The sequence below is a fragment of the Schistocerca serialis genome, chromosome 11, assembly GCF_023864345.2.
Source record: "Schistocerca serialis cubense isolate TAMUIC-IGC-003099 chromosome 11, iqSchSeri2.2, whole genome shotgun sequence".
NCBI classification, from domain to species: domain Eukaryota; kingdom Metazoa; phylum Arthropoda; class Insecta; order Orthoptera; family Acrididae; genus Schistocerca; species Schistocerca serialis.
In genome coordinates, this window is record NC_064648.1 from 34,059,813 (window position 1) to 34,131,901 (window position 72,089).

General features: G+C 40.8%; 1 protein-coding gene across 2 annotated transcripts; it reads left to right on the forward strand.

The window, feature by feature from the left end:
- Positions 1–12,067: 12,067 nt before the first annotated feature.
- LOC126427359 (uncharacterized) lies at positions 12,068–58,739 on the forward strand. 2 transcript variants are annotated; one of them, XM_050089700.1, is made up of 3 exons: positions 38,814–38,923; positions 47,301–47,494; positions 56,690–58,739. In XM_050089700.1, the coding sequence occupies exons 1-3, from the start codon at positions 38,877–38,879 to the stop codon at positions 58,036–58,038; spliced, it is 1,590 nt and encodes a 529-aa protein (XP_049945657.1). In that variant the 5' UTR covers positions 38,814–38,876; the 3' UTR covers positions 58,039–58,739. The 2 variants fall into 2 exon arrangements, with proteins under 2 accessions (XP_049945658.1, XP_049945657.1); XM_050089701.1 differs by lacking the exons at positions 38,814–38,923; positions 47,301–47,494 and adding an exon at positions 12,068–12,199.
- The last annotated feature ends 13,350 nt before the right edge of the window (positions 58,740–72,089 follow it).

The window sequence follows — 72,089 nt, forward strand, 5'->3', positions numbered from 1 at the left end:
TATTCGTCGACACGTCAATCTTGCGATGACACTTCAATATTTCATCATAATAAATACATAGCATAATCAAATTCCTCATATAGCATCAGCTTATTGATCATAAACATACCTCAACAGCATAATACACATCGTCATCGTAAAAATAACATCATAACACTTCAGTCAAATCTCAAAATCGTCGTAGCTTTCTGCAATAATTTCAAAACCTAAAAAAAATTCTCTCCTCATTTCAATAGTGTCATCTACCTCAAACGTACTTTAAAAATCATGATCCCATAAGAAATACGACATTCAAAGCTCTCATAGTATCACAATGGTTCCGAAAAAATATGAACATTTCACAAAGTACAGACAAAATACAATTTCATAAGTGTGAAGGTATCCAACTGTGTAATTGTGTAAACATGTGTCACTGATGTAGTACAAAAAATGTTTATCTCTCAGTTAAATGATCAGATAGCTGTGTAATTTGTGTGTTAGAGAAATATGGTACCAATGTGTAAAGTTGTATAAGCAAATACCATATTAGCTAGGGCTCCTTTTGCTTGCCAAACACATGGTACACAAAGTAAGCGTGTACCCCCCTGAGGATTAATGTAATTATACCCTCAGGTGTTGCAGATTACAGCAATGGAATGAAATGTATCACGGAAAACTTTCTTTGTAATTCAAAAATCTTTAAAAATAAATGTTTTAAGTATAAAATTACTCACTCAAATACGTGTACTGTAGTGCTAAACTGTGCGTCTTGTTGAAACATAATCTCTGTGGAAGTGTCGTAGTTATTGTCCTCCGAAAGCTAAGTTCTGCAGAAGTCAATGTACTTACCTCATGATAAACAAAAGTAAAATGCTTTGCGTATAGATATCGTAGTTATTATGCTTATTGGCGTGATGAGGAAAGTACTGTGCTGTAATGTATTGTTGTGCTACGGAAAAGGCTGTCTCCTTGTAGCTATAGCACAAAAATTTCTACTAAAACATGTTTTACTTTACAGAAGAATTCAGAAAAACTGTGCAGATATAAAACAGATACACCGCAAAAGCAACATTGTAAATTATCACTCATTAGTAGGGTCGTGATAAAATCATGTAGCTGTTACATAAACTAATCACTGTGTCATCTGGTATCTCACATAAAGTACTTTAAATCCAGAATGTATTTTCAAGTAAACCAAAATGTTGCATTAAAATCTCATTAGCAGTACCAATATATGTTCTAAGCATGTAAGTCTTATAGTCGTTACGTAATCGTGCAACTAACAAGCAAGAATGTACACAAACAATAACACTGTGTTGTCTGTTCTCAATAACAATGCATTCGTAATTTCTGTTTAAATAAGTTCTCTTGGTTCTTGACTGGATATTTAACTTCAAACATTGTTGTATAGTAACAGATTCTAAGTCTGACAAAGCATACTAGTAATGTAAAGTGAAAAATTTTATGGCAAAGACTAAGTTAAAAAGCAGATTATCTTTCAATAAACGGTTTTACATGTGAAATGTGGTGCAATCCTTTACTCTTCCTAGTACGCAGAGTTTGAACTTGAATGCAATCATCATGTGGTATACGTCAGTAAAGAATACTGGAATTTTTCTCAAGGTTAGCGTCTGTGTTATTTTTCGCTGAGTCAGCCGGCGCAGGTGGCTGCCTGCGGTGCGAGTCATTGTCTGCCTCTTTGTTGGCGCGCGTCGTTATTGGGATTAGGAGACCTAACTTCTACAAATTCGCCTTGCCGAGAGGGCCCTGCCCTGTTTGAAGCTCGCCAGTTCTGATGGCATTCAGGTCTGTCGTTTTGTCGGTAGTTTACATAGTTTCTTGTTTGTCGGTCATGTGGTGGAGAATTTCTCCCTGAATCGTAACTGCGCGCTGAACTGCTGCGTCTGAAAGTATTCTGTCTCCCTTGATAATAATAGTTCTGGTTACCATATTGTCTGTTTCTATGATTGTCTCTGTCATATTCATTACTACGGAAATGCGATCTTTCTCTGTAACTATTATTACTCTGCCAGTGGTTGTCATATGGGTGGTGTCTGTTTTGGTCACGATTTGCGTTGTGAGAATAGCCTTGTCGTGTCCAGTTATTATTTCTTTCATCGCGGAATTGCGACGGATGTGACCTGTAATTGTTGTGCTTCTGTTTTCACGTTCCGCGATTGTCAGTGTAAATTTCCAGTTCTTGTAACAGTCCCTGAAAAGCTTCAATGTCATCTTTGCAACGTCCTGCTAAAATAATATGTCGTATATGTTCAGGCAATTTGATTAAGCAAATGTGGATGAGTTCTAAGGGGCTGCATGGGTTTGAAAGATACTGATTCTTATGCAACATGTCTTCAAAATGTTTCATAAGACTGGATAATTCAGATTGTTCGAAACGTTTCATCATTATGATGCTATGTTTTACTCGGTCTTGTGTGGCTTGAGACCAATATGCTGAGAGGTAGGCATGGTAAAATTCTCCTTCACTGTGGCAATCGTGAATGACCGATCGCATTCTTACAGCTGGTTCATTCTCTAAGTAGCCACACATAAATTCAAATCTGTGCTCTAATGACCAGTTGGGAGGAAAACAAAGAGAGAATTGATTGAGCCACGCTTGTGGATGAATGTCATTGCCAGAATTCTTAAATGTTTTGAATTTATGTGTAGTAATGAACAGCTTATAGTCAAAATCATCATGTCGGCGAGTCCCATGTCGGTCATTGTTACGTCGTTTCGGCGGTTCCATCTCAAAATTCGGTGTGCCTTGCCAATTTCTTTCATAATTTCCGAAGTGTCCTGTGTTATTATTTTGTGGTTGTTCCGTATTTCTAAGTCCCTCTTCCCGTGTTGGAGCGCGAGTGTCCTCTGAAATATGTAATTTTTGTATTACTTGTGCCAACTGGTCTTGTACTTCCCGGATTTCTCTTTTGTGTTGCGTATTAATTTGATTCTAATTTTGTTTGAATTTCTTAATTTGTTCATACTCTTCTGTGTCAGTGATGGCTACAGGTCTTGTGTCATTCAGATCATCATCTACCTTTGTAGATAAGTTAGTGAACTGATCCGAAAGTTCGGCTACTTTCTCCGATAGCGTACTTATTTCCTCAGTGTGTTTTTCTGAACCAAGTTTCAGAGTATTTACTGTGTCCTTTAAATTTTCCTGAGTTTTTGCAAGTTGCGTAACCGAATCGGTAGATGCAACTGAGTCAATTTTAGCTTGCAAGGTGTCGTGATTTTCATGAACAATGGTTTGCAGTTCTTTGATGGCTGCTTCGTGATTCTGTAATGCATTTTCATGCCGCGAAAAAATAGGTTGGAAATGCTCACAAATTTGTGTTTTTACATCATTACAGACTTTTTGACATTTCGATTCGATGTTATGTAACTCAGTAGTTAAGTCTTCACGTGTTTGTTCAAGCGTATGTTCCACTGAGTCTAACTTTTGAAGCTTTTGTTCCATTGCGTCTAACTGTTGTTGCGTTTGTCTGTGGTGTTGTTCCATTGTGTCTAACTTTTGAAGCTTTTGCTGTGTTTGTCTTTGATTTTGTTCCGTTGTGTCTAACTTTTGAAGCTTTTGCTGTGTTTGTCTCTGATTTTGTTCCATTTTTTGCATTAACTGTAATAACAATGCATTAGTGTCTGGAATCTGTTCCTCTACGCTTTTCGGCAGTGAATTTGCACCGGCAACATTCACATTTTGACAAGCAGAAAATGTGTCTTGACTTATTTGAGAAAACGGTGAGGACGCTAAACCTGAATCTGCAGTATTTGCAGAATTGTGTCCTGTCATTTCGGATTCCTGAGGCGATCTGTTGCCGACCGATCGATCGATAATGCTTCCCTGTTCACTAATTGTTTCACTGCCTACGCCATTGTTTGCCGCCCGCTCCATTTCCCTATGCACAATTACCAAATTACTATGTTGAACATTAGTTAATTCATTACACGGTGGCGCTAACATACTGCTTTCGTCTTCCCTGTCATTTCTCAGTTTACTTTGGAGCCTAGTATTTCTTTTTCACACTCCATAATTGTCACAATATTTCACACGATAACACAGAAAAGCACAATTTGAAGAGCAAAATAAGATAACACATTAACATAGAAATGGAAATAATGTCTACTTAATTGTAAGCGCAGCTGCGAAATACTTGGTGCAAATCTAATGCATGTCACAACTGTTTTACTGTACAACAATGAAAGACTGCAACTACAAAGGAGATTCTCTCTACAATTACGCGCTAGCAATAAACAAAATCTACACTAATTACACAAACTACAAGGAAAAAATCAGAAGATTCCAGTGAGGTATCCTCGGCTAAGGGTCGACATACGAAACGTCCCCTTTTGAAAAATTTATACACGACTATGCTTAAACTGACACACAATATTTTTTAGCGCAACGCAATCTGACTTTCAAAAATCCCTACAAAATAATGGCCCTGACTAACATTAACCTATAACTTTCACAAATCACTTACCTCACAAAAATCTTCGTTACTCAAGCTACAGCAATACAGCGAGCGCCACTACTGCCAGCTAAATAAAAGATTCAAACTACCGAAGGCACTAACTACTAATAGGCATAGTTAACAAATGAAAGATTTTAATAGAGAACAAACAATGTATTTACCTTAATAATGTTGAAAACTCATAATATACATAGCAGTTCATGACACCCAGTTTTAAAAATTTCACAACTCCGCCATCTCTCTCCCCACATCCACCACTGCTGGCGGCTCACCTCCAACTGCGCAACGCTACGCGCTGTTCACATCCAGCTGCCGCTGCCCAACACTACAATGGCAGACAACAATGCAAACTAGCCACAGACTGCACACAGCACAGCCAGTGATTTTCATATAGAGCGCTACGTAACGTTGCCAACAAGAAAACATAAACAGCCTACTTACACTATGTTGTGCATAAATAATTACCATGGTTTATTTCAATTGCAACAAAAAAATACAGTTAAAGAAAGTGTGAGAGCTAAAGTTGTGGTTCATACATAAACATGTTCCCAAAAGAAGTCTTAAAAGATGGTGAGAATTGTATGGGGCTCCAAATCGAATTCTTGGAGTTACACTGTTCAGTAAACTGACAGTCGTTTCAAGGTTTCCCCTGGTATTCACGGACCAGTCCCCTTAAGTCTGGTTGGCAGTTGGTTCGTTACTTATTGCACGAATTATTCGTTTAAATTCTTTCACCAGTTGTTTTCTGTAAGTTGTAATGGTTAATATGGGGTCTGCTGGAGCTTGACTGACTGTATCATTTTATTAAATTCTGCCACCAGCTATTTGCAATAAATCATAGTGTAGTCTTGTCAGCAGCTGCTATTGTAATGTTTAAATTCTGTCTACAGCTGCTTTCCGTAAACTGAAGTAGATCTGGCTGGCAGTGTTACTTAGTATGGAATTTTTAAAATTGTTATATTGAGTTTTTAGTGAATTTTTCCTTCTGTGTTCCTTGGTAAAATAATACTATAAATTTTGGGCAATGTGTTATGTTTGTGAGGCACTTTTGTTTAAATAAAATAGTTTGTTTAAATTTGAAGAAAATTGTCCAGCTTCAGCACTTTGCCACTCAACACCACCTCCCTACTGCTTTCGGATGTAATGTTTTTATCTTCATACAGAAATAGTCAAAGTTACAACCTTACCTAAAATGCCTACATTGTTTGCCAAAATCCTATCTCAGATCATATAAAACCAATATCATACATTACAACGTCCCACATATTAGCGTTAAAATTTATCTTGAAGTACAATATATTTTGCATATTCTATAGGAAGTCTATATTGTCTGTATTATTTGTCAAAAACACGCTTTAGCTAAGTGATAATCACTATTATCTTATGATCCCTACAGGAGATATACGATGGTTGTAGCATTATGGTCACACATCCTATTACAGTACAGATTCTTGAAAATTTAGATCACACAGTTTCCTGAGAACAACGTTGTATTTCTTCCAAGGACACCCATCTAAGTTCCTACGAAACAAACTCTGGTCGCTTGTCATAATACACATTCTTGTGCGGTAACTTAGTTGTTGTATAACAGCAAAAGGGATACATATGATTCACAGTAGTGTTGACACTAGTCAGACTCAAAACACATAAAGATTTCTTCTATGACACTTCAAAACATACATGGCACTAATGCTGTTCTAACTTAAAGTGTGCTTGTGAACAAGAATGGTTTGATCTCCATACAAATGTAAAGAATGGCATTGCTGTGTCTAAATTTTCTTTATTATTTGTCAGATACTGCTCTTAATTCAGCTAAAACCATTACCAAAGTAAGTCATATCGACCATTCCACTCTCAAACACCGTGGGGAAATAATAAATAATGCTTGAATTAAACCCCAAAATCTTTCTGTACTTTTAATGTAGCCCAGCACTGTGCTGCAACCATATGGGATGTTGTTACATGAAATAATTATGGACTAGATGTGGTACTAAGCAGTACATAGAAGGCGTTACTAATGTAAATGATGGAAGAATTCACAACTGATGCCAGGACACACCTGTACTGTTGATGTCCGTTATATGCAATATAGATTATGATATTATTAGACTTGAAAAATCTGTCTACATCTGTGCATAAAAAGAGATGTTAGATTGATGCCATACAACAGACACCTCGAAAATCTAAACTTTTGTAGAAATAATGTTCTTAAATAAAGTGTAAATATAACGTCTGTTCTCCTTATGTGCAAGCACACTGCAAGTGAACAAGGTGACTCGCAGACTGGTGCAGCTGCGTGGACAACAGCTGGTGGTCAATCTGCCACCTCGTAGCTCCTGGGGTGATACAATATGTCACTGCAGTAGCTGTGTTATTCTGAATTACGGTGCAAAGCTCATTTGGACATGCATGCATGATGAGAATGAAAATTTATGCTGGAGTGGGATGGATGTGTGAGTACAGGACGTAGAAGCATGGTTGCTCGTATTCACAATTGCCAGTACATTTCATGTATTTCATAAGGCTGTAGTTGCCACAGTGCCTGCACCTTTCGACATGCATGCATCTCCAAAAGAGCTTTGCGTAATAATTCAGAACAACACAGGTACTTTGATATCATATTTATCTGCCGACACTGGGCAAGCGACTTTTAGGTAAGATGTCTACCTCGTACAGGAATATACATAATGGAAGTATGAATGCAGCATATAGATGCATGGTTGATAGCATGTGCAAGTTTGGGTCTGTGTGTGAGTTGTGCATGGCTAGCCAAATCGTGAGGCAGCGGCTCATGATAAGTGGGAAATTCGGGTTCCAGTCCCGGTCTAGCATATATTTTCATTGTCGTCATTGCATTCTACATCTGACGGTTGTCCATACTAGCAACTGCGAATACATTTACCGTATCCCAGGGAGATGCTGCATTAGTTTACAAACGCTACCTATTCCTGGATGTTTCCCACATTCCACATACATCAATACATGACGTAAAAGCTCCTCAAATGTGAATGTAGCCTCAGCCTCAGTGGCGAATCGAAAAACTTAATTTTCAGAAGCAAAAACATATGTAATATTCGACATTTGTGTGCCATATGGGGAAAGCCTGTGGTCCAAGCGGAGACTGAAGGGTGGCAGCATATGATTGGGGTGTGAGGTCAGAGAGATAGTCGCACATTGAGGGTGGGTAGTGGGAGATGCCAGAGCTGGCAGCTGCCCAAGGTTGAGGCTCGTATTCATAAGGCATGATAGGTAAATTGGTCGTAATGCCTAGCAGCAGGGAAATGTTTACAATAGGAACACCATTCCTTCCTACTTCTTGGGGTACAGCGTGACTGCATATAAATGATGTAACATTGCACATTCCTAAATGTTTAAGTAAATAGACAGTGCAACATGCAATGTGTTTGTTAAGTCCTGATAATTAAATACTGCTGCACGCTTATCTGATTGAGGTGAGCTCAAAACAAATCTAAATATTTAAATAAATAGACTATACAGTATGCAACTGTTTGACACATGATATCTTACTTTGATTATTTTGATTTCCCACTGTAAATTCTTGTTCTCTGATGATTTACTACAGGGTTTCGCGAAATGAACGTCGTCTTTCAAAAATGGCTCTGAGCACTATGGGACTCAACTGCTGTGGTCATTAGTCCCCTAGAACTTAGAACTAGTTAAAACTAACTAACCTAAGGACATCACAAACATCCATGCCCGAGGCAGGATTCGAACCTGCGACCGTAGCGGTCTTGCGGTTCCAGACTGCAGCGCCTTTAACCGCACGGCCACTTCGGCCGGCAACGTCGTCTTTGCTCCAGGGATTCCCATTTGAGTCCATGGAGCATTTCTGAAGCATTCGTGTGTTAATGGAACCTACCTGTAATAACTCTAAATGCCTGTAAATAGCTTCGTTGTCTCCCTTTAATCCCACCTGGTGGGAAAGCAAATAGTCGAGTAGTTCGGAAGAATAGGTCACACAAGTTTTCTGTTCATAGTCACCTTGGCAGATGAGCCAAACTTCCCTAGAATTCTTCCAGCTATTCAAAGTCGACCACTCCCCTCTCCCTAAAACCCATCTGATGTACTCGTCCCTTTTCGTATCGCTTTGCAAACATTAGATGTAGACATGAAATCACTGTATCCCGGAGCACTCAACTAATCCTGTATCTGAACTTAACAGAATTGTTCTTCCAAAAGATCCGCACTGGCGTACATTTGTCAGCACTTGAAGCAATCTCCCATTCATCATCCCAAACAGAAATTCTAAATCGTCCTGCGCCCGTCTACAGACACTCAACAATGAGACTTTTCTGTGAGCTTCAGCCCTACCAGCGTACAGCCACAGATTGCTGCCCACTCAGTCCACTGGATCGTTTATACAGGGTCTTTCAAAAGCAACTGTACACATGGGTATAAGGTATGCATGAAAATAAGAGTAAAATGTTAAACAGTTTTGTCTGGAACTGCTTTATTTCCGAGGTACGGTGCATTATGCAGTCTGTGTTCGGCATCACATCATGGGCCAATACAGACTTTGAGCCTCTCGTGTTCACCTGCATGTCGACTGACATTGCTGCATACATGCTTCTACAACACTCGGATGATTCAAGCACGGAATGCGTTGTTTACTTGACTCTGGTGTGGTTCGTTGTAGTCCATGGCGCTGTTGCAGTGAAGCAGCACCAGATATACTATGTGGGTTCATACTGTCGGTAGTTCATAGACGGCAGTCCTCGTGTGCACTACAAAGGCGTACTCAAATTGTGAATGTGCAGAAGTGCAGTTTCTTTATGGGGCAGCAGAAGACAATGCACGAGCAGGAGGGCGATGGTATGTGGAAATGTTTCCAAACGGAAGAGTACCAAACCATCAGACTCTCACAGCTGTGGACAGGTGTTTAAAGGAATATGGCATTCGTGGTGCACTGCACACAGGCTGGCCTCAACACAGTGGAGTGGGTGTTGTGGAGATCCTGGAAATGGTACATGAAGATTCCACTGTAAGTACTCGCCATATAAGTACTATTGTAGGGCTTCCTCGATCAACTGTATGGCACCTGCTTCAGAGATAGCATTTCCACCCATATCACCTACAGTAGGTACAGGAGATGACACCAGTAGACAAACCCAGATGTCAGGATTTCTATCACTGGTTGCTCTAGGGGCATACTGCTGATCCACTCTTTGGTCATAGGGTACTTTTTATGAATGAGAGTCTCTTTGCCTGAGTGGGTATCGTGGAGCCTCATAAAAAGCACATGCAGTTGTATGACAATCCTTGTGTGACTACAGTGTGAGAATATCAACATTTCCAGTGAAATTTGGTGTGCTATAGTCGTTACTCGTACTGCACGTTACTCTACAGTGCGTGACTGGCAGTGTGTGTCAATAGATTTTGGACCATGAATTGGGTGGTCTGCTTCATCGCTGCCTAATCGCTACCCAAAGCAACTTACAGTTTATGCACAATGCTGCTGCTGCACATTTCAGAGAGAACCTAAGTGTTGGTTGTGCCAACAGATGGATAGGTCGCGCAGGATTGGTTACTTGGTCCGCCAAATCTCCGCATCTTAACCCTCTGCACTTCTACCTTTTGGGCCATCTTGAGGAGCTCCTCTATGGTGTTAAGACTGAGAGTGTAGCACAACTACAGCAGCTAACTGAAAAAGGCTGTGGAGCCACGCAGGATGAGATGAAAGCAGCCTGCAGAATTCCGAGAACGGTGAGACGGCGAGCACGTCACTGTCACATGGACATCATTTTGAACACGTTCTGGTGTCAATATGCTGTACTTAGATGTGCTGAATTTTGGGCACCTTCTTGTCGTTGTTTTCTGAGAAGAATTTATTTTGTGTTGCTTGTTGTGCACTTGTGATACCTACTCTGCTGCCTAACTCGGAAATAAAACAATTTCAAACAAAACCTTATTTAATATTTTACTCTTATTTTTTATGCCTACATTCCACCTACGAAGTGTGTACAGTCACGTTTGAACCACACCGTGTGTACAGAGAGAGAAAGAGAGCTCCTACCAAACCTCCCTGGGACACTCATGACCATACCTTGGCCTGTGAACAACGTTCTCTTCTCCATGTGTGTATAAAACATCATTGCACAGTATTCTCTTTATGAACAACGGAGATATTTCGAGATATCTTCCCCGATTTTCTGTGTTAACATCAGCTAGAACATCTCTGACGGACTCATTTCCCCTGTCTGAGGCTCGCAAAATTCGTAAACTTCGCTACATGCCTCCAAATTTGCTAGATTCGAGACATGTTCAGAAAAAGACGATCACGTCAAACGACGAACAACAAACGAATATTTTCAGCGAAGCGAGCAGCGAGACAACAGGCAAATGATGACGTTTGATACGCGCATAACCAACTGAGGTAATATTTCTGACATAGAGTGCTTGTTACCTATCATTACGTATGCAAACGATCACTGCATGTATCCCACCTTTCCCACAGCATTGGTAAGAAGTAAGAATTTGATGCAATAGTCTACGATCTCAGGACTGTCACTTCGAAAACCGTTGAAAAGTTTGCATATAATTTCCTTTGTCTCCTAGCCACGTTAGGCGCTTACACCTGTTGGAGCTTGACTCTGCTCGCAGCCGTAAAGGATTTAATTGAGACACACTGCTGTGAGAGCACGCATTCACACATTCAAACATTTGTGCTGTACGTTTGTACAGTAACTACCTGGAAATATCTACAGCTGTCTTATTTGATGTTATGTGGTGAGATATGTTTGTGAATTACATAAGGAGCGATAGACTGTTCCCATTTGACAGCGTCGGTACAGCGTTTGCGCAAAGTAGTGCGACTCCAGTGCTGGTATATAAACGCTGACATGTAGTTAAGCGATTAGTGTGGCATTCGTGTCTTTGTGATGTGAGTATGGCAAATGAACCGTGGCAACATTATTACCAAGTGTGTCATAACATGACCAATGTGCTGTTATTCTTTTCTTGGCTAACAGACACCAGTAGACATTCATCGGAGAATGATGGTGCAGCACGTCTGTCGAAGACCACTGCTGTGGAATGGTGTGCCAAGTTCCGCGCTGAGTGCAACTTGGCATGAGCCGTTGGTCGGTCTGGGATGCCAGCCTCATCTGTTGTGTATGAGTCGCCCACCCTACAGTCCTCATGTGACTATCTCTGGCCGGTCCATTAAAAAAGGCCTCGAATGGACGGCGGTTCCTGTAGGGTGAGGATGTGCTGCAGGCAGTTGCAGACTTCTTCATGCAGCAGAATGCAGTGATTTTCTAAACGGATGTAGTCAACATTGATTACCTCAATGCTCAGATCGATTTTGCCTGATTGGCATACCGATCCTGGACCGTATGGACTTTGAACAGAAACATTTTGATTGCCCCTTATACTGCTAGATACTAAAATTCCTTTAATGCTGTGCTGGCTGCACACAACAGATTATGTAGTCATCCACGTGCAATACTTTAAATGTTATGTAATAATGATGCCTATAAGTGTAAGTTAACATTGCCTGCTGCGAACAGTATTACACAAGTAATTTCAACTACTTTCCGTGTGTTTCAGGGTAAAAACATGAATGACCAGCTGCTCAATGGATGGATTAAGAACATGAAACATGTGAGAGACATGCTGCACACGAAATTAAGGGGTTGGGAACGCGATGTTCAGTATATCAGGGAGCAGGTAGCGAACTATGCGCTGGAAGAAGACAAGAAGGTTCCTGGAAGCTACATACTTAGGTACTGTAGACGCTGTTTACATTCTAACTTTTTTCCAACTCTTTATAATTGAGGAATGTTTATTTTACTTTTCTCCACGGGTTACATACTTTACTGTTATAAGAACTAGTGAGATCATTTAACTCACAGTAGAGTAAACATGTGGCTTGTGGATCATGGTGAAGGAGACGGTTACAGCATCAACTCGTTTAAAAAAGTCCTGGGATTCCGTGTACCCTTCAGTACTTTCATTTTTCTTTTGTCTTAAATGGGCCGCATATTGCGCTGCAGATGAGAGGAGCAGACCGTTATAATGACCAGCGTTACCACCGGCACGGCAGCGAAGCATCTCAGCAAATGAATGAGTAATGTGTGAGCGTTTACTTACACTGAAGCGGCTGGTATAGGCATGCGTATTCAAACACAGATACATGTAAACAGGCAGAATGCGGCGCTGAAATGCACAACGCCTCTATAAGACAAGAAGTGCTGGGCCCAGCTGTCAGATCGCTTATTGTTGCTACAATGGCAGGTTATCAAGACTTAAATGAGTTTGAACGTGATGTTACAGTCGGCGCACGACCAATGGGACACAGAAACATGGAAGTAGCGATTAAGTTTGGATTTTCCCGTATGGCCATTTCACAAGTGTACCATGAATAAAGGGATCTGGTAAAAATTCAAATCTCTGACATCGCTGCGACCAGAAAATGATCCTGCAAGAGCGGAACCAACGACGGTTGAAGAGATTCGTTCAGCGTGACAGAAGTGCAAATGTTGCGCAAACTGCTGTAGATTTGAATGGTGGGTCATCAACAAGTGTCAGCGTGCGAACCATTCAACGAAACATCGTCGATGAGGACTTGCGGATCCGAAGGCCCACTCGTGTGCCCTAGATGACTGCGTGATGCGAAGCTTTATGCCTCAACTGGGCCCGTCAACACTGACATTGAACTGTTGATGACTGGAATCATGTTTCCTGGTCGGATGCGTCAAATTGTATGGAGCAGGTGAATGTGTACAGGTACGAAGACAACCTCGTGAATCCATGGACCCTGCATGTCAGCAGGGTACAGTTCAAGCTGGTGGAGGCTGTGTAAAGGTGTGGGGTGTGTGCAGTTGGAGTGATGTGGGACCCCTGATACGTCTAGATACGACTCTGACGTGCGTAAGCATTGTGTATGATCACCTGCATCCACTCATGTCCATTGAGCATTGCGACGGAGTTGGGCAATTCCAGCAGGACAATGCGACACCCTACACATCCAGAATTCCTGTAGTGTGGCTCCAGGAACACTCTTATAAGTTTGAAGACTTCCGCTGGCCTCCTACCTCTCCTTACATGATCATTACTGAGCGTAGCTGGGATCCATTACAACGTGCTGTTCAGAAGAGATCCTCACCTCTTCATATGGATTTATGGGCAGCTCTGGACGATTCATGGCGTCAGTTCCCCGCTGCACTACTTCAGACTTTAGTCGAGTTCATGTCACGTTGTGTTGCGGCACTTCGTGCTCGCGGCGGCCGCACACGATATTAAGCAGGTGTACCAGTCCCTGTGGCTGTTCAGTGTTCACATGGTGGCCAGAAACAGTATGAAAAGCTTATAAGTACGTTGCAAGGTAGTTTGTGCTGAGAAATTATCTATAAGAAAAATTTCGATGCCTTGCGCTGTTTCCGATTTAATTACCATTGACGTTAGCGAACCAAGTCGCCCTGCTATAGATTGCGTCACCATATGTGTTCCACTTTTGGTTTCCTTAAACACAAAAAGAGAGCAGTACAAAAATTGTATGTGGGAACCAGAGTCAAAGGCTGAGCAGTATCGTGCTCTGTCATCAACGCTATGAGAATAACTGACACTAATTGTATCACGCGGGCCGCTTCAATTTGTGCACACAACGTGTAGCTTCAGTGCTAGTTAACTCTGAAGCGGCGCCACTTATCGAATTCCCTTCTCAAAAATTATTTCTCAGCGCAACCTACCGTGCAACGCCATTACATGCTTTTCAGGCTGTTTGTGACCACCCAGTGTAGCAACGCGGAAAGTGGATGACGTGAGGAAACGGATTTGGAGCAGCTTCGGCCGCGGGGAGACGCGTGATGCCGGGCACATGGGGGAGGAGACCTGTGGCTTGTCAGAAGCCAAGGTCAACAGGTGCCACCGGCGCCGTGGCAAATAATTGTGTGATCACTGAGATCACAGCGCACGGAAGCCGGTAGGACAGAATGCTGGGTTGAGGAGCCAGACTGGGGTGTGAGGAGGGGAGGGAGGGTTGGCTACAAAAGAAAGGCAGAAATCGCTCGTCGGCTTCCGACCAGATCTACGCGTGGACGCAGCGTCCACACGTCCTCTTGTGCCTCGCTGCTCGGGCACGTGACCTCGGCTGCTGATAGGACTCTGCTATCCACACTCCCCACTGCAAAGGTCAATCACATTCTACACGGTCCATCCGTGTTTCAAGGTCGTGTCGGTTCCGCATTAAGTGATGTTGATGTTCGGCCTGGTCACTCGCGACTTATTGTCACTACTGTTTGAACTCACTCAGGTTACGTTCATTGGCTACAAATTGGGAAAATTTTCCACGTCGTAGTTTGGTTGGTTACCTAACATTTATGGTTACACAATCTGAAGTGACGACTACAACTGGTAAGCCAGAGAATTTTGTTGTTGTTAAACCTGTGTGTGTGTACATACTCACCACATGTGTAAATTATCGAATGATGACACTGTATCTGTTTTTATGGAGGGTCGTCGAATTTCTATAAAGTTTATATTTATTGCCGATACGACTATATAAATGTGTTAGTTAGTTAGTTACATGTTACATAGATTATTTGAACAATTTTTTAAACGACATGATGTGGAATGAGTCACTCTTCAGGATAAGTATACGTGATTACTGTTAACACTGATTCCTAGTCATGCAACTAGACATAAAACTAGTGTCATCTTTTGTTTTTCATTTTTCACTGGCTATCAGTTTTTACAGAGAAATTCGTCGGAGGATTTAGAGTTGTCCAAGAGAAATGATTTCAATTTAGATTTAAAACTTGCTTTGCTACCTGTCACTCGGTTTATGTTATTGGACAAATGATCAAAAATTGTTATTGCAGCATATGGAACTCCTCTCTGAACGTCTGACATTCTAAACGCCATTAGCTGCGCGCTAAAATTCTACTTCAAAAGTATATGTGATAATAATTTCTAAGTACTATACTTTGTCTATAGATCAGAGATTAATTATTCACAACTTGAACTTTCAACAGGAAAATTTGTTCATGCTCTTAGCATCTCTGTTGTTCAGTTTACAATTACAAATTTTGTACTATTTCGATCTGATCGATCAGATTTTGTCTTCTCTTCTCATTGCAGCATTCAGAATTTATGTATCTTTGATGGACTTGAAACTATGGGCAAAATTATGTAAATTTAACGCTGAAGAGTATAAATAGCTAGTAACATACAATGATATTACAATCTGGATCGGTTATGTAGTTACTAGTATTCCTTGCCAACACGTTGCCAACACGTAGTGTATCTGTCCTTGTGTATAAGTTATGCTGAACTCGATTAATTTCTAATTAAACTGTCTCTCTTATCTTATTCATGAGAGTTGAGCATCATATGATTATCTCAGTCGATGAAGTTCATGAAAACCTGCCAGGGTAGCCGAAAGCACTAAAGTGCTGCTCCCTGGAATCGTGTAGGCGCGCCAGCCCCAGATCGAATCCGCCAAGAGGATTAACGATGGGGGCCAGTGTGTCGGCCAGCATGGATGTGGTCTTTAGGCGCTTCTCCACATCCCGCTAGGTGAATACTGGGCTGGTCCCCACGTTCCCACGTTCTGCCTCAGTTACCCCGCTCTCGGACATGTGAACACATTCGCACTATTCCATGGATTACACTAGTCGCAGACAGCTGGGGTACACTAATTCCTTTCCGGGGGGCATGGGTGGCGACAGGAAGGGCATCCGGCCACCCTCCCCCCCCCCCCCCAACATTAACATGCCACACCCAATTAACCAGTAGGACCCGCAAGTCGGGATACATGCTTAGGAAAGAGAGAGAGATGGAGTTCATGAAAATAAACGATATGGTTGTCGAAGCTGTTTGGTGCCGTGATTACATGACACCCAGATCAGAATAACAAACTTACTCACCTCCAGCTGGCTGTTTAAAGACCTGCTACCATAACGAGAGCCAATCAGAGAACACTCTTGGCGGCGCCTCCCTGTTCCGTTCACCGTTCTCAAACCTCCCTTCTACTGCAGGTAGCGGCTACTGTGACCAGCAGCTGACGATGGTCACGGCCGGTAACGTAAACAGTTGTCGTCCGTTTCGTTGTGTGCTTTGTTTCTCTGTGAGGTCAGTTTATTTCTCCCACAGAATGTGTGAATCTTGTAGCGAGAGTGTGGCTGGTAAACCGAAAGTTCAGCGACCTTGCCATATTTTGCATGGTCAGATACTTGAGTTTGTTGCTCGATGCGGGAATATTTCGAGAAGGAGAGGGACAATGGTGCAACCCTATTGCCTCTAACGAAGGTAGTCGAAAGAACACAAAAATATTTTCCACAAAATCTGTAAGGGGAAATACTGTGCAGTTTTGGAAGAGCCAGGTTCACCCAAACTGCAGACACTCGGCAGAAAGAGAAGGACAGCATCAAAAATCCTATGCGTCACTCTTCGGGAGGCAGAGTTATTCAGTTTCAGCAAGAAGTTTTTGTTAACGGTTGTCAGAGCTCTCGGATTTGGGTACAAAAAAACGAATGGTACAGAAAATTATAACTGAAGAGAGGTGACATCGCAGCGTGGCATTGTCAATTCTTAAGAAATAGCGTTAGAGTGCCGTTTGAAGACAATGTTTGGTTCGTCGAAACCTGTATAAACGCCGGTCGTTCCGTCACAAAAAAAGATGATGGCACATGTGGAAGTTCTGCTCTTCTCGTGGGAAAGGGCGCAAGAATTATTGTCTTGCATGCCTGGAACTGCATCTGGTTTTGTCCCCCACTGTCTCCTCCCTTGCAAATCGAGGAAACCAAGCGACAACCACGACGAAATTAACCACAACAGTTTTCAGGAGGGGCAGCTATTGGGCAAACTTAAATCGGCGGTCTGGCATTTTTTATCGATAATGCCCCATAGCATTCAATTATTATAAAGGTAAGGCTCCAATGATGGCAACGAAAACATCCGACGCCATTGAATGGTTGAAACGCCACAATGTGAAAATTCGGGACACTTCATGTAACGTGGAACTCATGAAAATAGTGAAAAAATGAGCCACTATTTCAACAGTATGTAGGTAGCTAATCACTGTGGCCATAGTGTTCTTAGGCCTCACTATAGCACTGCCGCATCAGCGCAATCGAAATGGTTTGGACACAGATTAAACATTATGTGGCAACAAATAACAAAAGCTGCACTGTGGCAGAAATTCCAAATCTGTTGGAATCACCTTTTCACATCCTGGGCTGTTGTCCCCATTGGCAGTTTCCACATGACTACATTCTCAGTGGCTCTCAGTATGTCTTACCTCATACTCAGCCGACTCTGCTCGTGCACTGTCTTAACATTAATGAAGTTCCATTCTTTTCACAGCAGCCACGACACCTCCCTCGCCCCTAAAATAAGTCATCAGCATTTATGCACTGTGTCGTTAATTCCTTCAAATTCACAAATACATTCATTTTTACATTATGTTTCTTAGAACATATTTACATAGTATACACATTTCTTTCAGCAACCTGTTCTTTAAGGACCTTATCTTCTCCTTTATGAGGATGTGTCTCATAGATGACAATTATCATCTGTTATTCTCAGTCAAGAAAATTCTTGTGTATTAACTACAGTATCCATAGTACATACTGACTGCCAGTTAATCACTACCAAAACAGACTGTAGAAAAACTCGTATATGTATCCACAACATGGGCAATGAGAGAAACAGCAGCCTATAAGTGTTACTGTGATTAACGTAACCCTATGTATGTAACTATGGAATAGTGTTGAAATTGTAGCTCATGTTCCATTTTTCTGTCAGCTGCTCCACGTACTCAAGTCTTTTCCCTGCCAACATCAACTCATGTAACATAGTCACTACATTACTTAATTGTAATTGTAATGGTATGTCAGTTAAGTTTAACATATTCTCCATTTGTTCACAACAGTCGAGTTCCGTCGTAATACTCGGGACCATGTCCTTGCTTGTGAAATTGGTCTGTATTATACTTCACTGGATGTGCACAAGTTTGGACTGGAAACATATTGCCTGGTAGGACGAGTCTCATTTCAAATTGTATCGAGTGCATGGACGAGTACAGGTATTTCAGCAGGGTATTGTTCAAGCTGGTGGAGGCTCTGTAATGGCGTGCAGTTGGAGTGACATGGGACCCCTGATACATCTAAACACGACTCTGACAGGTGACACATACATAAGCATCCTGTTTGACCACCTGCATTCATTCACGTCCATTGTGCATGCCAACAGACTTGGCCAATTCCAGCAGGACAATGTAACACCTCCAAAATTATGCATTTCTGGGTGTCAATACCAAGGAGCTTTGTTGGAAGTGCACTGTGTGGCTTATCATCTGTGTCCGAGGCTCAAGTGTAGCAGCATTGGCTGCTGCATGCTCTCAGTCTGGAGTCGATCTACAAACAAAGAAGTGGCACATGATCTGCTGAAGTGCTCAGGTAGTAACGACCTTATGTACTGGTGTTGTGATACCAGGACCATGAGTGATGAGGGCACCTGTGAGTTGCGACCCCTGACTGTAGGCTGTTTCTACATCTACCACTTCTTCATGTCGTGCACCGCAATTCTGCCCAATGTCACCGCAGAGCTGTCGTGTGATGAGAAGGTCGTCACATGCCCTCTTATCCACATTTTATCTCATCTATTGACCGAGAACACCGACGCCCGGCGTTGACATCATATGGTTTTCTTATGGGTGGGCGAAGAAAACATTTGAGACACACCGCAGCTCAGGATCGACATGGAAAGTCTCAGGGGGTGGCAAAAAGGGCGTCATCTAAATCACAGCTCTCCTTGGGGAGTTGATTCCCAAGCATCTCGCTGTCGAAAGCGGCAGTTTTCAGTGAAACTAACAACATGACGATCTTCTTGAAAAGCTTTGACACTGCTCACACCCACTGTATGATTTAATCCTTATTTAAGAAGATCATTGACCAGAAATCCCAATGAACATCAAATCTTGGTTTGGTGTTTTGGGTGAAATCCCTGCTAGAGATCAGGTGGAACTGCAGGGGTGCTGGGGGGTTGCCTAGCTGCAGGTGCCTAGGACTCCTTCACAGATAGTCTCTGTACAGATAGATTAAAGTGCTCTACGAAGGAGGGTGCATAGCAGTGTGGATGTTGTTGAATGGAGTGAATGTAGAAGTAGGTTTTGCCATTTTATTCACACATGCGTGAATGAACCATTCCTGTGTGATCACACCTTGGGAGGAGACGAAACAGGAGGGCTGAAAAAGGTTAATCATCCTTTGCTGCTTGAGGTCACACTCTTTGATTGGTTCTGATCGGTCCATGGTGGTTTGACTGTACACAGCAGACCAAAAATTGTGGATGCACTGCAATAGAGAAAGGTGCGATGACGTTGAGTGACGTTGTTAGCTCACGATGTTCCTAGAGAAGTGTCGGATCTTCCGGCAGGTATCACCAGTGTCAGTGGCATTCAAGAAAGACGCCTTGTGGCACATATCAGTGCAAACTTTCGTTTTCGACCGCGAAATTTGTTGGAATCAAAACTGCGGAAAAAGTCGTTTTCAATGACGCCCATGCTACCGCCTGACTATTTATGTGTCGATTCAGAGTGGCGTTGGAGTAGTAAGTGGGTACAGTGGGTGCACTCGCAGATAACTTAATGATGTTTTTCATTTTCTTATAAACAGCTAGGTTGGTTGGTTGGTTTTGGGGAAGGAGACCAGACAGTGAGGTCATCGGTCTCATCGGATTAGGGAAGGATGGGGAAGGAAGTCGACCGTGCCCTTTGAAAGGAACCATCCCGGCATTTGCCTGGAGCGATTTAGGGAAATCACGGAAAACCTAAATCAGGATGGCCGGACGCGGGATTGAACCGTAGTCCTCCCAAATTCGAGTCCAGTGTCTAACCACTGCGCCACCTCGCTCGGTATATAAACAGCTAGGTAGAGAACTCTAGACACTTACTTATGAACACTTTTTTATAAATGGATCACTTGTGCCTGCAAACCAACAGACCCACAAAAAAGACACTTCAAAAATTTTCAGCCAAAATTCTATGCTGCGAAGCATACGTCAAATTCTGCAGCACCCAAACTGAAAAAGTCACACATCAAAGCCCAGATCATGAAATTCGTTATCATTATTTTTAGTCTTTTTCATTCCTTTATATGTTAGATTAATGTCACTGTCCTTAAAAAAATTGGAAGTCCCAGTTATCTATTATTTTATTATACCTTTCTGGCCAAATAAATTTAAATTTATCATCGAGCTCTAGAGAAATTTTATCTCCATATCTAATTTTTAAACATTCACAATCAGTAATTTAATACCACTCATTTACTTCAAGCTCACTAATTTTTCCAAACAAATTAGAATTTCTTGCATTATTTAGCTTCTTTAGTAGTGTGTCCATTTATATAGAACAAAATTTTAATAAACTTGTGGGAGTGACAAGTCGATAGTCGACAGGACACGGAAACATTCTCTTGGTGAGTGAGGTTCTTTGGAGGAAACAACCAGTGTTCGTTTCCCGCATTAACGTATGTATGTATGGTGTTTGTGTGGTACAATAAAAGTGGTTATTCACAGTATAAAATCCACGCAAATATTTTCCTTTATGTAGTGAAGTTACTCCTACAAACTTTCAAATTTTTAATCTTTAGAAATATGACTAATGTGTGGGATGAATTTAAATTTGACATCTTTGTCAAGAGAAGTAATAAATATCTTTTCTTTCACTTCACTTTCTATTACCCTTATCATCGATTCACATTCAACTTTTGAATATTTCTGCAATTTACAGTGAAGCCATTTACCTTCATCTCTGTCTTTTTACCATATTTCTCATAATTGTAACTTTTCAGGCCGGTTGAAGCCCAATCTGTAATCCAGTTATTTCCCAATTCATCAGCCCATTCGCCTAACACACAACTGTTTCCACAGTATTTTTACCATCATCAATATATACTACAGAATCGGTATCAAAATATATAACAGATTCTCATAGTTTATCTAGCAAATCATATAATCTAAGTCTCACATTCGATGTAATGAATGCAGTTATGAAGATATTCGTAGCTGATTGTTTTCCATGTAATAATTCTTGAAATTGTACCTCATCTGAACCATTTACTCTGTAATAAAATTGATGTCTAAGTTATCTAATCGATCATCCAGCGGTATCTCACAAAGTGCTGTAAATTGGTTACATATTCTGTTTGACTCATCTTTTGCCTTTCCCAAATTTCCCCAATAATGAATTCAGACACATCTTAGCAACAGTTCGTTTTCCTGGATTTTCCTTTATTCTGTTTGGATCTCAGTCAATATCCATTTTCTCTTTTACTGTTTTGGTATACTCCTCATGAGACTCAAAACTATGCTGACTAGTTTCGAGTTTGATTTTGATAAAGTGTTTTACATAATTTTTGAACAACTTATTGCTTTTTTTTTTGAAATCGCATGCTTCATAGACTTAATAGACTCTATATCCTTTTTCCATAGCCTACTTTACTTCATCTGTCACCCAAATTCCAATAAAACTTCTTTCTTCACTACTGTGATTGCATATACTTATTTATTCTTCTGAACATTTGACACACAGGAAATAACAGTTTTTCATTTTCATCTATCTTTATTTTCATTGGAAAAAAGGGTGATACAATCCTCTAGAAGCCAATACTTTACATTTTATTAAACCAAACCAATTTTGAGAGTAATATCTTGGTGTATATATTTTTCTCAACTGTTTTCCAGGATAAAAGTCATGAAATTGCACAGTAGTATAAAGACTATATATGTCAATATATTTTATTTTTGAGTTTACACCATCTGCTTTAGCTCTTAATTTTATTGCATTTGTTTGGCCACCATAAAAAATCATCTCATGGATTTAGCGATTCAACAATGTCAGGCAACTGCTTTAATTTCTTAAGCCTTTTATACTCTACTGAGTTCAACCAATCACATTACCACATCTCTATCAGATTATACCCAGCGTTTCGTATTTCTGCGCATCTTCTCAAAGTCTTTTGATAAAGGTCATCCATTGTCTCCTTATTTTTATTGTTAATCGTTTCGCTTTTGAACTACTTTTTACATCCTTGCCAATAACAGCCATGGTACTGATAAACAGTATTAGTTTCTTTATCAAACCCTCTACTTTCACACCAGCTATTCTTACATCGCCGCCATTAAGAGCATGTGAGATATTGTTACTGTTTAACCAAGCTATGGATTCTTTACTATAATTATCTTTCTGTTCTTTATCGAATACAGCGATTGTATTTTCTAGCAAATATTTAGATCTGTAAGTAGTCATGTAAACTCCAACTATGGTTAAATAACAGAATGGATCAATGTGAGCTACCTCTAGAAATTGTTTTCTCAGCTCCAAGCAACTCCTTCTGAAAATATCTACATCAGAATTACAGTACTCGTTAATTTCATTCTTCATATTGAACACATAATTGTCTAACTCTGGGGCTATGCCATTTGAGAAACGCTTCTCTATCTTTTGGCTTCATGGTGTCAACACAGTAATATTCAGTAGCAGCAATTGGTCCTATGTAGTTTTCATTTTCTGGCATATTGAATAAATGTAAGAAATAGCCTTTCTTCAATTCTTTTAAATCAGAAGGCTTTGGAAAGCTACTGAGTGGCCCTTGGATAAAGTTACTGCTATCTATAATTTTTATGCCTTACTGTATGATCTCCAATAACATCAGTTTAGTTCCTGTGTAGATAGTATATGGCTTCATTCTATTTCCAACACAGTACTCCAAAATTAATTGGGAGTCATAAACTTTTGCATAGTGAGCTATGAATGTGTGATAACTGTTCTTTTCAGAAATCATCCACCTACCGAATTTCTCCATTTGCCTTAAATTTATAAACAGTATCACCTTTAAAATTGTGAACAATTATAAGATTTGGAATGTGTGTTACAGTTTCTTAAGTTGCTTCATAATCAAGCCCCATGTATCTCTCAGTATAGGTACAATTCACTTTCTTAGGGAAGACTTTTTTAAAACATCTAAACTCTTTACCAGAGACTACTTCCTTGCATTCGAAGCATCGGTAAATATAAAAATCTTTGGATTCTCCATTAACACAGCAACCTTCTTTATTACAATTTGGGCAGCATTGCACTATAAAATCCTCACCAAATCTTCTTTCACGGATACCACCTTTTTCCAATACATGTTGCATATAACATTTATGATTTCCTATTTCTAATACTTGTTTACAATATCTGCTAACTCCAATGCCACATTTACGTTCTTTAGACATCAAACAAATCTCTTTGCATCCTTCACACTCGTAAGCTGTCTCACAAATGTCTTGGTGATTGTTCAAACATTCTTTATTATAACAGTACCTATTGCATTTCACATAATAAATCTTATTTTCTTCACTTTCATGTTCTAGGCTTTTGCCTAACATACACACTTTTCTCTCCATTTTGCATTTATGTGTATTCTTGCTGTTGTATGACTTGTTGCATTTATTACAGAAGTATACTGACCCCAAGAAAGCAGTCATACTGTTAATTACATCAAAATGGTTCTGGTTTTTGTACAGATAAATCTTTATTTCTTTCTCAGCGACACTATAAATAAACGAATTGAAATTTTCAGCAAATAGAACATTTATTTGGATATCCAACAATTCTTCAACATTTTTAATGTCATCTAAAGTAAAGCCAAGTAGTCACCCAACTGATTACATAATATATCAGTTAACTCTTTCTGCAATTTGTAATTGTCTCATACTCTGATTTTCTTAATTTCGTGATTGTTGAGTTCTCATCCCAAAATATTATTTGTATGGTATGTTAAAGTCACAATTACTGCTCTAGGACAGCAGAGATTATCATCATTTTTAATTCTTATGATGTACCTTTTATTCCTTTTGTCTTCAGTCAGATTTATTATTTTTTTATCTTTACTACCTGTGGGAATTGCTAGCATCTGAATATTAAACGATGTTTCTGCTATATTAACAGCCTCATCAGATGTTAAGATGTGCCTCACTTTGTTTCACATGACTTGAAAAGATTCTCGAGTGTGATTTGATGCATTATAACCTGTAGAAATTGGATATAATGTTTTTGGGTTACTGACTGTTATATTCAGCTTTCCTGAAATTAGTTCTCTTTAGACAATTTTATAGTCAACAGACTACACTTTCAAATTTTCATTAAATCTCTATCTAATTTCTTTAATCTCAAATAAATGATTTTTAGATGGCTCAGCGTCCTTTTCTTCCTCAGATAGTTTGTTATTAAATGGATAAATCTGATCTAGCCTCACAATTTTTTCTTATCTCAGAGGACGAGATTTTTCCATAATATCATCATAAAATCTGTAGAAATAATTTATATTGTGTACATTTGATCTTGTCTTGATATTGTCTTTTGGAATACATCTGGGTGAAATGTAAACTCTTGTAATCCAAAATCATAAACTAACTCTGATTTCTTCTATGTGGTGTAACCACTAATGCCAAGATTTTTAGCTCTCATTTTTTCATTTAATTTCAAATTTTTGAGATTTCTTCTAGGATCTGGTAAATCGTTTGAAACGATTAAGTTGATAACACCATCCTTTCTAAATCCGCTATATCCTCGCAAATTACTCCTCTTCATATAATCACAAAGTTGAGTGACTTTAAAATCTCTCAGCGATGCATCCATTTTATTCTCTTTTATTATGGATACATTTTCATCAGACTTTTGAAAAATGGGTGGTGGTAAATTGCAAATTGATTATATCGTGTTTTCTAAATTTGCTATATCCTTGCAAATTATTCCTCCTGCAATAATCACGATATTGAGCCAATGTGAACTTTCTAAAAGCTTCAGCCATTTATGAATAAACAACATAAGCTTTGCAAAAATTAAGAATTTTGATTTTCGGATGTTTTGATCTGTCTATTTGTCTGAAAATGTTTTTTGAGATCGCTTCTAAGTGCCACTTTTTCACAGTTGCACGCTGTTTTTCTTATTTGCCTACATTCTAGTTGATAAATCTTGCATCTACTTGTGAGCCTGTCCCTAGATGTATGACTTAAGTAAAAACAGGCAAGATTTTTAATTTCTTGACAGCCAATACATTTTTTAGAATGTTGTCCTCTATTTAACTCTTGTTGTTGTTATTTGTAAAAATGAAGAAAATATTTCATATCCTTAAACATTGCCAAAGGAATCTGATAATTAGATATAAACTGTTTAAAATGTTCTCCTTTATTATTACATGCATTTCTTGCAAGCAGTTTATAACATTCTTTACAAATATTTGAATGCTTATCCTTTGCATATTTATGTGAATAAAAGTTATCAATTGACTTTGCACGTTTTACACTTCTTTTGCACGTCCATTTATTGAGACAAAATTTTCATTAATAATTAAAATTATTCATTAATAAATGTATCCTCTTTCCTGTTGCTGTGGGCTTGATAGTTGTATAGATAATGTATTTACACTCTTAATTTTCCTTCTACCACTAGTATTTTTACTGAGTGTTTTTTATTTCATTTATGAGTTTTTAGTACAATACACATTTCACGAAAAGCAAATAGTTATCTATGATGACACACTTTTAAGGAAATTCCAGATGCCTGAATAATTAACATACGATGACACTGGATGCTGAAAAGAAAAATTTAAAAGGGGAACACCAGTGCCTCCTAAGAGGCAATGAAAAATCTTCAGTTTTTATCAATGAATCTGGCCTTCGCCACACACCATGACGTAAAAGAAATGTAATTTAAATGGAGGTCGAATCCTCTATGCTGAATTCAATCATGAGAAGAAGTATGAATTAAATTTAGGAACATGGTTCAATGACATTTGGGTCCCATTGTTCAATCAAAAAGACGTGTTGAGTATGAATCACATTTTATGCTTTATCTATTATGGAATTTCAGCCTGTTTAGCTGCTTGAAAATCTATATCACTCGAAGTGGGTAAGCTCATGATGGCTGCTGAAAGAAAAATTTTAATTTACTAATGTATTTTAATTTACTAATGTATCTTAATTCTGTATAAATGGCTGTTGGAAGTTCAGAATCGACCATGTTGAACATTTTCGAATTCATTCAAGAAAAGAAGTATGAATTAAAGTTTGGAACATGGTTCAATGACTTTTGGGTTCCTTTGTTTAATAAAAAGGATGTTTTGATCACAAACGACATTTTATACTTTATTAAGTATGGAATTTGAGCTGGTATGAGTGAACTGGCTGAAAATATTGATAATATTAAATGAATTTAGTAAAAATATTTAAACATTATAATCTGAAATACACAGAAATAAAATATAACGATCCACTTGCTTTAGAATACGAATATATTCAAAATGAAGCTAAACAGATAACACCAAATAATTTAAGTAAACAAATATATATTTCAGTGCTGATTATGAACTTTGAATAACTTGTAATGAGTATGAGAACTAAACTACCTACTGAAATTAAAGGTTACTATATTGCTCTTGAAGAAATATTTCGTGATTATGCTGAGTATGTAAAACAACATAAAGTCATTCGATCTCAAAATATTATTGAACAGCAAGAGATATAATTAGAAGAAAGGGAAAAATAATGCATTCACTTAAAAGATGTTATAATTGATATAGTGGAGATGAAGAAAGAACAAATTATATGTATTGTCACATCCAATTAGTATGCCAAGAAAAATTATTTTACAGATGGTGGCGTATTATCTGGAAATCATCTTTCAAGAAGATTATCAAGCTATAAGAGCAGAAGACCTAAAGATTATAAAACATTTTTGTCATAAAATAAAAATGTACTGATTTTAAATTAATAGATCAAATGCTTAACACATATTTTGGTGTACAAAGAGTAGATAAAAGAGAAGAAATATACAATATACACTTCAACAGTCTCTCTTACTTCACTGAGAAATTATGTAACCAATCCAACGATAATGTTGGTGAAGTAAATGAGGAGAGAAAAACTATTCCTCACGAAATTTTGACTGTTAGTGCTGTAGAATTTTGATTTACTGACCATTGGGAAAGATGTCCAACCAGAAAAGAGATGATGGAATTCCAGGGGTCAAAGATTTGTCCCCTGCACATCTTAAGCTAATAAAAGTCAGTGTAGCAATGTTTGCTACTCTGAAGCTCTGAACCACATCTGTCACAAAAATTCAACTTTAGGGTTTTCGATGCAGAACCCTGCAAAAATGAAAAGAGTTTCGTGCTTTATTCAGGGTGGAAAGATTTCCTCCCTGCAGATCGAAAGTCGACGACTGTCAAAAACCAAGGCTTAGAAATGCATGATTCCAAGAAAGTCAGCGGTGTTTTTTAAAGTATTAATATACAATATAAATTTCGTCTCCTTTGAGATTGTATAAATAATTCACACTTTTACTGACTTACGAATGTAGAGATTATATCTTTTTCATCATCATCACAATAACATAGAGATAGAAAGAATGAAAATGTCAGTTTCCTCATTCGTAGTATTTGGTACATTTATATAGAATAATTTTTAATAGATTTTCTGTAACCTGTGGTCAACCAACTATTACTTTATCTTTATTTACCCAACTGTTGTGCGAATTATCAAAGCCCACCCATTTAACATAAACTTTATCTCCCTTCTTTCTCAGAACTTTTTCAACAAGATACACATCTGGATATTTCGTCTTCTGTAGCTTTTTCTCATAAAAATTACCTTCGATATCTTTCAGTTTATACATGACTGGATTGGAATAAAAAACAGACTGAATTTTGAAAATTTCTGTTGACCAGTTGGCAGTATATTCTTTTTCAAAAAGTCCTTTAAGTTTACTAATTCTCACTTTATCTCCTTTTTTAAATTTAGCTTTATCATTAGACTCAATGATACCTATCTTATAGTTCGTTTAATTAACCACTGTTAGCTTCATTTTTATAGTTCGATGGAATGTGTTATTGTATTTGCCAACTAGTTTCGAGACTGGATCCGATTCCTTGAAGAGCGAAATTCTTCCACATCTTTTCCTTAAGTGTTTGGTTGAATCGTTCAACAACAGATACATTTAATTCTATAAAAGTCGAATAATGATTGATGCTGTATTTTTTCACCAGCTCATGAAATTCTGTGTTATAGAATTCTTTCACATTGTCTGCAGATTTTTTGGTCTCCTGGAGCTGAATATTTTTTCGAGAGCATCAGCCACATTCTTGCCTGTTTTATCCTTAAATGGAACAGCCTAGGCAAGTTTAGAAAAGACATCAATGACGGTCAATAAATATTTGCATCCTCGATTTATCTTCGAAATTCTTTTCAACTTCCCCGAATCGCTTTCGAGTATGTGAGCTTGCCATAAATCATCTATACAGAGAGAAATTACATTTCTTCATGTACATTTTTTTCTCATTGGTTTATGCTGCTCATTAATGAATTCTTCACGAATAAAGAGGGGTCATACATTGACAACTCTCACAAATTTTTTTTTATGAATTTACTTTTCTTCTTTTTACACACTGTGTAAAGACCTTCAAATCTCTATTGTCCATTTTTGTTGTTACTCAGTAAATTTTTTATACTTCAAGCAATAAATGTGATCGACTTTAAGGACTAAATGCGAAGCGTGCTCGACCATTTATATAGAATAAATTATTTCACCAAATATAATTAACTTAACAGTTTTAAGAGAATCTTTCAACGTTAGAGTCAAAAACTTGACTTATTTATTATTATTGATTGATTAGAAGAACTTACTTCATAAAGATTATCATAAACACTTACAAAAATATTGAAATCATTAACTGTAAATTCTTTATTTATATTTTGGCCAATAACCATAACTTTTTTAAAAAAAATAACCCTGCACTCGAAAAAAATGATTTTTTTGTTTGCTTCCAGTCATAAAATTAAAATCAGTGATTTGTTTATCATATACTTTATTTTTAAGATTACTTAAATCATCGATAAATGGGACTAAATATGTTTTTGTGAAATAATCCGATAAAGCTTTTTCTACTTCCTTTTTTGTAAAGAAATTCTTTATAGTGTTGTAGTTATCTTGATGAATATGATTGACTTTTTCATTAAACTGTGTAGTGGTGTTATTTGGTAATATTTGATAACTCATTATCTAAATAATGTTTGTTCCCTACATTCCTTGCATCAATTGGATCATTTACATTCGCAAGTCTTCTACCTTTAAAGCCAATATATCCTGTAGCTAGTTTTAAAATAACATTAAATTTTTTCTTAAATGGTTTAATTACATTGGCTATCTTTAGCTCTATTGATGATGCAAATTACTTAATCATATTTTCTATTTTTGGATACATTTCACTTGATTTTATCTAGATTGAATGCAGGCATGCTAAGCCCTTCCGTTTGACCTATCTTATTTCCAAAAATGTGCATTTATTAAATCCAAAATATCATTTAACTTATAACCCGCTCATAAGAATTTTAAAACAATTAGACACAAATGACCACATATTAGATCGAAATTTTGTATTCTCTCAGTATGGTAGTACAGATCAGTTGTTCCTAAATAGTTAACTAGTTGTTTTGGTATATTACCACCAAATGAATCGAAAACAATTTTTATGTTGTTATTCTTATAATAACAGATCCAATGAGTACCAACATGATCAGATGTATCTAAATTAACTATTCCACATTCATATTCTCTTGGATGACCTGGTAATTCATTAATGATATATACACTACAAAAATGTTTAATTGTCAATTGTTTAGCACGTTTTTCTATGTCAAAAGATGATAAAGGACTGTTAAATTTTTCGATCAGCTCTTCGAATTTTTTTTTCTTTCTTCAGATTGACGCCAACTTTCTTCTCTAATGCTCGATTTTGTCTTTTCGGTTCTTCTAGTTCTTTATCAGCTTTTTTCTTGTTTATTACTGCATTTGTGATTGCTGCAGGTCCTTCAGCAAGTGAACCAATAGTTATTATGTAATTCAGCCAAACATTATGGTAGAAATCAACTTTCATATTGTGTTAGCCCTTTTTCTACCTTCCTTTTTGTTAGATATTCAATAATTTTTTTCACAACATGAATGCCTAACATAATGAGCAAATTTCCACCAGTTTTCATATCTTTCTTTCTCCTTTGAACATAAGTCAAAAATGATTCAATAACATTTAATTGTTCATTATTCTACTTTAATTCAATTGGTTTTGGCTTGGTTTTGACACTAGGTAGCAAAATATAATGAACAGTAAAATTGTTTATTTATATAGATTAAAAATTTAATAAGATGACATTTTTATACTCCCTATCCATTGTCATTCACACCTAAACCTATTCCAAATTTTCGTTTTCCATACATTATTCTTCTAACTAACACTGCTGCAACTTTTTCTCCTAATGAAGCATCACTTGCATGCATTCTTTCTTTTGCAGCTAACTGAAGTTCTTTATCAGCTTGGTGTCTAGATTGTAAATCTCTATGACCATGATAAGTAATATCATGTCTTTTACAAGACTTGTCTAGTTGATTAATTCCTGGATCACCACGTGCTACTCTTCCTTAGTGTACGGTCCACAGTAATTATATCCCAGTAGATGCTTCTCTGACAATTGTAAATTTAAAAGCGAATTTTCCATATTTATCACTTTCCCAAAATGTGTGTAGCACATTGTTCAAATATCTAATTAAGTATCGGATTCCTTTTGAATTGTTGATAATGAAATCACTAAATTTGTTCATCACCACCTGCATTATGCTAACTTTTTTATTGTGAAAATTTTTATTCCCCGCTAGTTCTTTGCCATGGATTGTTGATAATCCATTGATTAATTGCCGAACATCATCCATCCAAACACACTCAACATGCTTTTCTGTACATTTTTTAACTAAACCTTCACCTTTTTTCTCAGGTGAACTAGAATCTATAGTTAGTCTTCTTAAGTTTGGAAAACAGTCATCAACAATAAGTTTTATGAAATGTTTATATTTATTACCTCTACTTGATTTTATTTTATTTGTATTATTATCAGAATATAATGCTCCTGAATTGTATAATATACCTGTATAATTTGATAAATCTACTCCAACGAATTTATCATTCATATCATCCATAGCAATCTGTTTCTCAGCTACAAGACTCATCAATCCATCAGTTCCTTCATATGTCTTTCCACCAATTGTTAATTTATCTTGTTCAAATGTTACTGGTAATTTTCCTATATATTTAAACCCACCAACAGGTGGTAATCCAAAAGTAGTATCTTCACTATGGTTTACATATTTTAGCATTCTTTCACTTCTATTTATTTTCTTAACATCATAAACCTTTATTTTTTCCGTTCTTCATCGTATTTCTCTAGTAAATTCATTATTTCCGACTCACTTAATGTGTAATCTCTTTTATCGCTTTCATAATGTTTAATTGTTGGAACAATGTTAAATTCATCAAAATAATAAGTAACCATTTGTTTTTCAACTTCTCTATTTTTGTCAGTAGCTTTCAGAACATTGTCACCTGATGCTTCAATTCCTTGTGTGACTTTTCAATAGCATCGATAGCCAGTTGATTTTGTTTTTTAAATTTTTCATACTCTGTTCTTGGTTTTTTTCCATTTTTTAAACTCTTCTTTTAACTGTTCTTTTACTCTCCTGGTCTGTCTGGCTTTTTTAACGATTTCTGGGTCGTATCTTGAAAACATTTAATAAGAATAAAAAATATTAATTAAAATATTTTTACATTTAATGTTTATATTTACGTTATGAAATGTACTTTATTTCTGAACTTGCCATCATTCGGTTTTCTAGTCATGTCTATTGTGAAAAATCCTAACTGGTCATTCCAACATTTACTACATATTTCTTTAAAATTATCAAACTTTAAATCTCCTACAACAAACCCATGGTAAATATGATTTAAATTTGTATCATCTTGTCAAATGATATTTTAAAAATTTATGTTACCTTTGACTAACTGTTTCGATGTTTTTGATCACGTCTGAGCTAAGAAAGAACAATCTATTCATTTGTGTCTACCTCTAGTAAAATAATCTAACAATATCTTGATTTTTGGAAATGAATTCATCAAATACAACAACTGAATTTTCTTCACATTAATCTAATGGAATGATTTCTTCATTATTTCCAATAAAACTAACAATTTTTTCCTTAATTTTATCTTCAATTTTTCCATATATTTTTATAAGTTCTTGATAGTTTGGTTGATCTAAACTTTTTGATTAAATATACAAATGATTAATTTTGTTCCAGTTTAACTATCTTGGTGCTAGAATATAATTGCCAATCATTAATGTTGTTTTAAGACATCCACTCTGCCCAATTGTTGCACATTGAAGAGAATTTGGCAAAAGCTTACCTTGTTTATTTTTCGACTTTTTCTCTGGAAGTATTATTTTTGGCTGCCAATCAGTTTTGCTCATTTATTAATAAAAATTTTTAATAGTAAATGAGTAGATTATTTCAACTGAGTGTTAAGTCATCTGTACTTAAAGAAGATTGACTGTACCTATACGGAACAGTTACACTACTGTTTCACTAGTCGGTTTTTATTCAACTTTTGTAACTCCAAGTATTACATCGAAAAATAATAAACTTTAATGTGATGGAGAGAGAATAGAAATTCCTGTAGGTCAGTGTAGTTAGAAAAACTTGGAAAAATTTATTCAATCGAAAAAGCCCAATATTCACATTAGAGCAGATGAAATTTTAAACAGAATTGTTATCAAAAGTGATGTAAAATTGTATATAGATACAGCAGATAGCATTGGAACTTTGGTTGGTTTTAGTAATCAAGTTGTTGAGGCTACAGAAATAGCTGTAGCTAATGATGTTCCTAAAATTATTCCATTTGAACTGATCAATATAAATTTCAATCTTGCTGATGGAATGTTTGTAAAGCATACTGATCATTTTCATGGAGAAACTGATATTATCGCCTCATTCAAGCCTAATGCAAAATTTGGTGGGCCAATAATTCACAAACTGGATTATCCTGTAAATATTCCAATTTTTGGTCCAATTCATGACTTAGAAATTACTATAACTGACGAAAATATAATTTGATTGACTTTAATGGTGCTTGTATAACAGTTATTTTAGAAATTTCTTAATATTTTTTTATTTTTAAATAAATCATGAACAAAGTCGAGAGATATCAGTTTCACTCATTCCCTGTGAATGAGAAGACTAAAAATAATTTGAATCTCCCCAACAACAACACGGAGATTAATATAAAATGGTTGGGTTCATCCTAACCATGCCCAATTCTACATGAACTTCAGTATTATTGGAACTGTTTTTACAGATTATTCAACTTATGACGGAAAATCCAATAAAAAATTAATCGATAATTATATAGCAAAACTTTTTGATGTTGTCACCATAAAACAATGTAACAACATTTTGTCTAGAATTGGATTTTTCATTTATTTCTTCATCAGATGTTATTTGATTGACTTCGACTCTAGCCAATGAGTTAACCATGGAAGTTAATATTATTACTAATGGAATGATAAAAAGTATGAAAAATGGAGTACTTTATTCATTAGAATTATTCGGTGGATTTTTTAAAGAAACAATGTGAGAAGAAGATTTAACAGTAATTTTTACATGGTCATCAAGTGCTACAGATTCCCAAGGTGGAGTTGAAGAAACGACCACACTTCCAAAAGAGGGAAAAACTGTTGTAGAATCAATGGAAATTCGTGTTCCTGTTCTTAAATTCGAACCTGAATATTCACATGAATTGAACAAGATAGACTGAAAATTCCAAAAATTCCCATATCTTTCTTTGAGCCACAAACTGTAGAGATTGCTGGATTGGATGAAACAAGAAATTCTGAGTTAGATATTACAAATTTCTATAACTCTGCAGAATTTGATATGCCTTATTTCATCTTCGTTGTTTTCCAGACAAAAAGGAAAAATAATCAGTTAGTTGACCCTCCCTTATTCGCTAATGTGAAAGTACAGAATATCTATATTAAAATGGAAGAAACGATTTTTTTTCTCAAGAAATATGGAATCTATATCATCCAAATAATTATCTCAAAGCTTATGATGCTTTCTTAGATTTTATGAGAACCACGCAGTTGAATGGTGATGTTAGCGTGAGTCCATTCAACTTTATTAAGAATTATCCTATCTATGTAATAAATATATCTAGAAGAATGAATGTGTTAGCTACTCAGAAAGCAACAATGAAGTTGTGTGCAACATTTAATGAAAAAAATCCGAAAGATACACTTATGTATGTAGTAATGTATGGTGAAAAGAATTTGACATGTGATTCGCAGTATAAAATTTTGGTTGAAAATATATGAAGTGTCTTTTTTGTGGGTGAGTTGTTTAGCACACACCGTTTATAAAAAAAAATGTTAATGAGTATGTGGCTAGTGTGCTTTACCTAGCCATTTATAAGAAAATGAAAAACATGATGAAATTATCTGTGAGTGCGCCCAACATACCCACTTACTACTCATTGGGCAGAATTGAGATGGCATTTGGTGCCAGTGTGACATCATTAAGCCACCTTAAACCTCACATCAACTTCTGGGCTCTGGTAGTTTTTCACACGAGTCGACTACCTGCTGTCTGAAGCGTGGCCAAGCCCGGCGGTGAGGTCGGAGGACGCCACACTTTTGTTTCGTTACAGAGGAAAGTCGCAGAAAATTCTGAAACGTAAGCGTCGCAGTGGAATTCAGTTATGATTTAGAAAAAGTGATCTTTTAACTGTGTTGCGCCGTGTAGTTGAAGTCATATTACGCTAATGTAATGGTATTCTATTTCTGTTGTCATACTCCAGAACTCTTTGTGTAGTTGATGCTGTAGTTCTGGTGGCCCCTTTTAGTTCCCTCTACTAGCATTTCTTCCTCTGCAGAACTCTCCTGCAACTTGTCTACCTTTGATGAGTACACCAACTTCTGCTGCACTCTGTGGGTCGCTTCTGCTTCTTTTCATCTGTTTCTCAATCCTGGTCGTCGATTTTTCTCGCTGTGCACCGTTTGACAGACTGATCCCACACCTCTCCTCCTAACTTATATCGCACGATTTCCTACTTGAGAGTTCCTCTGCACATTACACACGCAACATCTGACAGCACACTTTTCTGTTTACTGTAGTGCCCTCTCGGTACACAAATTATCACCAGCTTGGGCATAGGTGTGACATGTGTAGTCCAACCGAAACTTTGACAAGAGTGTGGGCCGAGGTACCCTGAGCTGACTTTGGTGGGGTGAGAGGAAGAAAGTCTCCTACGGTGCAGGGTGATTCTCGAGCAGAGAGAAGCTGCGGCTCGTAGAAAATGAATAAGGGACGATTACAAGGACGATTTAATTTCCCGGTAGTTTAACCTTACTTGGATAAATGTCTTACAGGGGCTGTGTATCTTCACTAATCAATGAGTAAGCCCGCCCACTCTGTGTTAGGTATTTTCAGCCACTCCAGAGTCCTGACTTCTACCTTTCACCACCGGAGATGAGCGCCCTGCCTGCAACCCTTTCCGACAGTACACAGTCAAATATTTTAACCACCACTGGAGGCAAGTGAGAGACAGCGCTTGCTCTCCCTATATTCCAACCGATCCAAAATCTGAACTACAGTTGTACGCAGTCACATATCTTAATCACAATTCGAAGCACGTATGGGACAGCACTTTTTCTTCTTTATATTCCGAATATATGCAGTCAACTAATTCATTAATAAATGGTGACAAGCGAAAGACATCCCTATACTGTGACAGACAGAATAATTTCTAGAGACAAAGCGTACACTATTGGATCAAAAGTATCCGGACACCCGGCTGGAAATGACTTACAAGTTCGTGGCGCCCTCCATCGGTAATGCTGGAATTAAATATGGTGTTGACCCAACCTTAGCCTTGATGACAGCTTCTACTCTCGCAGGCATACGTTCAGTCAGGTGCCGGAAGGTTACTTGGGCAATGGCAGCCCATTCTTCACTGAGTGCTGCACTGAGGAGAGGTATCGATGTCGGTCGGTGAGGCCTGGCACGAAGTTCCAAAACACCCCAAAGATGTTCTATAGGATCAGGTCATGACTCTGTGAAGGCCAGTCCATTACAGGGATGTTATTGTCGTGTAACCACTTCGCCACAGGCAGTGCATTACGATCAGGTGCTCGATCGTGTGCAAAGGTGCAATCGCCATCCCCGAATTGCTCGTCAATAGTGGGAAGCAAGAAGGTGCTTAAAACATCGATGTAGGCCTGTGCTGTGACAGTGCCAAGCAAAACAACAAGGGCTGAAAGCCCCCTCATTGAAAAATACGAACACACCATAACACAACCGTCTCCAAATTGTACTGTTGGCACTACACACGCTGGCAGATGACGTTCACCGAGCATTCGCCATACCCACACCCTGCCATCGGATCGCCACATTGTGTACCGTGATTCGTCACTCCACACAAGGTATTCCCACTGTTCAATTGTCCAATGTTTGCGCTCCTTACACCGAGCGAGGCGTCGTTTGGTATTTCATTTTCTGGCGTGACGTGTGGCTTATGAGCAGCCGCTCGACCATGAAATCCATGTTTTCTCACCTCCAGCCTAACTGTCATAGTACTTGCAGTGGATCCTGATGCAGTTTGGAATTCCTGTGTGACGGTCTGGATAGATGTCTGCCTGTTACGCATCACGACCTTCTTCAACTGTCGGCGGTCTCTGTCAGTCAACAGACGAGGGTCGGCCTGTACGCTTTTGTGTCCCTTCACGTTTCCACTTCACTATTACATCGGAAGCAGTGGACCTAGGGATGTTTAGGAGGGTGGAAATCTTGCGTACAGACGTATGTAGCAAGTGACACCCAATCACATGACCACGTTCGAAGTCTGTGAGTTACGCGGAGCGCCCCATTCTGCTCTCTCACGATGTTTAATGACTACAGAGGTGGCTAATGTGGAGTACCTGGCAGCAGGTGGCAGCACAGTGCACCCAATATGAAAAACGTATGTTTTCTGGGGTGTACGGATACTTGTGATTATATAGTGTATAGCTCTTCCACTTCTCTAACTGGCAGTAAACTCGTCATAACAGCTGTTGTTGTGTACAGACTTCTCGGCGTCTTGCTGCAGCAGCATCCATGTCCCACTCTGTACTGGCTTCTAGTCTGGGCAGTGGTACCGTTCCTCACAACTACTCACTGGTACCTCTTTGACAGCTTCCTGGTCATGACTCCTAATTTATGGTACAGACACACTTGGCTCCCAGTGGCGGTAATTTATATACTCAATTATCAGTGCCCTGTGACGAGTTTCTCTCTTCACATTGCTTTCCCCTAACTCCTCTGAAGGTCTTCCTAATGAAAAAATATTTCTAGAACATTCTGACTGGTTCGAATGTACTGTTTCTGCTGCTTAGTGCCATCTTTGCGCTTCCAGGTTATCTGTTGTGTTGTCGACCCAACACTTCCTGTGCATTGGCTTTTTTTTTTTTTTTTTTTTTTTTTGTCATCAGTTTTCTAACTCGTTTGATGCAGCCCGCCACGAATTCCTCTCCATTGCCAACCTCTTCATCTCAGAGTAGCACTTGCAACCTACGTCCTCAATTAGTTGCTGGATGTATTCGAATCTCTGCCTTCCTCTACAGTTTTTGCCTCTACACCTCCCTCTAGTACCATGGAAATTAATCCCTCGTGTGTTAACAGATGCACTATCATCCTGTTCCATCTCTCCATCTCTCCGATTCTGTGCAGAGCCCCCTCGTTGTGTTTGTGGTGTCACCGCCAGACACCACACTTGTTAGGTGGTAGATTAAATCGGCCGCGGTCCATTTAGTACATGTCGGACCCGCGTGTCGCCACTGTGTAATCGCAGACCTAGCGCCACCACAAGGCAGGTCTCGTGATACGAACAAGCACTCGCCCCAGTTGTACTGACGACCTAGCTAGCGACTAGATGTACGAAGCCTTTCTCTCTCATTAGCCGAGAGACAGAATAGCCTTCAGCTAAGTTAATGGCTACGAACTAGCAAGGCGCCATTAGCCTTACAGTGATTGTAATTAAAGTCTCCTGTGTATAGTCAAGAGCGATGTACCATAATGATTGATTAAAGATAAGTATTAATCCAGCTACGTACTTTTCTTCATAGCATTAATTACGTAGCCTGTTCCAGAATTCACGCCCGTCGGCGTGTGTGTACGCGTGCCTTTCTTTCGGCTACCTCAAGTGGCATAACAGTCTTGTTACGTCACTACAGATTGGCGACGAGTCTACAAAGGATCTTGTGTTTTACTTTGCCCTAATTTATTTGTGTCATGGCTTCGCCACATTCTCCAGATGTACTGTCCGAATTTTATCGCTTGCAGAATCAGCAGACGCAGGCGTTATTGGATGCCCTTGGACAGCTCGTCCAGGGTCAACGTACCATTCAAACCGAAGCTGCCGCCGCCGCTTCACCGCTACCGCAGCCACAACCTGCCGTTGCACCACCATTTCGAAGTTTTGATGAAACCCACGAGACTTGGCGGGAATGGTCCCGCCAGTTTGCCTTCCACCTCGCCGCCTACAGAATTCAAGGTAATGAGCGGCAGCCGTTTTTGCTTTCTTGTGTCGGTGTGTCCACCTACCGTGTGATAGTGAAATTGTTTCCCCGACGCGACGTAGCAACTCTGTCCTACGAGGAAATTTTGTCTGCTTTAGATGCCTATTTCAAAGAAACAGTTAATGTGGTTGCAAAACGGTATACGTTCTTTCGTACAAAACGTACGGCCGGTCAAACTAATAGGGAGTGGGTAGCCACATTGCACGGACTTACTAGGGAGTGTTCTTTTGACTGTGACTGTGGTCTTTCTTATTCCGATACAATGGTACGTGATGCAATTGCACAGAACGTTTCTGATGTTCGCATACGGGAGCAAATTTTGAAACTAGTTAATCCCTCCCTTCAACAAGTGATAGACATATTGGATAGACAAGACACACTTGACTGTGCTCAGGACTCTTTTGAAACTTCGCCAGCAGTGTGTCACATTAACCGGCCCGCCGGGCGAGCTGCGCGGCCCGGTCAACTGCCCTCGCGCAAACAAGCGCAGCTGCCGCCGCGCTTTAAGCCACGTGTGCCGCACCAGCCCACAAATGCAGTGAAATCATGCCCGCGGTGTGCTACTAGACATTCGCGTGAACATTGCCCGTCACGCCAAGCTATTTGCTTTTTCTGCAATAGGAAAGGACATGTTCAAAGTGTTTGCCAGAAAAAGCTCCGATCAGACAATCACAATCATTCCAGGCCCTTTGCTTCACGCCGGAATCGAACCGAGGACACTCAGGATCGTGGACACGTACAAACAACTGGGCGCACCTCCGTTGCGTGCAGCAAATGTTAAGTTACATAGTTATTCAGGACAGACAATACCTGTGTTAGGACAGTGCACTCTTTTTGCAACATATAAAGGACAAACAAAACTTGTGTCATTTTACGTTCTTCATTCTTCTACGGCAGTGAACTTGTTTGGCTTAGATTTATTTCAGTTGTTTAACATGTCTATTGTAAATCAGGTCCTATCAGTGAATCAAACTGTGCCTTCAGACAGTGTTTCTCGCTTATGTGACGAATTTGCAGACATTTTTGCACCAGGCTTAGGTTGCGCTAAAAACTATGAAGCACATTTGGAACTGAAAGAAACGGGCAACCGAAATTTTTCAGAGCGCGCAATGTTCCCCACGCATTGCGTGATGCGGTCGCACGACCGTTAAAGGATATAGCATCACAAGGTGTAAGTGAATGTGCGCAATGCCTCTTCCCTTTCAGCTCCGCTCAATCGCTTGCGCCGTACAGGTGATCCGTTTCTCTGGACGACGGAATGCGTACGCGCCTTTCGCCAGTTGAAATCGGCGTTGCTTTCTAATACTTGCCTCACGCCTTTCGATCCCCAGAAACCCCTTTTGTTGATGGTAGATGCATCGGATTTCGGGATCGGTGCTGTGCTTGCGCACAAAGTTGGCTCCCATGATCGCCCTATTGCCTTTGCGTCCAAATTGCTCTCGTCTGCGCAAAGAAATTACTCGCAGATAGAGAAAGAAGCTTTGGCTCTCGTGTTTGGTGTTACTAAGTTCCATGATTTCTTGTATGGTCGTCACTTCACCATCATCACAGACCACAAACCTTTGACATCGCTTTTTCATCCGAACAAGCCTGTACCTCCGCGTACAGCGCAGAAATTCATTTGCTGGTCTATTTTCCTCTCGCAGTACCGCTACGATATCTTGTATCGGTCCACTTCTAAGCACGGAAACGCCGATGCGTTGTCCCGTTTGCCGGTTGCTGAGGATAAAGCATTCGATTCTTCCGAACTTGCTTGCATGTTCATTGATTCGGAAACCGATGAAGTGGTCGAATCGTTTCCGATTGATTTTCGTCGTGTAGCTACAGCCACCGCTGCTGACCCTGTCCTTGCTACTGTTTTGCGTTTCGTTGCTACGCAATGGCCTTTGTCAAAGTCTCGGATCGAGGATCCGTTGGTTCGCCGATTTTTTGCTCACAGGGAGAGACTTTTTGTTCGACGTGGTGTTTTGTTGTTGCGTTCTGATAATGATCAGTCCCGAGTCGTGGTCCCACGTTCGTTACAGTCCTCTGTTTTACGGCTTCTTCACCAAGGACATTGGGGTATAGTGCGAACGAAACAACTTGCTCGTCAGCACTGCACTTGGTTCGGAATCGATGCTGCGATTACGAATATGTGTTCTTCTTGCATGGCGTGTGCCGAACAACAATCCACACCGCCGCGGAAAGTCTTTGCATGGCCAAAAGCCACTTCCCCTTGGCAACGCTTGCACATTGATTTTGCTGGTCCATTCTGGAATGCTCGATGGTTGGTTCTGGTCGACGCCTTCAGTAATTTTCCTTTTGTTGTCCGGATGTCTTCCACGACGTCCTCCGCCACCATCCAAGCATTGTCTGCTATCTTTTGCATTGAAGGTCTTCCGCAGACTATTGTTTCCGACAATGGCCCACAGTTCATGTCCGCAGAATTTCAGTCCTTCTGCCAGGCCAATGGTATTCAACATCTGACATCCGCGCCGTTTTCGCCTCAGTCTAACGGTGCCGCTGAACGATTGGTCCGGACTTTCAAGTCACAGATGTTGAAGTTGAAAGAGTCGCATTCTCGGGAGGACGCATTGTTGCTCTTTTTGTCTTCGTATCGCTCTCACCCCCGAGATGGTCGCTCGCCGGCTGAGTTGCTCCATGGTCGTCCTCATCGCACCTTGATGTCTTTGCTGCATCCGCCGCATCAGGTTCCTTTGCAGCGGCAGACTCCTGCTTTTGCTCCTGGCGACGTTGTATTTTATCGCACCTATCGAGGTTCACGGCGTTGGCTCGCAGGGCGCATTCTTCGCTGCCTCGGCCGAGCGATGTATTTGGTTTTGGGGGCCTCTGGTGAGGTGCATCGGCATCTCAATCAGCTGCGCCTCTGTCGTCGCACGGGTTCTGCCGCTCCCCGTCTGCTTTCAGCGACGGTGCCGTCCGGTCAGCGCCCTGGGGACCCATCTACTGGCTCGCCGCATCCCCAGGTGTTACCGACGATGCCTTCCATTTTGCCCCATGGCGGCGCGCCGCCGCAGCAGCCGCCGCCGCCGCCGCAGCCGCCGGTACTCCCGCCGGCGCCGCCCGCATTCGACGCTTCGCTGCAGCCGCCATGAGCCTCCCAGGGTCACGCGCCGCCGATCGCTTCCCGTGACCAGCTGTCCTCCGCCATGGAACTCCCGCCCGCTCCGGACCACATGACGTCATCGCGCGTCGGCTGCCCCGACGCAATGGAGGTCGACCCTTCGGCCCCTCCTGTTTCTTTACGGGCGCATACACCGCATGTTGACGTGCGCCCTGGACTAGGTTTTCAGGCGTTTCCTAGCTCCCCTCGGACCGAATGGCCGGGTGCGAGTGGCACAGCCTCGCCTGTTGTTAGGCTCCCCACCTCATCGCATACGTCAACATGGGGTCCTCCCCACGGCGGGCGGAAGCCTTATCTCACGACCGTTCGCCGATTTGCGGGGGAGGAATGTGGTGTCACCGCCAGACACCACACTTGTTAGGTGGTAGATTAAATCGGCCGCGGTCCATTTAGTACATGTCGGACCCGCGTGTCGCCACTGTGTAATCGCAGACCTAGCACCACCACAAGGCAGGTCTCGTGATACGAACAAGCACTCGCCCCAGTTGTACTGACGACCTAGCTAGCGACTAGATATATGAAGCCTTTCTCTCTCATTAGCCGAGAGACAGAATAGCCTTCAGCTAAGTTAATGGCTACGAACTAGCAAGGCTCCATTAGCCTTACAGTGATTGTAATTAAAGTCTCCTGTGTATAGTCAAGAGCGATGTACCATAATGATTGATTAAAGATAAGTATTAATCCAGCTACGTACTTTTCTTCATAGCATTAATTACGTAGCCTGTTCCAGAATTCACGCCCGTCGGCGTGTGTGTACGCGTGCCTTTCTTTCGGCTACCTCAAGTGGCGTAACAGTCTTGTTATGTCACTACAGTATTAACACTACTAATTAATAAAGTTCCTTTCTTTTCATAGCAGTCACGACACCTGTTCCTGCATGTACGGCTCCATTTAGCATGCTTAATCTTTTCCAGCCCTGATACTGGTCCTCTCTACAGTTACGCTTTGTATGACCTGAATGACGGTAGTCAAAGCACTTGATCTGTGTGTATTCAATATCACTTTCATTTTCTGTGATTTGGTAGCCACATTAATTTCAGCTTGTGCGTACCACAGGTCTTGATGAATTCGATGCGAAATCTACGTGGCAGATACGATGCTGATGCTCATGTAAACACATAAAGTGCTGTCCGTTCGACGTTCTGCAAAATAGCCTGATTAGTAATACCATCTTCTGTGAGTTCGTATATGCTGCTGCTAATTTTACGAATTCGGTCTACAAAAATCCCTATTGATTCTCCGTGTTTCTGAAATATCCCGTTAAGCTTCTCATGGTAGTACTTTGATGTGTTTTTTCTGCTATATCCTTCCAATAAGTCTTCTGCAAATGTCGACAAACGACTGTACATCCCTCGATTTGTTGTGAGACATTACATAAACCCAGCACGCTCTGCTCATTACAGTCTGCCTACTTGTCATTATCCCAGTTTTTCGACCTGTCACGGGTATTCAAATTTTCAAAAATCACAAACACGTCTTACAGTAAAATGTGGATGCCAATGAAATTTTGACAGTATCCAGGTTGGTGCACTAGGATATAATCACTTCCTCTTTTCTACGAGAAATCATTCCACTTCTGCCTGTAACTGTGCTGCCTAAACTAGGGGATAGTGTGTCGCATCCTGGGCCGGAATCTGCTTAGACAAACTGTTCACCTCCACAAGTGCGCCCTATACCCAAAATAACAGGGAAGAAAGAAAAATGGGATAAACATCATACAGGCCTAAAGAAACTCTAAAGTTAGTACATACTCACACCACTGAATAGGACGGAGTTCCAACATAATATAGGAGCGAGGACCGGCAGCTTGCATTATCAAATATAATTTTTTCTTCTGTTTGTCACAGTTGCATTAAAAAATTTTCTTTTATGGAGACAACTTCTACGCATCATTGTCCGTCTCAAACCATTGCCTACAAACAGTACATAGCTATAATGTAATCTTCACTATTTTTTTCATTCCAGATAAATTAGACGTTTCTCGTTAGTGTAATTAGCATTACACTCCGTCGTTGTAAAAGTTAATGTACAAATCCACCAGTGCACGCATATACAATGCCCATAACTGGTATTTTTATATTTGTGCGGATTAGTAACGCTTATTAAGATTCCAGTGACTTTACTAAGACAACTGGTGTAAGCTTCATCTAAACGCACATGTTATACAACATACTGAATACGATATTGCAGTGCTCGTGTTATTCCGAATTACAATGCGAAGTTCCACTGCATATGCTTGCGTCTCCAATAGAACAGGCACTGCGTCGACTACAGCCATTATGAAATACATGCAGTGTATTCTCAGCTGCGAATGTTGACAAACATAAGCGGTAGAATGGAATGACGACAACGAAAGATTGTGCCCGACCGGGACTCGAACCCGGATTTCCCACTCATCGCGAGCGGCCGCCCAACCGTCTGGTTACCCCAGAACGGCCCACGGCCAGATCAAAACTTCCATGTGTTGTCAACCATGCGCCCACAGCTTGTATTCGTACATCCATTCTGTGTATTTCCATACAGGTGAGACATTTCACTTGAAAGTCGTTCGCCTGATGTCGGTGAAAAAATACGACACTGCGACCGCTCGCGATAAGCGGGAAATATGGGTTCGAGTCCCGGTCGGACATAAATTTTCACTGCCGTCATTCCACTATGCAGCTGATGGTTGTCCATATTCGCAACTGCGAAAACGTTTCTTGTATTTCATAGCGGCTGTAGTCGCCGCATTGCCTGTTCCTTTAGACATGCACAGGAACTTTGCGCCGTAATTTGGAACAATACAGGCACTGCAGCATCGAAAATACCGTAAGCAAATTCAATGGTAGTTTGTACCCTTAGAGATAAGATTGTGGCGGTAACTCTGTCATTGACGCAAACTTCCGAAAAAGTTCTGTCACTGAGCTAAAAATCCCTTCCAGGAAAAAACTCGAATGTAAATAAAACGTATCGAAACAAGCAATGCAATGGGCAACTCCGTTGAGATTTTACTACACAAAGCGAAATCAGTGGATCCCTGTATCGTAGACTACTATATTCTCTGTTAGTTTCTACTTGTAAAGATAAGATTTCGGCGCTCAATTCTGTCATTGAAGCAAACTTCCGAAAGTATAGCCGCCACTGAGTACAAAAAGCTAAGAGTGCCATCTATTTGTACTTTCATGTTCTGCGAAACTACCAGCGCCATCTATTGCATCTTTAGTGTAGTACGCCTTGATGATGAAACATCTGAATTACTAAGCTAAGAGACGATTTTACATTAAAATTTGAATTAAGATGTCTTTTTTCCATGTTTCAATTTTGATTAAATGAAGCCTAAATATTTCCTCAAGCCACTCACAAGTTACATGTGGAAAAGCCACGAAAATTCGTCTAGTAATTGTGGAGACAGCGGGTTCAAACAGAAAGACGCCATAGTTTTAAATAAGTCTTTAGACGCAATGGTTTTAAATGAATCTTTAAATTACGTTATCTTTTTTTCTGTGATCCCATTTCGGTGAAATAAGGTCTATACGTTTCCCCAAATTGCGCTCAAGTTACCTGCGAAGAACACATGAAAATTCGTCAAGTAGTTTTGGAGATTGGCGTTCAAACTGAGAAACACACAGTCATGACCGTTTTACGGTTTTATTATTAGTATAGGTAAACATAACACGTATTGTACAGTAATTCTGCTATTGAATCCCTTTAATTTACGTCTAATGTCAGTTCAACACAGATAATTCTGAAAAAAAATACTTAAAAATCAATTACATATATCCTTGCGGTCTAACGCTCGGCTTTCCGGGCGGGAAGGATAGTGTGGTCCCCGGCACGAATCCGCCCGGCGGACTTGTATCGAGGTCCGGTGAGCCGGCCAGTCTGTGGGTGGTTTTTAGCCGGATTTCCATCTGCCTCGGCGAATGCGGGTGTTTCCCCATATTCCGCCTCATCTACGCTATATCGGCGATTGCTGCGCAAACAACTTCTCCTTATACGCGTACACCACCGTTACTCTACCATGCTAACATAGGGCTTACACTCGTCTGGTGTGAGACTTTCCCTGGGAGGAGGGGGGGGGGGGGGCGTCCACCGGAGCCGAACCGCACAATAACCCTGAAAGAGTGGTTCGGTGTGGGGTGGTGGAGGGGTGAAGTGGACTGAGGCAGTCGTCGTGGGGTTGATGTGGACCACTGAGGCTGAGGCCCCCCGGTTATCATATGCGAGTGTGGTTTGAAAAGTTCTCATCACCACAAGAGGTCAGCGCTAGCGCAACGAGTTGTTCACGTGATATTCAGTGGAGTGTTGCCTGTAAACACGTGACACGTCACTGCTCTTGGAAGAGAGCTGTGGAGGCGACGTGGCTCTGTTGTTGTTCCCGCGTAGTGACTTGCGAAGATTAAAAACATCGAGATTCGAGCAGTGATTAAGTGCTTTGTAAAGAAAGGTATGAAAGCAACGGACATTCGTGCCGATTTCAGGAGTACTCTGGGGGACTCTGCTCCTCCATATTCAACTGTTGCCAAGTGGACAAATGAATTTAAATTTGGTCGGTAGAGCTTAGACGATGATCCCCGTAGTGGTCGGCCAAGATGTGTCACTACTCCAGAAATCTTTGCAAAAGTGCACAAAATATTTACGGAGGATCGCCGATTGAAAGTGCGTGTAATTGCTCACGCTTGCCAGATGTCATCATTTTAACTGACGAATTAGAAGTTAAAAAAACTATCTGCAACATGGGCGCTGCGAGACTTGATGCTGGATCCAAAACGCATGCCGTCCATTGGCAAAATTGCACGAACTAAGGTATGAATTGTTGCCTTATTCACCTGATATGCCTCCGTCAGACTTCCATCTCTTTCCAGAACTGAAACTTTTCCTTGGTGGACGAAGATTCACTTCAAACGAAGAACTCATAGCCGGAGTTGGTAAATGTTTTGCAGGCCTAGAGGATATTCATTTTCGAGATGGGATCAAGGGACTGGAACATCGTTGGACCAAGTGCACTAACCTACATTGAAAAATAAAGTAAGTTTCAGCGATGTAACTATCTTTGAAAGCACCCTAGTATATTCGGCGCCAATAAAAACTTGTTTCAAAAACGCGAAGGTCCCGCGTTCGAGTCCCGCTCCTACACGCGTTTGTAATCTTTCAGGGCGTTTGAAGTCAGGTCGCGCTTTACATTCTCCCACGCGCTGTAGTGCATGATTTGGATTGCCGATTTTAACCCCGCAGTCTGTGTGTTACAGGCGGCCGGTGCTGAGTGAACGCCTGCTGGACTACCAGGAGTGGTACCTCTCCTTTCGTGACGACTTCAGCGCGCAGTGCGAGGAGCAGCAGCCAAAGGCGGCAGAGATGTTCGGTGTCGCCGACGCGGTCTACTCCTTCTATCGGATCAACTGGCTGACAACTAAATATAGCCCATCTGTCAGAGACTTCATAGGTGAGTTTAATACTGGGGTTCATCTATTGCAGGTCTGTGCACTGACGACTCCCGACTGCATTCTAATACGAAGAATGAGATTCAGAAACCCTTCTGAATATCCACTTGTAGACCTTACGTGATTGCCATGCAAGGTCTACTTTCCAACGCAAGCTTTTCGATTTCTTGGCAGCTCTCTGTCTGGGATCATTACAAGCCAACTATGATGATTTCCATATATTATCGATTCCTGCACTGCAGTGGTGTAGGAAGACTACGTATGCAAAATTATTGACTGCTTAGAAGAGATGAAAAAACAAGTTTTCATGTGACAGTAATGTCAGAGATGCATCGTTTCCGTGTTAGGAAGGTTTTTCCCTTAGCGGTGTACAGGGACGGTATTCAAACTGCCGCGTGATGAATACTGTTTTAGAAATTCTGCTGAGAATTTACGTTTACATTATTGCACAACTTTCGTCTACGGGCTAGTAACTGTCTAACTCGCTCAGAAACCAGGTGTTTATGAATGAAGGCTGCAGCCTGAGCATAAGGTACAACCAGCTATTCTGGAGTGCAAATCAATGTCCGAAAGAACAGATACCATCTTTATATACAGTTAAGGTTAACCGGCCATTGACCTGCTTCTTCTGTGCTGCATGCCCACGCATTGCCCAAACTCTTACGGAACTCGGTAAGATTGTCTGCAGTGCAATGGGCAGGGGCACTACGAATGTAGTGTGTGGACGTTAAGTTGGGAAAGTGGGTCTCACGGGAAGTGTGCAAGGGATAAACCCCTGAAGTCGCTCTATACTCTGTGCCATCGGTGGCTCAGCTGGATAGAGCGTCTGCCATGTAAGAAGGCGATCCCGGGTTCGAGTCCTGGTCGGGGCACACATTTTCAACTGGCCCCGTTGATGTATATCACCACCTGCCGTCAGCTTAAGGTTTTGATTTAATTATCATTTCATTCTAGAGAGCTTCACGGTCACCGATAGTATTTGTTCTTCCGGACATGTCTAAAAGAAAGATACCTTCTATATATATATATATATATATATATATATATATATATATATATATATATATGTATATATATATATATATAAATGTCCTGGAATGTCGGCGTTGCAGTCCACTGGCCTCACATTAACAGCGCGTTGCGACTTGTCTATTCAAATTGAATATATATATATATATATATATATATATATATATATTCAATTTTGGGTGGGACCGTTTTCTACCTGTATTGAGGACGGAGCAGCAGAAGTTTCAGACAAGTCGCAACGCGCTGTTAATGTGAGGCCAGTGGACTGCAACGGCGACATTCCAGGACATTTTCTCGGTTTTCGTGATGTTAGCCAAACTAAAACCGCTGCCGCTCCATCCACTGTGCTGGCTGTCGAGCTCCAGAGTTCAGATATGTGAACGACACGCTGGTGATCGAAACCTACCATGGTGCCTCCGTTCTATCAGGAGAACTCAATGGCCCGCAAGCTAAGGTCTGTGAAATTGTCTCCCAAGCTCTTTTCACTCACTGTTCTGCACATCGTTGGCATTTACTTTTCCAGCACAGTTGTTTTTGCAGGAAACCAACAGGGATCTTTCCTCTCCACGCTTCAGGTTATACCTGCTTTCTTCAGCCGGTCTTCCAAGCGCATAGCGATTCTCGACACTACTATCGATAAACCTACTCCTTCGAACAGTGAAACGAGATGGAACTGTAATGCCAGCAAAATATCTGCCGTTCTCCGAAACTGTCCGCAGCTAACCGAGTTTAAAAAATAAATAACTGACAGTACAAACTCTGGTGTAACAACTGGAAGAGAAGCATGCGTCTTTAAAAAGAGCGTCATAGACGCTGACATTGTTTTCCTTCTCTCTGTTTCTCAAAGCACACGTCTAAAACCTCAAATGGTTTTCAACATTCTTGAAAAGAAGCAATGCTGCCTCAGAATGTATAGGTCTGATGAAAAACAAACAATGAAGATGAACTGGTCGACTTTCTAAATTCCACGAAACTCTCGATTAGGTTGCAACCTGAAACTTCCATCCGTCATTTCAGCTCTGAAATGACGGATGAATACATTGGTGATCCACTGATCTCAAAACACAGATAAATGTATTTTGATGTCTTGGATAATATTATAACACGACTGGAAAAAGAATGTTCACATTGTGATAAGCTGATCTTCCATAAATTAGGTGATCCTACACAGTTCGCCTTCATCGCTCGCAGTTGCATGTAGCACTGGAGATTGTGTTTTCTTTCCACGATAAAGAAATATTTCACTATATCTTTTTGGGAGACGTAATCAAATTAATGACTAAGAATCAGAAGAACCAGATTCTTCCAGAAGATTTCAGAATCTTTGATCTAATTGCTACCGTTCCTGCAATAATTGCTCCAGTCGACATAGTTCTTCTTGTCTTAAACCCGTAAAAACATATTTGAGGAACAGATGTCCCAGAATTGATTATCAGCTTTGCTTGTACCTCAACTGAAAGGCCAGTACTATGAATACTTCAGAACTGAGACACGTGGTATGACGATGTCGGTGACAGGTCCGGGAAGAAGAAAGATCATCAAGATAACTCGTGTTACAAGTGGCGACGCTCCAACAGTTCGTTCGTAAGTAAACGTGAGTGCCGTTTCTGTATTTTTCAGTAGTCATTAGCAGTAACATTGGTAGTCTTGGTAGGCGCCGACGTCACAGTTATAATAGTAGTACAAGAAGCGCTGGTGGTGGTGGTTCTTTGGTTCTTAAGACCATTATTTACGCATACATTAAAAGGAAAGGAAGGAACGTTTAGCAGTATGTTTCCCGGCCTTTCTACACCTACATCCATACTCCGCAGACAACCTGAAGGTGTGTGGTGGAGGGTACCTTGAGCACCTCTACCGATTCTCCCTTCTATTCCAGTCTCGTATTGTTCGTGGAAAGAAAGATTGTCGGTATGCCTCTGTGTGGGCTCTAATCTCTCTGATTTTATCCTCATGGTCTCTTCGCGAGATATACGTAGGAGGGAGCAACATACTGCTTGACTCCTCGGTGAAGGTATGTTCTCGAAACTTCAACAAAAGCCAGTACCGAGCTACTGAGATTCTCTCTTGCAGAGTCTTCCACTGGAGTTTATCTATCATCTCCGTAACGCTTTCGCGATTACTAAATGATCCTGTAACGGAGCGCGCTGCTGTCCGTTGGATCTTCTCTGTCTCTTCTATCAACCACACGTGGTACGGATCCCACACCGGTGAGCAGTATTCAAGCAGAGGGCGAAAAAGTGTACTTTAACCTACTTCCGTTGGCTTCGCACTGCATTTCCTTAGGATTCTTCCAATGAATCTCAGTCTGACATCTGCTTTACCGACGATTAATTGTATATGGTCATTCCATTTTAAATCACTCCTAATGCCTACTCCCAGATAATTTATGGTATTAACTGCTTCCAGTTGCTGACCTGCTATTTTGTAGCTAAATGATAAAGGATCTTTCATTCTATGTATTCGCACCACATTACACTTGTCTACATTGAGATTCAATTGCCATTCCCTGCACCATGCGTCAATTCGTTGCATATCCTCCTGCATTTCAGTACAATTTCCATTGTTACAACCTCTCAATATACTACAGCACCATCCCCAAAAAGCCTCAATGAACTTCCGATGTTATCCACAAGGTCATTTATATACATTGTGAATAGCAACGGTCCTACGACACTCCCCTGTGGCACACCTGAAATCACTCTTACTTCGGAAGACTTCTCTCTATTGTGAATGACATGCTGCGTTCTCTTATCTAGGAACTCTTCAATCAGTCACAAAATTGGTCTGATAGTCCATATGCTCTTACTTTGTTCATTAAACGCTGTGAGCAACTGTATCAAACGCCTTGCGGAAGTCAAGAAACACGGTATCTACCTGTCAACCCGTGTCTATGGTCCTCTGAGTCTCGTAGACGAATAGCGCGAGCTGGGTTTCACACGATCGTCTTTTTCGAAACCCATGCTGATTCCTATAGAGTAGATTTCTAGTCTCCAGAAAAGTCATTATACTCGAACATAATACGTGTTCCAAAATTCTACAACTGATCGAAGTTAGAGACATAGGTCTATAGTTCTGCACGTCTGTTCGACGTCCCTTCCTGAAAACGCGGATGACCTGTGCCCTTTTCCAATCTTTTCGAATGCTACGCTCTTCTAGAGACCTACGGTACACCGCTGCAAGAAACGGGGCAAGTTTCTTCGCGTACTCTGTGTAAAATCGAATTGGTATCCAATCAGGTCCAGCGGCCTTTCCTCTTTTGAGCGATTTTAATTGTTTTTCTATCCCTCTGTCATATATTTCGATATCTACCATTTTGTCATCTCTGCAACAATCTAGAGAAGGAACTACAGTGCAGTCTTCCTCTGTGAAACAGCTTTGGGAAAAGACATTTAGTATTTCGGCCTTTAGTCTGTCATGCTCTGTTTCAGTTCCAATTTGGTCACAGAGTGTCTGGATATTTTATGTTGATCCACCTACTGCTTTGACATAAGACCAAAATTTGTTAGGATTTTCTGCCAAGTCAGTACATAGAACTTTACTTTCGAATTCGTTGAACGCCTCTCGCATAGCCCTCCTCACACTACATTTCGCTTCGTGTAATTTTTGTTTGTTTGCAAGGCTTTGGCTATGTTTATGTTTGCTGTGCAGTTCCCATTGCTTCAGTAGCAGTTTTCTAACTCGGTTGTTGTACCACTGTGGCTCTTTTCCATCTCTTACGATCTTACTTGGCACATACTCATCTAATGCATATTATACGATGGTTTTGAACTTTGTCCACTGATTCTCAACACTATCTGAACTTGAGATAAAACTTTTGTGTTGAGCCGTCAAGTATTCTGAAATCTGCTTTTTGTCACTTTTGTTAAACAGAAAAATCTTCCTGCCTTTTTTAATACTTCTATTTACGGCTGAAATCACTGATGCTGTAACCGCTTTATGATCGCTGATTCCCTGTTCTGCGTTAACTGTTTCAAATAGTTCGGGTCTGTTTGTCACCAGAAGGTCTAATATGTTATTGCCACGAGTCGGTTCTCCGTTTAACTGCTCAAGGTAGTTTCCAGATAATGCACTTAAAAAAATTTCGCTGGATCCTTTGTCCCTGCCACCCATTAAATGGGTTTGGGTCTCCCAGTCTGTATCTGGTAAATTAAAATCTCCACCCAAAACTATAACATGGTCGGAAAATCTACTCGAAATATTTTCCAAATTTTCCTTCAGGTGTTCTGCCACAACAGCTGCTGAGCCAGGGGGCCTATAGAGACATCCAATTACCATGTTTGAGCCTGCTTTAACCGTTACCTTCACCCAAATTATTTCACATTTCGAATCTCCGTCTATTTCCTTCGATACTATCGCACTTTTTATCGCTACAAACACGCCTCCCCCTTCAATGTCCAGCCTGTCTCGCCGGTATACATTCCAATCTGAGTTTAGAATTTCATTACTGCTTACATCAGGTTTCAGCCAACTTTCCGTCCCTAGTACTATGTGGGCATTGTAACCGTTTATTAATGAGAGCAGTTCTGGGACCTTTCTATAGACGCTCCTGCAGTTTACTATTACCACATTAACAGTGCCTTTCTCAGAATTTAGGTCCGTGATCCGCCACTGATAAGCAGTGCTAAAACGTACAGTTCTTATTCACCTGCGTCAGCTACAAAGAGCCCCACCTAATATGTCGCTATAAACGCAAAGTAAGCGTAATTCACTAAACCAACCTTACCGTCTCCTCATCCCAACAACTCCTTGCGTCCCATCCGCACCATCAAAGTCGTTTATTTCGAAACACTGTTTTACTCAACACCAAGTACCTCTGAGTGTTCACATATATAATCCAGCAAATAATGATAACAGCCCTATTCACCTTCTATCTAAATTTCGAATTCAACTGCTCCGAAACTCTATCCTAGTTTGTCCTGTATCTTCTTTTGTCCTTCGTTTTTACAAAAGCCTTATCTGTCCCATCATCACCTCTGCAAAACATAGCTCGGAATTCTGTTCACTCAAAATATTACCATTCCTTACAGGGTCTAGAAGGTCATGCTCTCTGTACCTTCTCTCATACCTGTCTTCCACTCTCACATGCAATTTCCACTAACTGATCAAAATTCCCTCTCAGTAGTTGCTCCAACTTTAACACAGATGCTATACAGCCTGTAAAATTGAGAAGCAAAACCACCTTTTCTCGCCAAACTTCTGCAAACCAAGGTTCCAGCTGTGACTGTACCAACATGTCCAACCCCTTTCCACCTCCATACCTTTCATCTCCGATTCCAAGGAAACTTCAGCAGCCTGATTCTTCCTGTACCAGAACACAAACCACACACCTACTCCCATACCTACCGATCCATACACCTTTTTTGATCCTCACTCCCATTCTACAATATTACCCATGTGGCACTTGTTGAGACCAGACCTCCATGATTTGCTAGAAACCACACCTTTACCTTCATCACAGTACTACCATCCATGGACTTTTATAACAAATAGTAAGTCTCTTAATTGAAACCAGTAATTTTATTCATTGTAACTGCTAACCTATATGGGTATCTTTTTAATGGCAAGAGGCTGAAGAATAGCAATATGTCTGGAGCTTGCCTACCAATCTGTCACGTGGTGGGTGTGAAATGAAACATAAAGAAGAATAAATGTAAACGTTAAGGTCTTGTTTTCTGTCTTTTGCAGAAACAACCTGCCTATAAGATTATTTTGGAATGTATTCATCTTACAGAATCTACATTTGTGCTCAGCAAATTGCACTGTGTGTGGTGAGTGATGAGTACTGAATCAGTATCATTTTCTTTCGCTTTGTTATTTGAACATGAACGGTGCTCGGGAGAAATGACTGTCAGTACTTCTCAGAATGTAACAGATAAAGCTCTCCTCAAGATGAATGTTGGTTCAGTCACTGTAGTACCTCACTAACCATGGTCCTGTTGTATGTGGTGGGCTCTGGCTGTCCTCCAACTTTTGAACCATCTTACTCAGACACTTATTGGGATAACCATGGTGCAGCCGCGACAGTTTCCACATCGACAAATCACTGTCGTAGGTGAAAGAAACGATAAGCAACAAAAGAAATCTCAGGAGTAGTCTCTGATTCTCTGACTTTTGGACATGCAGTCGAACAGTCGGCCACTCGGCAACCGAGCTGTGTCCATCCCAGCAGCTCCCCTACTGTGGCGCTATTCTCATCATGCGATAAGTGTCAGAGGAAGTAATACTCATGCAACTCTACAGGCGGAATGGAAGCTACACTCACAGAGTATTAAGAATGAACCGTTCAGCGGGACAGAAAAATTTTCTTCACCGTTTCGCTACTGGAGTTTGTTGAATTATTTCTTGACGTTCTCGCGCTAACGAACAAACTAGTGACAAATCTCCTTCGCTGCTCTGAACTCAGTGTCGCGATATGTCTAAGCTGACAAACAAAACCGAAGTATACTGGAAAGGTGGGAAGTCAGGATGAGTCATCCTTCACACAGTGTGGCGGAAAGTCCATACCGCTACCTCAAAACAAAAAGTTGTAATTGGACTACTTAGATATGAAAAGTACATATTTATTGTATCAGTATGAGGACCAGCGCGCCTTACACAGAGATCTGTGTGTCTCCAAATCCCCTCTGACATCTTGTGAAGTGTCTATGTAGGTACTTTTAAAAGGTTTTGTCAAAATGTTTGCTTGCTTTTTCATTAGTCCTGTTATGTTGACTCAAATGGGACTTTATCCCTCCCCATAATCAGTTGCTGGTGTTGTAAGGTTCAGAATACGTGGTGTCCATTTCGATGGGGCTGGAAATGTTGCAGAACCACTCCCAGACCACAGTGACGTTGCCCACTGTGCAACTCACACACATGAATAGCAGATTGTGCCGGAGTTCTGTCCTACTTTAACCACTCACGATCCATGATTGCCTCGCCTTCGAGCTGAGATGTTAACCTCGTTTGCAATATCCATCCGTATGCCGTTCAAGAAACTGTAGCCTGAAATAGTATCATGATGGCATCCTGGATCATACAATGTGAGACGCGTTCCTTTCTAGCTCTCGCAAATAATGAGGATTTCCCTCGGACCAGAAAACGGTATAACTCTTTTGTTGACTGCAGTATAAGGCACAGTTACTGGAAAAGTAGGGACCCGCCTCGGATTCTCATGGGAAGCACTAGGTGTCTATAGCTGGACGACTTGTAAATTATCCACGCAAGCTTTTCCCATGAAACAGTTTATGTATTAGCGAAAACCTTTTCCTAATCCCTGACTTAATTGCTGAGGTTAGTCTTCACAATTAGACACAAAAACGTGGTGGGCAAAATTTATTTACAAAGTTAATCGACAAAACACCTGTGGGAAACATAGTAGGCACTGTGGCAACAATGTAAGGCAGGGTGCAACTTGCTGTTCCATGTCGTAGACACATAATTCATTCACAAACATCGGCCTACATCCTTTCGTTTTCTAACTTTTTAGTGTGGTCGCTCATTGCTAAGCGTGCTGCCCGATTTCAGCTCAATATTTGCCAACGGATTTCAGCTCAATTGGCTGACGGACGATGGCACACGTTTCTACCCACATATGTCGAGTACAGCCTGTCTTTGAAACAGCCTGAGAAATAGAAGAACAACAACTTTCTCTCAATCAATCAGGGTTGCTTTACGAGATGGGCCTTGGCATATGCTCTCGGTACCTCTGTCACGGTTTGCCCTATCCGTGGACTTTCATACACCCCCGCACGCGGCACTAAACGTACCTTTTCAGTGCAACTGTGTCGGCATGGAATCACAAGTCACAGAATGCAACATTGAAACAAGACAGTTCAGTACCGATGCCAGTGTCTTTCATCATCTTCAAAACAGAGACATCAATAAAACCTACTTATTTCCTGAATTACACAAATTCGAAGGTCTTCTTGGACACCCTTTAGATGATGCGTAGTATTCACTCAATGGATCTCTGGTATCTTTCTTTGTGAACACTAAAATTTACGTTCACTTTCCGCCTTACGTCATCCCTGACAAATACGCCTGGTTTTTGTTGGTTGTGGCCTTCTATAACCACTGATTATCGATGATTTAATTAAACAACACCCAGTCGTATAGTCCAAAGAAGACTTTGGGTTTAGATAGCTATAGCGTACGAGCACCAACTACTTGCTGTCGCTCTTTTCCAGATGAGAAGTGGCAGCTGGAGGACCAAAGCAACGCCGTGCTCAACGTGGACACTGACTGCCTGCAGCTGTTGGCTGATGTCCTGGAGCACCCCACGTGCCCACTGGACGACCTGCCACCGGAGACCATCCAGCAGCGCCTACAGTGCCGCGAGCAGCTGTGGGGCGACGTGGTGCAGAGGTCGCCCCACGTACCCGTCACCAGCTACCTGGCCTACACGCAGAGGGTGAACGTCAACCTCTGTCTGCTGGCCTGGATGGCAGTCAACTCGTTTGGCATTTGTCAGGACGTCCCATTCAGTATCATGCAATCCGTGCACGACGCTCGCTGCTACTTCGATAGTACTGACGACCAGTCGTGTATGGAATCGAACACCACAGACGCCCTCTGCTCTGTCTCCAGAGCTATTCTGCTGCTCAAGTGTCACGACTTTTCTTTCCACGAATCTACTGAGCTGTGTGCCGTCAGATATTACGGAGCTGGACTGTACCCAGATGACTTCAAAGCAACGTGGTCAAATCCCCTCAAAGGTTATGTAAAGCCAACAGAAAGGACACTGAGTTACAAAGAGAGTTTACATAGTGCCACCTTGAAATACAAGAATTTTAAAATCGACAGGTTAAAACCTTTAGAAATATCGTTCGTAGTGGTAAATATTCTTTTCCGTTTTTTGACTGCCGGACTGTACATGCGCCTTCCACATTTACGTAATCTGCCTGGAAAGATTTTCTTGTTCTTCCAGATCACGGGTATAGTCCAGATCCTGTGTTCTGAGGTCGTTTATCGGTTGGCAGGCGTCCCCGACTTATCTGTAATGGTACTGATCGATAGCGCCCTCACGTTTCTCAGCTGTACCTGGCTAAACTCATTCTGCTACCACATGTACGCTTGTGTTCGTCATCTGAGGCTTCCTAACGAGCTAGCACCTACTGAAGCAAGCCAGATATTCCGTCGTCAGGTGCTGTGTGTGCTAATACCCTGGGGTATAGTATGCGCAACCTGTATCGCTTTGGAAAAAACGGCCAGGTACTATCTGATCTATAGTCGGATAATATTGCTTGGGGCGATCTCACTATCGATATCTTTCAACTTGGTTTGTCTCGTTCTGGTGGGGATCATGTACCTACGAACTCGGAAATCAATGCAGCAACTAAAAATTTATAGGAAGGGTAAATTTGCCTCAAAGAAAGAACTTGTTTTTATGTCAGTTAAAACTGTAATCTTAAGTGGAATTGGGATTATTATTAGAATTGGGTTTCACCAGGTACAGGACGTGGCACAGCTTGTGTACTGTGTACATATAGCTACAATGGTGCAGGGACCACTGATGTATGTTTTTTTTCATTTGTAACGGAACAACGCTCCCCATACTCAAGAAGATGATACTGGCGGGTTTCAACCCAGACATCACCATCCCGGAGCAAGAGCTGTGCTCAGCAGCTGAGAGAAATCTAGCGAGGAGGGTGAAAGAACAGGCTGCCGTTGCAGAATCCTCGTTGTAACCTCTGTAAGCATTCTTCTGAAAGGATTGTCTTTCACTATAGATCGTTCTAAAGCGTGTGATTAGTCATACAGACAGAACCTAGCAGACGAGACAAAATTAACTGCGACTGATTTCGCAAAACAGTGCCTCAGATTTATAATTGATTCTATATTTACAAATAATTACTTATTTGTATGTGGTTGCATAGAAGACTGTAATAATTAGTTATAGGTGTCCTACATAATCTCAAGTGAACACACAGAAGTTAAATAAGAGTTTTACATAGGAGTGGACTAATGCGCTTTTGTGGGATGGGATGTTGAGTTGGTGATATAGAGGTACACAAAAGTGATACACAGGACGTCAAAAAGTAATCTGTACCCTGTGTTGTAGTCTTAAACAAGGAAGAACACCATTTAAAAAAGGATTTATGCAGATAGTATTATGGTAGGAAAGAGATGTGCCAGAAGTTGAACTGAAAGGACATACATTTTTCCATAAGTGTAACAGCGTAGTATGTACTGTTTATTGTGAATTGTTACCAATAAAAGAACGGCCATAAGAAATGAGTGACCGACCAGTGGAAATGAAACTGCTACCTGTGTGAATTTAATATGCAGCCCAACTGAAGACCTGGTACAATATAGATGTAATTGTCAGAAACAGTCAAATTACAGCGATAATCACTCACATACCGACCACCTATAATCTTAAGAGCGAATGTCGGGAAGGAGGAGTTGCCACTTAGGATACAGCACAAGTGGAGACTGCAGCACGACTCGCCATCTTGTTACGTCACGAGGTAGGTACTACCAGGTGCGACTTACTCGCCCACACCTCTGATCGCAGAGAGACGCTGACACCAGAGACGATCCCCACTGCCGAGGCGGCCCTCCCCTCCCCTCCCCTCCCTGCCAATCTCTGCAGACCCTCCCCCGCCCCCTTCCCCAGTCTCCACACCACTGCCGCCTGCATGCGTTGCGCCAGACACGTGACGTGGCAACGTTTACTGGTGGACCCGCATTAATTTCCTACTCGGCTACACATGTTAATTCAGTCTGACGTAAGAGCCGGCCGCGGTGGTCTAGCGGTTCAGGCGCTCAGTCCGGAACCGCGGGACTGCTACGGTCGCAGGTTCGAATCCTGCCTCGGGCATGGATGTGTGTGATGTCCTTAGGTTAGTTAGGTTTAAGTAGTTCTAAGTTCTAGGGGACTGATGACCACAGATGTTAAGTCCCATAGTGCTCAGAGCCATTCTGACGTAAGAGACGCTAACCTCGCTTTAACCTGCGAGAAAGGAATAAACTGCTTGTAATTATTAGCCCCACTGCTACCTAGCTACTGTGAATTAAAATTCCGAGATCCGACTAGGGGACTGGGCAGTCCACTGTTTCGTCCCCCACAGAGCGTATCCGGACTGCACTGGTAAGATGCGTACATCCACAGCAACCTCCAGTCATAGGTCTGTGTCAACTGAAACAGCACCGTATTGCATCCACATTGGTTAGAGAACAATGCAGCTGTTTCCTACATTACACTGTACGAAATACTATAACCAGCCACAAGTTTTTCTGAATTGATTTTGTTTCGGTATAGGAATGGTTGAATAAATTCATTTCAGAGAAGCAGCATCTGTTTCAAACGTGACAAGAAATTCCTCGAGATGACATTCAGGCTGTATGCTTGCATGAAATACATACACTGAAGGACAAACCATTTGGTAAACCTGCCTAATATAGAGTAGGGCCTCCATGAGCACACAGAAGTGCCCCAACACGACGTGGCATGGACTCAACTAATGTCTAAAATAGTGCTGTAGGGAACTGACACCACGAATCCTGCAAGGCTGTGCGTAAATCCGTAAGAGTACGAGCAGGTGCAGATCTCTTCTGTACAGCACGTCACAAGGCATCCCAGATATGCTCAATAATGTTCATGTCTGGGGAGTTTGGTGGCGAGCGGATGTGTTTAAACTCAGAAGAGTGTTCCTGGAGCCACTCTGTAGCAATTCTGGACGCGTGCATTGTCCTGCTGGAATTGTCCAAGTCCGTCGGAACCCAAATGGGCGTGAATACACGCAGGTCATGAGACAGGAAGCTTACAAAAAAATGATTCAAATGGCTCTGAGCACTATGGGACTTAACATCTGAGGTCATCAGTCCCCTAGAACTTAGAACTACTTAAACCTAACCAACCTAAGCACATCACACACATCCATGCCCGAGGCAGGATTCGAACCTGCGACCGTAGCGGTCTCGCGGTTCCAGACTAAAGCGAATAGAACCCTCAGCCACTCTGGCCGGCCAGGAAGCTTACATACGTTTCACCCGTCAGATTCGTATGTAGACGTATCAGGGGTCCCATATCACACCAACTGAAGATATCCTACACCATTACAGACCCTCCACCAGCTTGAACAGTCCCCTGCTGACATGCAGGGTTCGCCGGCCAGAGTGGCCGTGCGGTTCTAGGCGCTGCAGTCTGGAACCGAGCGACCGCTGCGGTCGCAGGTTCGAATCCTGCCTCGGGCATGGATGTGTGTGGTGTCCTTAGGCTAGTTAGGATTAATTAGTTCTAAGTTCTAGGAGACTGATGACCTCAGAAGTTAAGTCGCATAGTGCTCAGAGCCATTTGAACCATTTGAAGATGCAGGGTTCATGTGGTTGTGTCCATACCCATACACGTCGGTCCGCTCGATGCAATTTGAAACGAGACTCGTCCGACCAGCCGACATGCTTCCAGTCCTATGTCGGTGTTGACGGCCCCAAGCGAGGCGTAAAGCTCTGCGTCGTGCAGTCATCAAGGGTACAGGAATGGTCCATTAGCTCCGAAAGCTCGATGATTCGTTGAATGGTTCGCACACTGACACTCGTAGGTGACACAGCACTGAAATCTGCAGAAATTTGCGGAAGGGTTGCACTTCTGTCACATTCAACGATTCTCTTCAGTCGTCATTGGTCCCGTTCTTGCAGAATATTTTTCCGGCCTCAGTGTTTTCGGAAATTTAATGTTTTCCCAAATTCCTGATATTGACGGTACACTCCTGAAATTGTCGTAATGGAAAATCCCTACTTCATCGCCACCTCAGAGATTCTGTGTCCCATCGCTCGTGCGCCGACTATAACACCACGTTCAAACTCACTTAAATCTTGATAACCTTCCTTTATAGCAGCAGTAACGGATCTAAGAACTGCACCAGACACTTGTTGTCTCACACAGGCATATTCTACCTGTTATTTATCTCTGTATTTGAATACGCATGCCTAAACCAGTCTCTTTGGCGCTTCAGTGTATATGTGTGTGTGTGTGTGTGTGTGTGTGTGTGTGTGTGTGTGTGTGCGTGTGTGTGTTTGTGGCTCTTGTGAGAACTTTAGTGGGGACTACGTAAATCATGTGGAAGATAGGAATTAACTTTGTTTTAAGTTCTCTTCAGGAAGGACTAAACACACGTGATATTTTAGTACACGCTCTTAATGTTCCACCATAATATTTATTTAATAGTCTGTTATGAATCTGCTTTCGGCTTCTTAAGCCATCGTCAGTTATCTGACGGTCGCCAAAGAAGCCGAAAGCAGGTTCATAACGAACTAGTATATGAATATCATGGTGGAACATTAATACTGTGTATTAACATGTCTATATTCCTCCAAGAACGAAAGGAATATTCTATAAACTACATCAAACATTTGTAGCTAACAAATTTTAGTTACAGTTCTTTGACCGTGTAAGAAACCAAGAGTCCAGTTTGGTAAAATGAATTGTTAGAGACAGCTTTGGGATTTAAAGTGGTAGATGCCATGTAGGTTCTGAAGGCCTTTAGTGAAGCGCGCAATACGTTCTACACTTGACAGCAAGAGTAGCTCTATTTATTGTCTGTCTTTAATAAGAACATTCCTATCGATCCCAATATGTAAACATTATATACCGCAAAGTTTGTCATCCTATTACCTTCACGTTAAATCGCAAAAGAATAAATGGGAAGCATAATTTTGAAAATAAATACACGCCTAACGCACTGTAGCTTTCCAGAATTTAATTTATTCAAGTAATAGCAAATGCCACCAAAACTTACGGAATCATAAGAATTATATTCAAGCTGTTCAAGACTATTATGTATTATTCACTATTGAAGCAGTGAGCCTTTTATGTAGAAAATGTAGTTGGCTCTACAAAAAATTCTTTTATTTAGTGTATATATCATGTAACTGCAATATGTAAACAATGGCTTATAGACATTTCTTTGTTCGTAGAGAAAAGAGCAGCTTTCGTCCGCTGCATTGTTGGAGCTTTATCCATCACAACCGAGCGGTACTGCGCATTGTCCACTGCTTTGTCGAACTCTGAACAGTAGTCAGCAGCAGAACATCGAAGTCGCAGCCGACGGCCGTGCTCTAGGACGACCACTTTCACTGCGAAGCTCGTGTTCAGACGTCCTGTACTGTTATTATTAATGCAGCGCCAACACGAAACCCTCGTTCGCAACTCCCGACGACTGTAGAGCACACCAAGGCCAGAAAATCACTTTACTATGAGGGCTAACGGACACAGCTGCCTCTAAATCGCGACACCACGTGGTGCTTTTTATCCACGGCGTGTCAACAGGGTGCTGCACCAAACGAACTGCCGGTGGCGTGGTGGGGGGAAGCCACTGGTGTTACCTGGGCAACGGCGTCATGTCCCCACCGATGAGCCAAACGCCGAAAGTCGCAACTAAGTTTAAACGGGCCGTAATAGAGCTCACTGTTAAACACAAATTCTCAAACATCTGGAAATATTTGTCCATTTCGTATGCAGCAAGAGCTAATCGCGACGCTGAAAAAGGTTTTTAAGGAATGTTTACAGACTTGTCTCAGTTGCTCCCCCAGAGCTTGTGTAAAACTACCTCTGTCGAAACGTAAACGCTTTCAGTAGAGCCTGGCGTCCTCCGATCGACTGCAGTGCCGATGCGCCCACACTCTGTCGGCGTCCGCCTCTGCTGGGTTCTCCCTGTCTGAGTGACGTCACTCGTCGACACCCAGCAAACTAAACTTTACACGCGTACCTCCTCCAAACATTCACAAAGTTTTTTTTTTTTGGTCACTGACACCTATGCGTACGCGCTCGGGCGCTCGCGCGCGCACACACACGCACACACACACACACACACACACACACACACACACACACAATCCACGTGAAATTGTCAAGGGAGGAAGCTTGATCTGTAACTCAATTTCCGCCGTTCGATCAGTGAAACGTCAGCAGCGGACCTAACGCTTTGAGTTTGTTACTCGTTTACTACCGACTCTGTTGGCAACACGGTTTGCAGACAGTATCCAGATACGTCACTGCTGACGAGGTACGATGTCGTAAACATCGAGATGCACGAAAAACTCGCCTTCGCTTCAAATGGAGCGCAAATCCCTCTGGCTGTGCCACTCGGCGTCTCGCACTGACAGTACTCGGCGACCTTCGGTAAACTTTGAGCACGATTTCAAATCTTTTCTAAACTTGCATGCTAAACGCCGAATATTTAACACATTAACTCAGTTGCAAAGTAATGAGAAGTTTCAAGCTGTTTTATACAGGGAAGTTGGATTCTTTAAAGAATCGGAGGTTTGCTCGTTACACAGTACGAGGCAGACAAACTGGGATGAACTGGCTCACAACACGTTTCGCTCGTACGATCTCGCGGGATTCCTCGACGCGACTGATTACTGTTGAGCCTGCGGTTGTTCCGTCGAGTTGAAGTTCACATTTTCAGCAAGTGAAGAACACGGCGGACTCGGTGGTAACTCGACAGAAGACCCCAAAGCACAGCATTGTTTAACTAATATTCACAACGAAGCCCACAGAACGGAAACTACTAAACCTATTCACTAAACACATATTTTATCGGTTCATCCCGCGTCACGAACACAATTCTAAACAATATATTGACAGGACGGAACTGTTTACAATTACCGCAAAGTGGATCGACTTCGGAAACAAGAGCAGGCGGCATTTACAGATGGACAGTCATCTTGGACGTTGCTGTGGTCATCAATATGTGGCAGATGATCGCTAAAAGGAAAAAAACTCCGTATCTCAAAAGTTACGACTCAATGAACAGCTTTGTCATGTGGCCTCCTGACAACGCAAGTACACACACACACACACACACACACACACACACACACACACACATATACAGAATGATCAAACGCTGAGTGGTCTGCCGGTCCCCACTCGACCGAGCCAGATATTGCACAAATTTCCTGTGCAGGTTCTCTGACCAATCAAAGGGAGGCGTACTAATTTGCAGCCCCAATAGGGAGACCAGTAGGTAAAGGGTGACGAAAAGTAGCGGTGACATCTCAAAAATTTTGGCCCAGTTTCAGTGAATTATTCTGATAGAACCCTAAAACCTGGCATGATAGTTGCACTGTTCATATTGCGCACAACCTGCAAGTTTTATGTAATTTGACTCTCTGCTTTTGTTCCAAGCGGCTGACAATATTGTTGCCACAAAATTTTCCCCACGTAATTGGAATACTGGGCTCTCGTTTTCTGACCTTGATACCTGCTGGCTTGTTTATAAAGCGAGTAAGCCAACGATCTGATCCACAGGGAGACGCCTCCCCCCCCCCCCCCCTCCTCCCTCCAGAAGCCGGAGTGCGAAGCCCACCTTCTACGAGCGAGGTCAACGTGGTCTGGAACCGTTTGCTGGCGGTGGGACTGGAGCAGCTGTCCAGACGCCAGGAAAACCGGATCAAGCCTTACCGCACACTGGTTGCAGGGGGCGGGGATAACGATACGCATCACTCCGTGCTCTTTGAAGTGTGTAAGGTTTGCGGACAAAAAATATATTGCAACTGTTGCCGGTAGTAATAGTTGAATTCAGTGTAAAGAGCGGGAAAGTACAGACACCTATCTATTATAATTATCAGTACATACTCAGTTTAATTTCAAAATAGACGAGTCTTCTCGTTGTTCTAGTCATCTCGAAAGGCAGCACCATGCACTTCACAACTCATTCTGGTAGAATAAATTCAGCTCTTCGCGAAACAAATTTTATTCCGTGAAACTTCCTGGCAGATTAAAACTGTATGCCGGGCCGAGCTTCGAACTCGGGACATTTGCTTTTCATGGGCTGCAGAGCGGAAATTTCACTCTAGAAATTTTATTCCGTGTTTATAAATGAAACTGTGACTGAAAGTACTCCCGATGAAATAAGTAGGATACTTCGCACTCCATATTCACTAAATAAAATTCGTTCATATTGGCAAATCTACATCAAACTAGAAATGGCCCACTTCATGTCTATACAAGACTCTTACAAATAGTTATCCACCTAGATGAACATATGGCGTTAACTAAGCCGCCTTCTAGGGCCAACAAAAATATGATTCTCAGTATTTCACGCTGTTCTTGGGCGAATTTTAAAGTTCTGTGGTAAACGGCCTGTTAAAAGGTATAAACTTGTATTTAAAGCCCTGAGACAGTGTGAAAAGTATTACGACGGCAAACTCCGTATCTGTCTCGTTCAGCGTATCTCGTGAAGCCCAAATATCCCACAATATGTCTGAGAAAGACACCACTTGGCGCCTTGCAACAAAGTTTGAACATTATCTCTAACCTTCTCAAAACTTTGCCTCGCTTCCATGCATAACGTCAAATACCCGACACAGTGACGCATTTATAAAGTAATCTGACGATTGCAGGAGTACTATAAATGGGAGTCGTAGTCTTCACAGAATCGGGCGTGGGGCGTGGTTTATACTGGTTCTGACCTGAAATGAATTGAGAGCTCTCCATTCTACCTCGTGCCGCTGTAGGACTTCCAGCAACTTCGAAGTTTGGCCCCTACGTCTGTATCTACGTAAGCAGTCGGCAAGTCGAGTCACAGTGTGTGGCAGAGGGTACTCCTGCTACCACTGACAGCTCCCAGCCGCCTCACCTGTGCCGCTCGCGAGTGGTACACGGTACGTGGTACGTGGTCGTCTCGCTGATTTCGCTTCGAGGAGCAGCGTTGGCAGTGCGGCGCTGCGGTCTGTCAGCAGGGAGTGGGCGTCCGCAGACAGCTGAGTGTCACCAGTGCAGGGCAACACGGCGGAACTATGACGTCATCAGCGCTAGGCTAACACCTTCTGCCGCTGCAAGACAGCCTGTGCGTTAGAGCCGATGAACGTGTATTTCTTTCGTGAAACCATAACATATTCACTGATCGTTGAATTTACCCTTTACAGATAAATTGTGCCGCCCTTGTATGATATCGCGCGCAATGTGGCACACTGATTACAACACAGTGTGATCTCCTCCTGTTGTGTTTAAAATCGTATGCAAAATCTGACTTACTTGTTAAGAAAAACGTCGCTACAGAAACCTAGATCTATTAGTCAGTAAATGACACTAACGGAGATACTTCGTAACAGTTAACAGACAGGATGATGATATTATTGTAGTGATCATAAGTTTATTACTGGGACAAAAACGTAATTCACTGCGCCATGAATGGCTCATCAATGATCCCATAGATATTGGAGATATTGTCACAGTGAAAAGTTCAATTATAAACGCTCATTTAACTAAGGCAAAAGCGTGAAATAAGACTCATTTGTGGTGTAAATTCAAGAACATAATGAATAAATCTACTCAAAGACCTGGGTATTCTAACCACTGCTTCTCAGTATATTTATTCCTTAATGCAATTTGTTGCAAACAATATGTCTCTACTTCCAACCAATAGCTCAATACATAGTACCAATACTAGGAATAAGAACAATCTGCATAAATACCTAAAATCACTTACCTTGGTCCAATATTCAGGAATACACATTTTCAATAAATTACCAGCAACCATTAAAAACTTGATTTAAGATAAAGGTTGAAAAGCTTCTTGGTAGGTAACTCCTTTCGTACTCTACAGATGAATTTTTTTAACAGGGACTGTTAGAACAGCTAAAGTAAAAATGTCTGTTAGATTTAAGCTCTGACAGCATTTGGCCACAACAGTCATGATTAGGTAATTTGTGTATGATATATTTCATAAAAGTGTATAATTATGTTTCGTTCTGACTGTGTACATTCTGTAGATATTAGCAGTTTCAGTTTACTGTAAAGTATCTGGATATATTGACAATCTACTGGCAAAATGATCAGGGAAGTGAGTATTATATTAAAGTGTCCTATGTTTTTATGTTATATCTTCTGACATGTCCCACACCTATAAGACTTATATCATTTTTGCGTCTACAGTACAAAAACTGAATCTACTCTAACCTTTAACTCACATAGCAAAATCAGGGATTTAGTAAGTTTGACACCTTTGTCTGTCTCTCTCATCAATACTCTCAAATATGTAACAGAATATTTTTGATAATGATATGACATCATTGTAAATAGAATATAGGCCTAATTTTATGCACATTCATTTTAAGCAATGCAGCTACACACATCAAGTAGAGAAAAGTAGGAATTAGGAGAGAATGACAAATGTAAATGTTTGTTAACCTGTCACAAAACTTTTTCTAAACTACTTTACAGTTGACAGTTTTCTCTTTTTCATTTAACTGCCAATATGGCTGTCATTAATTTTTTAACATAATTATTGAGAAATATATTACATGCTACATTTACTTCAGACTGAAGAATTTTGTCATCAGTCTGATCTACCTGACTACAAGAAAACTCCCTTAGGAAAAAGACTTCCCTTTTAATTACATCAACAGCTAACTAGATTTCTCTAGGATGTACATCTCATGAAGGAGAGCTCATGTTCTCCAGACACCAAGTTTTTAACAAACAAAACAGTGAAAATAACAGCATTAATGACCTCATTATTAGGGCAATACAATTCACTTCTATCTACCTTTCTTATAAGTTCATAGCTTTCATCACTTTCTATTACTGATAATGTTTTATCAAGCACTAAGTATGTTTTACATGTTTCACACCTCAGCTTCTTAAGAACAGCTCTGGCACAGTATCCTGACAAGTATGTGAAAACAGGCAAGTATTCCTGAACAGACTGAACTTGTTCTTCACTGAAATCCATTATGCTCTCAAAGTTTGATGGTGGTGGTAGGGTAATATCATCTACACAATCACTTTCAAAAGAATCTAAATCCATGCCATCTTCACCAAGAGCATAGGATGAAATTTTCAAGGAAAGCAGAGTCTAAATTCTTAGCTTGGATTCAATTTCAAATACCTGTCTCAAAGATACCAAACACTCATATGTTGCCATAGTTCGATATTTTGCAAATCTTGCTTCTAGAGCATCTGTCTGAAGCTTACCTGGCAAAAGATATTTAAAATTCAGCTCCTCAGTGCAATACTTGTTCAGTTCTAGAAGGGTATGTGATATGGCCAAATGTGTATCATTGGATAATCCAAATGTACTACCAGAAATATGTTTCCATTTATCCAGCCATGATAGAAATCTTTATAAATATCTGATATTTTCATTACTTGTGCTCGAGAGTGGTTTCAGCATTGCATCCTTGAAACGGATATCTTCACCAGGTGACCTAATATTAACAATGTTCCACCATGTACAAATTAATTTAATGAATTTAGCAGTGCTCTCAAAACTTTGAATATGATGATGTTCCCCCAAGGCTAGCAAACCTTGGACAGTCATCTCATTGAAAACATTAAGTACAAGTTTGACATTTTGACGTTTTGTCACTCCAGGTTACTTGGAGAAAGAGACTTTAAATTAAGCTTATTGGCAAATTTTACTATCTGTGTACACTCTGTGTCATGAAGTTTTTTAACTGAAGAGAATCTGGCCATACACAGCTGTGTATTTTCTGAATCTGTTTCAAACTGGGGGTACATAATTGACTGATCAGCATCTTTTTTATTAATCCAATTGTTTCTGACACACTTTAAAATGTGAACAGAATCTAAAACATAAAAAAGAGGATCAGTGTCATCACAGGGGTGTTTGTACACAATTGACAGTTGAGGAGGGGAAGCAAAGAATGACATTGCCCTTCTGTTAACTGAATTGTTGTCACTAACAACACAGACTACCTTAAAACCTATTGCATGCAGTCCGGAAAATGTTTTCTTTATTACAGTGAAAAATCCTTCACCATTTATATTTTTTAGTAGAAGAATGTGGACTACATCTTTATATGAAGACAACAAACTCTGTATCACAAAAACCTGAGCACTAGTTGCCACATTTTTAGAATTTAATGCAGCACCCAAAATGTTACCTCCTGTGAAGTCTAAATAAGGTTTCAAGTGTATTTCATTTACATTAGTGAAACATGATCTGATTCACAAAGAAACTGGAATTTCTGTTTTATATACATCAGAAAATTGCCACCTAGCTGCTCAGCTGCTGGGTTTGTTTGAAAATGTGAACAGATTTTATGCAGGGTATTAGGATGAGGTAGCACAAGATTCTGTGTACTTCTTATAAGCTTATAAGCATGTGGTGATATTGAAAATGGAATACTACAAAATATAATACAGTCTGTTGAGTATCTGTAATGGCTCTTGTGGACTCCCATTAGATTCAATTGCTCACATAAAAGAATTATTTCGTTACTTTCACTCTCATCAAAATGTTTTGCCATATCTTTCAAATAATCAGTAACGAATAGCAAGTGGTCTTTTCCAGTGCTACCATTGTTTTTCCTAGTAAAGTTCTCCAAGTTATCAATAGTGTTAATTAAGTCATTTGAATGGTTTATAGTTAAAGAGAACTTTCTTGTACCAAGTTTTGAGATTACCCTTTTACCTACATATAAAGACATACTCAGGTCAGTAGTCACCACAACACAACACAAAAGTGTAGGAATATCTTCAACATCTATTAGAACAAAAGTTATGGAACTTTCTGACTTTATCAGATGCCAGTCATTAGGCAGCTTGATATGCACTAAACACTTAACAAAACCATTAAAGTCCACAAAATGTCTTTCCTGTTCATACTGAGCATGAGTTGCTACACTCGCTGCAATAGCTATTTCTGTTTTCTAGACGCTTTCGTCTCTCATCTCCACTTTCCCTCGAACAAGAAGCTGACGAAAGATACTTCGGACAGTTAGGCAGAATGGATGGTATGGCTCCTGTTTTAAGGCGAGGTTTTGGAAGTGGCACAGAATATTTCTTCCCTGTGGAACTGTCGAAATATTCACTATGTTTCAGAATGAGGTCTTCAGTGAAGTTGTGCTCGCAGACCTTGAAATAATGAGAAAATCTTTTATCAGCTACATGTAATAATCTCGAGGGGAACTAATGCTAACACATGGGATTAGTGCCAGTTATCTTCAGATCAAATCGATTATTGTTCACTCGGTATTTCAGGTTAAAAGGCTAAAGCTATTCTTGCATAAGTAAATCACAGTTTTCCAGTGACTCAGTAATGTATGTAATGTAGTTGATCTTCAAGAGAAAGGCATCAAATCAATCGAATTCGCGTTGTTAATGAACATCTAAAGAGCGTGCTACTTACATATGTGATTAGTTGCTCCTGCTCTCTAAATTAAAGAACACACACCCTGAGACAATCTAGCTGAATTGTAAAGAACCTGAGCTTACCTTCGAAATCTGTGTAACCTAGAAATTTTCACGATGTGTTGCAGATATCCATTTCTGGGGTCTAGTGCAGCAGGGGATACAACCCGTCGGCTTTGAACAATGACGTCATTCCTTAGTCATAGATCTTAATGTCTTCACTTCGAGGCATAGATAATAAAGCAGTTCTGTGTTCTAATAAGCTTTTGCTGTTATGTTTCAATTTCGTTTTTTTTTACTGATTGCTTAATAAAGTAGGATCAGTTTATTCTATCTCGTGAGATTTTTTTTTTAAAAAGCCAAAAAACGCTTGTCAGCTACTGAAGGCAGCTACAACACTAGAAGAATCGCTTCTCGGCTTTTGACAAGATATTGCTTAATAAAGTAGGATCAGTTTATTCTATCTCGTGAGATTTTTTTTTTAAAAAAAGCCAAAAAGCACTTATTAGGTACTGAAGGGAGCTGCTTAATAAAGTAGGATCAGTTTATTCTATCTCGTGAGATTTTTTTTTTTTTTAATTCAAAAAACACTTATTACGTACTGAAGGGAGCTAGAACATTAAGAACAATCGCTTCTCGGCTTTTGACAAGATATTGCTTAATAAAGTAGGATCAATTTATTCTATCTCGTGAGATTTTTTTTTAAAAAGTCAAAAAACACTTATGCTTTTGACAAGATCAATGTTTATCTCTCTCGCATTCCTTTGCTTCTCAACATTCTCCTCAGCTCTTTCATCCCTGTAATACATGCTCTCTGGCGACTTGTGACGTCATTGTTCAAAGCCGACGGGTTGTATCCCCTGCTGCACTAGTCCCCATTTCTGCTGTAGTTCAGTGTTTTTAGGAAAAGAAAACACCGCTACTCGTGGCCCATTTTCGTAATTTCCTCTGCAACGTGGAACACAACTCTTATACACCACTTTGAACGATTAAATCAAATCTCAGAGTTAAACGGAGATGTAATTTCAACGAATCAACCACTATCCTTTGAAAGTAAACAGAACACAAGTTTTGTTTCCTGGGTAGGTTAGCCAACATAAACACAGAATTTCGAATTCAACGTAAATCCACACAAATTAAGCACAGCATCTCACAGTGCAGATTTCTTATCGCATATTGCTTTGTAAACGGCGCTACTTTTTCATGCAGTGCTTCATATACTCATTTTCAATTAAACGAACAATGTATTCTACCGGTGCCTTTTGTTGCATGGTTGGTATGGCTATTAGATCCAGTTTTGGCCACCAGCAGCGCTAGTTGTAGGAAAATCTGTCTTTCCACCACTGCCCTAGTGGAAGTGACGTCACATGGCCTACTCGTCTTGACTGGGAGGCCTGTATGTTAGAAGGTGTTGTGCAGGGCCGGCAGCAGTGGGAGGTGACGTCACGCAGCAGGCTGCCGACAGTAGTAGGCGGGGGGGG

What these genes read in the sequence shown, in the direction of transcription:
- LOC126427359 (XM_050089700.1), top strand. Translation starts at nt 38,877, where the DNA reads ATGGTCCCGCCAGTTTGCCTTCCACCTCGCCGCCTACAGAATTCAAG. An exon ending in CGCCGCCTACAGAATTCAAG is followed by an intron (nt 38,924 to 47,300) that starts GTAATGAGCGGC and finishes TGTGTGTTACAG; the next exon opens with GCGGCCGGTGCTGAGTGAAC. An exon ending in ATCTGTCAGAGACTTCATAG is followed by an intron (nt 47,495 to 56,689) that starts GTGAGTTTAATA and finishes GCTCTTTTCCAG; the next exon opens with ATGAGAAGTGGCAGCTGGAG.